The sequence below is a fragment of the Hippoglossus hippoglossus genome, chromosome 19 (assembly GCF_009819705.1).
Source record: "Hippoglossus hippoglossus isolate fHipHip1 chromosome 19, fHipHip1.pri, whole genome shotgun sequence".
Taxonomy (NCBI): domain Eukaryota; kingdom Metazoa; phylum Chordata; class Actinopteri; order Pleuronectiformes; family Pleuronectidae; genus Hippoglossus; species Hippoglossus hippoglossus.
In genome coordinates, this window is record NC_047169.1 from 4,384,193 (window position 1) to 4,456,281 (window position 72,089).

The 72,089-nt window shown below is 45.0% G+C and overlaps 1 protein-coding gene across 1 annotated transcript; it reads left to right on the forward strand.

Annotated features, from left to right (window-relative positions):
• Positions 1-4,944: 4,944 nt before the first annotated feature.
• On the forward strand, positions 4,945-33,235 carry si:ch211-216b21.2 (heparan sulfate glucosamine 3-O-sulfotransferase 3A1). Its single transcript, XM_034570941.1, has 2 exons — positions 4,945-5,771; positions 32,450-33,235. Exons 1-2 carry the CDS (start codon positions 5,188-5,190, stop codon positions 33,069-33,071), a joined length of 1,206 nt encoding a protein of 401 aa, XP_034426832.1. The 5' UTR covers positions 4,945-5,187; the 3' UTR covers positions 33,072-33,235.
• Positions 33,236-72,089: the final 38,854 nt, after the last annotated feature.

Here is a 72,089-nt window from a genome sequence, read left to right on the forward strand (position 1 = left end):
CAATTGCTCTCCTGTTTGCGATAGAACACAGAAAGCCATATGTGCCATTAACCTGGTGCCCACAGCAGCTTGTGTAGGAGCCTGATTAACTGGCCTGCAGTGATGGATGCACAGACGCACACGGCTCCTTCCTCCCCTTCGCTCCTCCTGCTGCCTGGATCCTGATCAGCGGCATCCTGCTGCCTCTCGCAGGAAGGAATGTGACACAAGCTGTAACACACCACACACAGGCCACAGTGTAAGTGGCATCACACAGACTGTAAATACATGTTCTTTAATCCTCACTGAATTTATACGCCTCCTTGAATCATCCATGAATTCACTCCTGTCCGTTTGCTGATGGGTTTGTTTGTGAACAGGATTCCGCAAAAACTGCTGGACAGATCTCCGTGGGACTTGGAGGAAGGATGTGTTGTGGGTCAGGAAAGAAGCCCATTAAATGTTGGTGTGGATCCTGATCAGGGGTCGGATCCAGCAACTGTTCTATCTCTTTCTATAACCAATGCGAGATCGGGTGGTTTTCTTTGACATTTTCACTGATTTGCCAGGAAATTAATTCATGAATCTTGATTTAAAAAAATCAGGCTTGTAGATTCTCCATTGGGACTGAAAATCGGTGCAGCTAGATTGATTTATTTTATTTTGAAGCATCACCAGGGGAATCAGATTACATCTTTTATTAGGAAAAATGATTAAAGGTGTAAAATAATAAGTAATGTGCTAATTAAAACACACTTAATTGCAACTGAATCCCATTAGAAATGTTAGAAAGCCTCCATCATGTCTCACCCCCCCCCCCCCCCCCCAGTAAACAATGGAGATAAAGCGTTATCGGAGCGTAACTCCTTGTGTGCTTTTGCTCAAATTGGTTTGTGTGTGGACATTTTGGGACTATTTGGAGAAACGGCCCCACTTCAGATGAGCATTAATCTGATTAAGAGCAGGATTTATTTGTGTTTCCGTGCTCAATAGAAACGCTTCCTGTTCAGCGCGCCGCCTGCCAATGAGGCTGAAGAGCCACGGCCTCGATGAATGGCCAACAGCTGTGTATATACAGCGAAGACATTTCCTCTCGCCGTGACAAAAAAACGCACCCTGTTTCGGTAAATACCGAGTCACAGCTCACACAGCGTATACTTATGTACAAGTACAGTGAATATACAGTAGGTTTGAAGAATCTGGGTGGTAGGTATTGTTCTCTGTATTCTTACTTTCTTAATTTAGCTTTTAAGTGGGCAGAACCACCTGAGATCCACTCAAGAGGAGATGGTTGTAGGAGACAAACGACTGGAGCCAGAGAGATCGGGCTTGTGTGGAAATTTGTGATGCGGAAGATAGTTCGAGGAGGGAACATGTCATAAAGTATTCTTTCTTTTTTTACAAGCTTCATCTGTTTCTAACCATGTTGTTGCCCCATGGAGCCTTGTGGGTTTTTCTTAACATTTCAATATTGTGTGCCGTAAAAACCAGGCGAGTTGTCCAAAGGTGAGGATGAATATTGTCCCAAGAAAAAAAAAAAGAAAAAAGGTAGGATTTTATCGCCACAGAATTCAGGTCGAGAAACGTAAAGCCATAATATTGGCAGTAAAGATGTCTCCTCCAAACTGACAGCTCCCAAACCTCAGTTCATAAACCTGTCTAGAGATTATGTGCATGGCTGAGACGCGCAGTCTAAATACTTGGCCAGCAGCTCAGCAGTGGAAACAGTTTGTGCACGACTCTATTCACACCGTTGATGGTGCATCGGAGAGAGCTCAATGCACCGGTCTACGTAGGGTCCATACGTTTCTATGAGGGGCAACAACCAGACTCAGCTAATTCTGCTGCTCCTTATTTGGCTGCGTCCTGGCACACGCTCGCTTTCCCATGGCATGCCCCTGAGAATTTATTCAATATGCAAAGTGAATGCAACATTGTGTTCAAACAATAATAAACGGTTTGTGTTCGCGCTCCCTTTAAACTTAAAACCCCAACCCCGCATCCAAGATTCCAAAACGGCTGCGTCAGTGTAACCATAGCGCTGCAATTTGGATAAATAGTGAAGATGAAAGCCGAATTACGTTTTTACATGCCTTGGAGACTGCTTGCACATTTTTCTAAAAGCACCGATGTCTGGGTGTGTAATTACACACTAAATGCTGTTTTTTCTTTTTTTAAGGAAGTATGTGTCGCTGCACAAACATTACAACCCGAGCGAAAATGGGCACATTGCACAAAGGCACGCCCCAGATTTAGAGTCCCTGCACAGACGCCACAGAGCACAACAGTGCTATTAAACTAATCAATGGTCTTTATCAGCAGTTCCTGACTTTTTTTGGGCTGACAGTTTGAGTACGTTCCTCTGAAAATGAAGCCGTGTCTGACCCTTTCCACCAGCCCCATATAAATGTGATATATCTATGACGTGTGGGCAGTTGAGCCAAAGTGATTTGTCTTTCTCCCGTTGTTTCGATTAAAATAAATTTGCGAGGCATTAAAGAGCACAGTCAGAAGTGGAGAGTAACTTAATACATTTACTTTAGTTTAGTTTTGACAGACTTGTATTTCACTAAATCGTTTTAGTTTTGTGCTATTTATACACGTCTGAGGTGAATATATTCACTGATCATTGGGGTGGCTCAGAGGGTAGAGCGGGCCGTCCACTAACTAACTGCTTATACATTAATGATAATAATAATTGTATATAACTTTATATATAACTATAATACATGTAATAACAGTATAACTCACATAAGGGCATTTTCTACATTATTCTCATACTTCTAGCAGGACTGAGAATACATTGCAGTATTGTCAGTTTTACTTCGGGTAATGGATCTGAGTACTTCCACCACGACTGCGTACATGTTAATGCATCAAATAATTAATTATATATATACACAGAGAGAGAGACATCTATAACACTTGAAATGTGGCCCGTCCGCATGATGACAACTTTCATTATTTTCAGTCACGCATGAGACTTTGAATCTAGAGCGTTTTTTACATTGTGATATTAATAGTTTTACTACAATAAATATTCGGAGTGCTTCTGCCACCTCTCTGTAAAAACATCCTAAAAAATGTCACAAACAAATAAAGCCTGGAGGAGAAAGTATTTTGCATTATCTCATGATAATCACATCTGACCCCTCAGATTTCTCTTGTGACCTTTTCTTAGGGGCTTCAGACCAACAGGTTAGGAACCGTTACTTTGCCCCTTTCATAGTCGTGTTAATATATAATTTTCAGCATTTCAGTTTGTCATGAAAAAGAGCGAGACTGTGACTTTTTTTTCTTTTTAAAGCATCGCTATGTAGCAGTATCTGAGCTGGAGTGTGAAGCCATCCGACCTTTGTGGGGGAATCGGTGGGTGTCATCGCGGTTGTTTGAGGGGGTTGAGCATCCCTCCAGTGTCAGGGGGACAGAGAAAAGACACGGGGAGCGATGTGTTAAATGCAGGACACCCCCTTCCCTCCCTCGTATTGTTTCGACAACATGGGGGACATCTGGCAGCGGCAATACAACCCAGTGTTGAGGTCTCCATCCTCTTTCTAAAGCAGTGAGCTGTGCAGCATTGAAGCACTGTCGGCATATTCTCATGCTAATACCCACAAGGCAGCAGCAGATGTGAAACATTTGGTTCTGTTCTTGTTCACTTGTAAAGAAATAATGTGGCCCGTTATCTTTCTGTCGCTCTTTTTTTTGTTGTTGTTGTTCTTCTTCGTGTCATAAAGATGAGTTCATGGCGGAGGCCATCGTCCTTGGTGGCCCGGCTTAAAGCCGCTCGCTTGTGGATTCTCTCGGCGGCAGAAAAATGGTCTCACTCATGTTTTAAAGATCTGATGAATAATTCGTCGAAACATGCAGCTACAGTGGAAAGTTGTGGGGACGGTGCGCGGAAAACAAACATCTCTAAAATTACCCCTGTGAGCACAACAGCAGCTTCTACATGCTGGTCTGCACAGTTTGTGTGTGCTTGATTTTTCGAGTGTTACACTTTTATGCCCTGTTGTGTGTCTTATTGTGAATGTCAGCTGTTTAGCATTGCTTATAATTAAAATGTGCATTCCTATGCTCAGGTAATGGTCGAGAAAGAGATGTAAATTATGTCTTGTGCCAGTTTCTACTTTATCTAAGTGTATTTGTTAATGCTTATAATGAATAGGTCCATTCCTATGCACATGGAAATAAGATGCAAGTGATGTCAAATAAAATAAATGTATTAAAATGTGAGTATTCAACTGTTTTTTGTTTGCACCTTTGCAAATGCGTCTGAGCTCTTTTCGCAGTATTTAACTGTCACTTTATTTTGTGCATGTTCATCCCCGCAAATTTGTCTGAGATGCTGTGTGAGCATCACTTTTTTTAATGTGAAAGTTTTTGTGTTAGTTAGTGTTAATTAAAGTGTATTTGTTAGTGCTTATAATAAATGTGTCTATTCCTGGGCACAGGAAAAAGACACTTCATTGAAATAGATGTATTAAAATGTGAATACTTGATTGTTTTTTTGCAAGTTTGTGTTTCTTCCTGCATGATTTAATCACAACTTCATTTTGTGCATAATCACTCCAACACATTTGGCTGAGTATCATTGGCTCCTGTGTGCCTTGTATACTTTTATGTGCTGTGATGTGTGTTATTGTGAATTAAAGTGTTTTTGTTCGATCTTGTGTGTTTCTGTTTATTTCTGTGCACCGGCTAAAAGAGATGTCGATGAAATGTGGCGATTTTTGCAAGTCTGCACATTTCCGCCTCAGTCGTATTTCATTGTGTATTATTTAATCACAACTTTATTTATTGCACGAAGATTCACTCTTAATTTGGCTGGGGATGCTCCGTGTGACCCCGCCTACCTGGATCACCATTGGCTCCCGGGTTCCTCTCTCCTCATCCCATTGGCCGGGGACGTGTCCGTCCAGCATCCTGACATGTGAGACAAGTTTACAACTGTGCACACGTGCAGCTCGTGCATCAGGGTGACGGTGGTGTGATCAGGGAGGAAGAAGAGGAGAGGTGTTCACCGAGTCCACACAAGCACCTGTGCGCTTTTATTCTGAAAGTCTGCCCCCCTCACCTGTGCGCAGCAGGTACCACAGAGCTTCACTTTTATTCTGGAGCCTGTGGAGACGGACGTGTGTTCCATCCCCCGCACAGCCGTGGATCGAGTCTCCCTCCTCGGTGTCTTCATGGAGAGGAGGCTGAGCAATGCGCGCCCAGCATGGCTGTGGCTCCAGCAGCGACCACCCAGGGACCGGTATGGCTTTTAGCCGCATCCGTAAACTGGACGCCCCGTCCCGCGGCATCTTCCGGAGAGCGGCGGTCATGCTCGGCTCCCTCCTCGCCTCCCTCTTCCTCCTGCACTGCCTCACCGACCGCTGCTGCACCATCACCCCCGCGTCCGCCTCCGCCTCACCGGGCCAAGCCTCCTCCTCCTCCGGGCGGCTCTTCGAGGACCTGAGGTCGCTGAGGACCAAGCGGCTGGTGTACGAGTGGACCCCCGGGTCCGCGCGCTCCTCGCCGGTGCTCGCGGACCCGCTGGCCGGGGAGTCGCTCCTCCTGCCGCCCCCGGATCTAGTCGCCTCCAGGAAAGTGTCGCCGAGGTTCGCAGGTAAACTCAGTCCGCTCGGGGAGGGGAGCAAGAAGCTGCCGCAGGCTCTCATCATCGGGGTGAAGAAGGGAGGCACCCGGGCTCTGCTGGAGTTTCTCCGGGTTCATCCGGACATCAGGGCCGTGGGAGCGGAGCCGCACTTCTTCGACCGCAACTACGAGAACGGGCTGGAGTGGTACAGGTGAGGAAACACGTGGAAACACGTGAAAACACGTGAAAACACGTGAAAACACGTGAAAACACATGAAAACACATGAAACTGAGTTTAAACAACACACAGTATTTACATGAACTTAAATTCACATGTTCAAACTGAGGCTGTGCACAGAATTAATTATATCTATTTTATAATCTTGCTCATGATGATAAATTATGTTTTTCCAAATTTCCACAACCACATCACTGATAAAGATTCGTCTACATAACCCAGAAATCTGTATTTAACGTCTCACTCGCTGCTGGTCTGATGATTTATTAAGTTACGTTCCCTGTGCTTTCTTTAGATGATATCAGGCTGCTGGGTTTTCTGCACATTTTAGGCTTGACTGCCTCTAAGTTGTTTTCTGAAAAAGAGGAACAGCCTGAGTCATCTGAGGAATAAAATATAAAGCAGAGTATTTGAATAATTTCCATGAATTGTAATTTTGAAGAATTAATGCTTCATTAGTTAATCTGCTTGGGAAACTTCCTAAAACTTTTAGTTTCTGTTCTGTTTTTTTTTTCTAAATGTAACTTTATTTCCTGTCTTGCACTTTGTCTGTTCCTCACTAAACATACATTTCACTTACTTCATAACTTTAGTATTAGAAGATCTGAATGAAATTTGCTGTTAATAATTAATAATTAGTTTACTAACAGATATTTTAACACATTTTTCCTTTACATTAAATCATAATTATTATAATTAACTAATTTAAACAGTAAAACTGACTTTTTTCTTTTCTGACATGTCAAACTTTCAAAGTGTCAAAGTTTAGATTTGTGCACTATTTAGAAAGTACAAAACAATAAATAAGCACAAGTTGAAAGAGGAATAATAATTACACCAGAATAGATTTACAACAAAGTGTATGATATAAAAAGAGTGAATTGTGCAAAGTTCATCAAAACTTTTTATTGATTCAAAAAGTGTGTTTTTTTAATAAATTTTTTTCACAGCCCTAAATATTCAAAAGAGTCGGGATTTGTTTTCACATGTTTCTCGACAGAAGAGAAACTTTGGTCCTCGTGGAGGAGTGTGCTCAGTTCTTCCCCCCCCCCCCCCCCTCGTCCAAGTTGAATTTGTGATTGATTTCATGTGTCACCGTGTGTGTGTGTGTGTGTGAGTGTGTGTTCACATTTCCACAGGCCGGTGGGGACTAAGCTCCCCGTCTCCGTGGCTTCTCTGTCTAATGGGGCATCGCCGACATCGCAGCTCTGTTATTAAGAAGGATTAGAGCCATAATGAAAGGTTACCTGAGTGTCTCAGGAGGTGTAATTCACCTTCTGATTGAGTTAACACTGCACACAGCACCCACTAAAAGCCCACGGACAAAACTTTTACTCTCACTCACCGACAACTCCCCCCGGGGGCAGCCTCGGCTAACTCACCCCCTCTCCCCCCCCCCCACAAAAACCACTCTGGCTCTCTCCCATCTCCCACTCACACACCTCCCTCTTTGTGCCTCTCTGAGAGTGAACACTCTCTTTTCGCCATCACTCTTTCACACCCCTCTGTTTACCTATTCATCCATTGTGGGGGGTTTATATCCATGAGGGTCCCATCTATCCCGAGGAGTTGCCAAGATTCCCTGGAATTTGGACCGTGCCTCCGAGGACGGGCCTCAGTGCCGCTTTCGCCCATAACGCTGTCCATTTAAAACAGAGGGCGCTTTGAATTGCGAAGAGGAATAAATAAGTGTTAAAACCGGCGCGGCTTCCTCTGCAGGAGTCCATCTTGTCAGCTGTCCTCCACGAGGTCTCTGAGTCTTCCCGTTCGTAGCCTGTGTGTGTTTTTCGTGGAGAAGCTGTTGATTGAGTCGCATTCATGTGAAGTTGTTGGCTTGGAGTGTAGACGTTCGTCAAAACCAGGAGGTCGTTCTGATTGCACCGCAGAGAACCGGACGGGCTCTTCGTCAAACTCGTCACAATCTCGGTGTGTTTCGGGGCCGCAGCTACAGCCGTGACAGCTTCGAGGCTGCGAGGACGTGTGAAACTCGTCTGACGCTCGACAGTTTAAAAGTCCTGCAGCCATGTTTAATTCTCCTTCAAACTAAAATGAAATATAAAGAACAACCTGTTGGTGTTTGGGCAAAACAAGGATTTCTGTGTCTAATCACTGTGTCCAATTCCCCTGAATTATGCCGTTCCCTTCATTAGCAACAGTGAATACTTAAAACGGGGAAGCTTCCGTCTCGGGAGACTCTTTGTTTATTGTCGAGGGCTGATATGTGTCCTCAGCATGAATCACTCGACTCCGTCCCGATGGGAATGTGTGGAACATACTTTTAACACCTCTAAGCTCCTAATGTGACGTGGCAACATCTACGACTCGTCTTTTTCCAGCTTTCCCAGGAATTATACTTGTCTGGCTTGCTATGGGAATTTTCCATCAAGTCAGTTGCACACCCGAAGCTGTGATGAAGAAAGAAATCTGTAATTTGTAGAGACGTGGCTGTCAGAGCAAGAAACACTCTGAAGGTTTTAAATGTTTCACTTCACTTGTAATTTGCCAAAAACTCTGAAAAGTTGTGCTAAATTATATTTTCACCATCTGCATTTATTTACTTATAAGTGAGACCTTTATTTATTTAATGTTAGTAAATCTGCTCATGTGAAATGTAATCAGTTCTGCTGAATGCCAAAGAGGTTATGTTTTCACCCCTGTCCCATTGTTGGTTGTTTCTTTGTTTGCTTGTGAGCAAGATTATGCAAAATCCACATGACAGATTTTCACGAAACTTGGTGGAAGGATGTGGTGGGGGTCAGGGAAGAAGCCATTCAATTTTGGTGTGGATCTGGATCAGGGGTCGAGCTCAGGAATTTTTTTACCTTCTTCAACATTGCGAGACAGGAAGTTTTTGAATTAACAGATTTATTGAATTTATAGACTTATCTAGGAGACTGATTTTTAGAGTCTAAGTGTGTTTGTGCTCTACTGAGTGACATTCTAGATTAAATATTTAATATATTGTCCCTATTCCAGAAGTCCCAGTTGTGTGCTCTTGGTAAAATCCGGCCTTTTGTCGAACGCGCCCGGGCCGGCTCGCTCAGTTCAGCCAGTGTTCCGTTTCACTACACATTTCTCAGTGGTGTATCCGTACAACCACACACAACCTGTCGGGCTTTTGTAGAGGAAATGGACACTCGGAGTGAACAAGGAGGTCAAGCACAAACAGTGTAAACCGAAGGGGAGGTCCAGGCCGTGGAGTAGTCGCGATTATGTTTAAGGTCTACTTGGGTTACTGAACGCCCAGTTTTTACTTGTCTAGACCCGGCCACCGCAGTCCCTGTTTGATGTCTGCAGACCGGTTGGATCAGGCTTCACCAGATAGATCCCTTAATGGGTTAATTACCCTTCAAAAAACACGTGTGACCCATTAAAGACGAGGACAAGGTGGCTCCAACTCCGCCACACGTATATTTATCTAGATACAAACCAACATTCACACACACACCTCTCGACTCAGACTGGCTGAAAACAGACATGAACTTTGCCAGGAAATAAACAGGAGTGTGTAGCTTATGTATCAGCAAAACCTTTGTAAAGTTGACCAGAGTTGTTGTTTCCCTCGTCTGGTTCTTCTCTAAAGTTTCCTTCATGTGTTCACTATTTGAAACCATGAGAAGCCCAAATGAAAAGATCATGCCCGGCTAGAAAAACTGAAAAGTCACGTTGAATTAGGGGTTTCCCTGTTCATAAAACTGGCCTCGTTTGAAAGGATGTTCTGTAATGGTAATAAAACAAAAAGGGTCTTAATCATACAGTCAAAGCAGTGGTCCAGTGTGTAGCCGGGTGTGTATTTGTGTGGACTGGGAGGCACGGCAGCTTCAGATGAGGATGTACACGGAAGAAATAAAAGACTTTAGGCCAGTTTGTCCAAATACAAATCGAGGCAAAATTGCAAATGTAAGGATTCATATTTATTTATTCATTAGTGATTCGAATTTTCCTTTATTGGACAACATATTTGTCAAGTGCTGTTGAATGCGTAAAGAAATGAGGCCGGTGTCCAAGTTTTTTTCGTAAATGTTGGCTTGGCTTCACAGTGGGTGTCAGTTAATTGGGTGGCAGAGTTTAAACTGTGGCCTTGTTCGCTGCTGCCTGACGCTCTTACTTGCCGTTTTGAGCCTGTTGACGTTCGGGGGAACCAGTGGAAAGCATGACACAACTGTAAATGGGAGAGGCTCGATGTTAACGGTCAAAAAAAAATTTTACTGACGACTTCTTCAGCTGGTGGACTTACAGGATAATAAAGTTGTTGTATAGCAGTCACTTTATAACGGCGGGTCCTATAAATGTCTAAACCAAGAATCGTACGACATACGACACACGTTCTAAAGTCTGTGCACACTTTTATTGTGTATCTGCACCAGGTGGTCATAACAAAACCACACACACCCGCTGAAACACGAGGCCAAATTTAACTGTGTGTGTGTGTGTGCACTATAATTCCATATTTATGTCAGCACACAAACTGCAAGCACCTCCTGTGTGCTTTCGCCCCCCCCCCCCCCCCCCCCCCCCCCGTTGGCCTTGGTTGTAATCTGGCCAAGAAAACAGGAATGACATGTTCCTCACAGTGTCAAATAGAGCAAGTGAGTTCAAAATAGTTTTAGTCTTCACCCCTCGCCCCACTCTATACCCCAACTCTAACATATCTCTCTCACCTATCTGGATTTATGTAACCGTATTAGCCAGAATCACAAGAAACATCCTGGAATGTATTTTTCTGGTGTTATTTATCTGTGAGTGCAAACCCTTAAAAGCTGTATCTCCACGGCCTCTTTAGAGAGACTTTGAAAGGAGATATTTGTTTTAGAGTTTCTCCACCGCACAGTCGAGATTTTAAAAACAGATTTAACTCATTTCCCCTGATTCACCCCCGTTTGATTTATCCTGTTTTTGCCTCTACGTTGGAAAATACCAGGCTGTAATGGAATATACTTAAAGATCCCTCAAAAATGGTTTGGGATGGTAATTGTTTTTAATTTAATTCAACATGTTTCAGCATGAAACAGGATGTTGGAATTAGACTTACTTTGGAAGGGAGATTTTTTTTTTTAATGTTGGGACATTAAATCCGGCAGGTCTACCTTCAAGTTTAAAATATAGTCCTTTTCATAATAAACCAGTTTGGTCTTGTCAGCCCCAAACTCTCTGTACTTAGAAAACTTAATACAAATTTTTTTTTAAGTGATAATGAGAGGAACACAACTACATGTGCTAACACAGGGGCAGGTCTGTGGATGGCAGGTGGAGCAGGGAGGACTGGCGGAGGTGGAGGGGTCACGGTGTGGGTTGCAGAGGGCGCGCACACAGCGGACGTAACGTGATCACCAGAGACCTCCTGAACATTAGCTCCGAGCTTGCCTTTGGATTGTGAAAGTGATTATCGTAGGGTATAATTGTAAAACCGGGAAGGCCACCCCTTGCTGAAGGCATGCAACCCGCTAACGACTGCAGTCCCCCCCCCCCCCACACTCTCCTCGCCAACTCCTTGACCTCCGCCACCCTTTCCGACATCTTTGCGTGCCCTTAGCAGCTGACCCTAGGAGGCCCCATGCAGGGGGAGGTAGATAGAAGCAAGGGAACTATCCACAGTAGTGCCTGTCAGCAGCTGCCCTCTGGCATCCAGGGAATCTGCCCCCCTGATGGTTGGGTGAGGACAGGCAGCAGGTGCAGGGTGCTCCGCGGACACCACCTGGATCTCCACCAGATGCTAACACCTGATGAGTTCACCTGACGCACCTAAAATAAGAGCTGTTTGTTGTCGTCCCGCAGCCCGGCAAGTCATAAGGGAGCACGGGGGTTGCTGCGGTGCAAATATTTCAGGTGTCAAGGATCAGGAACTCCAGGGGCTTTGATGAGCACGTGAAGAAATGGAGTGTGATTGATCGCGGTCAGCAGGGTCGTGTGGAGGCCTGCCACAGAACGTGCCACCCTCAGAGTTCACAATGCCAACAGATGGTACTGTAACATTAAGATCAGGTTACAGTGTTTCTAGGTTTCGGTTGTTTATTCACTTTTGGGTTTCTGTGTACACTCGTCAGAAACCTGTTTGACCCCTTAGCAGCTGTCGGTCCTTTTATGAGGTATTAGCCCCAACATTATGAAGCGTTTATTCTGGGATTCATATTTCAAATGGAGCACGGGAGGTCACTTTTTATTGTCCTTTGGCTATATGGAAATACGTTGCTCTGGAAAGCTGAAATACACAGTAATCATTTCAGTCGTATCGTATCGTATTTGATCAACTGTGACGTTAACGTTTCTGAAGCTGAGATTTTTGACCTTTTTCCAGACATTGAGTTTCACGTCCGCAGCTCAGTTTTCTGCTTTCGGGCGGGATACCTGAAGAGCTTTACTAGTTTAGCGGTTTTCAAGCAATGCCCATGAACCTCAGTGATTTATTTCCCTGAACTTCATGGAAACCTGCCAGGTAATATTTTCTAATATCACAGCAGTTGTGCCCCCAGGCACTTTACAAGCAGTACGACTGAAATGGAGAAAAAGGAAGAATCATGTTAGCAATTTTCTTCCTGTTCTAGATTTCTGTTCCTCTGTGTTTCATTCTTTTCTTCTTGGCAGCCCAAGGTTGATGGAAGTTAAGTGTTATCCTTCTACAAACAAAGAGAGACTGTAACCCTATCATTTGGCCTCGGAGAGTCAAGGGGCTTCATACCAAACTGCTTCAGCTCCCTTCGTAGCAGCGAACTAAACAAACCGCAAAAAACAACCGCCAGAATTCATGCATATCGAGACTTTCAGAGGATTTGCCAGAGCGCTTTAGGATTTCAGAATTATGCAGCCAAACCCATGTTATTTGGGCACAGAAGGGCTTGGTAAATGATGCATGGATGGAGCATATACGTGTTACAGCCCTCAGTGGTGCGGATTGGCAGGGCAAACCAACGCCTCAGCGTGATGGATCTCTCTTTCCCATCTTACAGGCAACAGCTTTATCACAGGACAGGGAGCCCTCCGTATTTTCCACCAGAGAGAGAAAGACAGAGACAGACCCAGAGTGAGGGAGAAGCAGAGCTGTGGAAAGCCTGGGAACCAATAAAAAGAAGGAAGCCCTCTCCTCTTGGGTCCTCCATTTTCCGTTCCAACTGTAGTGTTTTCTTTACCACATTTTTTTTTTCTCTGGCACACATCTCATTCCTATATTTCAAGTCCCCCCGTAAAATTAAAAAACATTCAAGTGTTTACTACTCAAGGAAGCTCGTCTTTCCAGCCCTTGACTTCCATTCACTTAGCAGGGAAGTCTTTTACCCCTTTCAAGGGTCTTTTTAAGGTTTACTGACCAAACATGGAATTGTTTTCCTTTAATGCTTGTGTGCTCAAAGGCACGGGCTGCGACACACTTGCCATGTGTGCTATCTGCAGCTGCCTGTGTGGCGATAGGATGGCACCAGGCATCCTGTTTCTGTTGCTCCAGTAGGGCAGGGCCAGTGCCAGTCGCTTTGGCAGAGTCCAACCCTGCAGACATGGACAGAGGCTATGCCAGACAGCACCTCGGGCACAACCTCTATGTGACTGCCCAACCTCTGTCTCCATGCAAAACACGGAATTATACCGTAGCCAAGACTGAGACGTTTGTGTGTGTTTCTGAGTGTGTGTGGCTCTATCGAAAATTAGGCATTGGCATTGTTCTGGCACGGCCGACAAAGAGGCCAACACATTATTTCCTCAGATGTTATTTTTCAAGCTTTCAGCACCGCCGCTCTGATGTATTCTGTATATTCCTGCTAGATGGGGAAACAAAGAGTCGCGTGGTGGCGATGACTGAAATAAAACATGCTGCAGATTAGGGTTTGGCAGCGCCGCACGCCACGACCAGAAATCCTGCAAAATTTTTGAAACAGCTAATAACGGTGGTGAGTGGAGAGAGAATGACAGAGTGGCATTTAATCTGCCTTGAGAGATGTTTCATTCAAACACAAGTGCTGCGGATCCTCGGCATGTGCCGTTTTTCGAACAAAAAGCTACCTGGTTCCTCAAGTTGAAATCCAGCTGTTCAAACAAACGCTTTACACAAAAGTCTATTGTGTTGCGAATGAAGCAAGGTTGCGTGGCACAAAAGAGACGTTCACGGCGTCATACCGCCTGTTTTCTCTTTACACAGCATCGATTAAAACGCATTAGAGATATTCTTTGAACTCACTCAGAGCAGTTTCTCTCTTTCATCGAGTCAAACCAGAGTCATTACAACCCCAGCTGCTCTATTTTTAATTTCCACCACCATTTTATGAAAAGACGGTGTACAGCTTTTTTCTAACTACCCCCCCCCCCCCCCCCCCCCCCCAAATGTCAGGCTGCTTGATTAAGGAGAGGAATGTGTTAGAAAATGAGTTTGCCAACCCCAGACCCGTTTATTGATAGATGGAGTGCAACAGCACAGTCTGCGTCTTTCTACATAAAGATGGAGGAGGGTGATAAAGGGTGTGTGTGGCGCAGAGGCCGTGATTGATATGCCCACAGAGGAGTGCAGGGAAGCCACCCAGTAATTCAATTAATCTTAACCTGGACACCAGTAATTGCTACTGTAACTAGCTCTGACTGTACATTAGACAGGAGGGAAATTGCTGTCAAAGGAACGTGTCTGGCTAATAGAAGCAGGAAGCCACATCCTCGGCGCTCTGGAGTTGCACAAAGGGGCTTCTCCTTCTTTACTATTATCCTTTCTCCCAGAGATGAGTATTTGCATGTTAATGAGAGGAGCAGGGGGGGGGGGGGCAGTTGTTAGGGAGAAGTACGAGAGAAGTTGGAGATGAACTCTGCCAGAAAAACTGTGGGGCGAAAACAATTCACTGTCTTCTCAGCAGCAACGTTCAAACAAATAGTTCTGCATTCAACATGAATACAGACCAAATCTAGTAGTCTTACATTTGTTGAAATATTTTCTTTCTTGCTAGTGCTTAAAGATGCATGAAGCTTCTCCACTTCCTCCCAACTATCCCGAATTAGAAATGTCTCTAAAAATCAAAACTCAACCTTATCATGAGGACTGGAAATAGATATTAAAGCTTCTCTGCCTCTGTCTAAACTTAACAACATCTGCCAAGAAACATCTAAATCTAAAGAATAAATTTAAAATTTGCCGTTTTAGGGGCTTCAGTAATTGACTATTTCTTCTTTTGTACAGATTAAAAAAAACGACATGGTTGTCAGAATTCGTTACCCATGGACAGAGCCAGGTGTTCCCCGTCTTTATGCTAATCTAAGCTAACCTGCCGCTAGCTGTAACCACATATTTAACAGAGACATGAGAGTGGTATTGATCTTCTCATTGAACCCCTGGAAAGACAGTTTTGGCACATTTTGTAATCGTAAACTTCCTGAATGGAAATTGAAATGCAGTCATGTCCCTGAAAGCTTGAAACACAGGTGTATTCTTTATCGGGTTCAATGATCCGACCGGGTTCTTTGTTTTTCTGCTCTTTCGTGTCGAGCTCATGTTGAACTCCGTAACAAAAAGCTGATGTATTGTCAGAAATCCTTTGAACACACCCTGGGGATATTGATCCTATTGTTTCCCGCAGGAGCAAGGCGGCGGTTTGAAGGTGTTGACCTGTAGAGAAAGAAAGACATGACTTCTTTATGAGCTGATTTTATGCATTCTCTGGAAATTGGACACCTCGAGAACAGCGCATAAATCAAGTTTACAGTAAAAAAAATCTATTCTCCTTGTTTCTTTTTCATCAAACTCTGTCTTATCCGCCCTCTGACAAGTATTAGTTCCCGTGCGTTCGAGCTCCCGATCCACTGCCAAACATTTGTAAAAACCTGACCCAGTTATATCAATACCTTATGTTTCATTTCTGCATTATTTCAGTGCGTTGTATTTATGCAGCTGGCTTGTTCTGGGTCAGCCTCGGTCAGTTTGCAGGGTGTAGGGTGCATCAACACTGTGGAGCCGGCGGGACTTGACGTGAGCCCAAGTCATTTTAAGCGTTAAACATGTGGTGGGGCTGCGGCTCATTATATCATTATGTTGTCAGGGCGATTGTTAATTCTGACATCTTTGATTCGCGCAGTCACATCCTCCTCTGCGGTCACATCGGGAGGAGGAGGAGGAGGAGGAGGAGGAGGAGGAGGACGAAGCCGGTTATTACGAGCCAATCACCAGCGTGGACAGATGTACGAGATAGGAGCTTGAGAGTCTTCGCTGTCGAGGCGCTTGTGTGTGTGCAGCTTCCTCCGCCACCTCCTCGGACACGCCCCCACATCAATTATTAATCCAGCCAATTAGCAGGGCTGCATTATTCACCAGGAAGCTGTGATCACATCCATTAACAGCGCCGCCTCGCCTCACTGTGGTGCTTCCCATGCGGCCCTCCCACAGTCCCCCTCACCCGGTGGACGTATTTGACCACCGAATTCTGTTTCCAGCATATTCATTCATTCCACCATCACCACTGTGCAGGCTCTGGCTCCAAATTATGTCAAAATCGCCAGAAGGCAGAAACTTGTATACGGAATATTTTTGACTTTGTTTTTGTACAACAGGAGGAAGTGGAGATGCTTTTTTCCATTTTCACACACAGTCGATGACGTGCACCACCACAGCACCTGTTCCTATGTGAAATGTAAACATTAAAGACAGCAGGAGCCTCGAAGACAAAGACAAATTTCTATTTCCCTAAATAGGTTTTCATTATTTATTGGTTTAAACTAAATTAATAGAACTTTCATCCATCTTCGTCTGAGCTTACGTGATTAGCACTGTAGCCTGTCGCTGTTTACAAACGAGAACATTGTTATTGTTCCATCTTTAGCTCTGAGGAAGAAGAGGAAGTCATATTTTTTCTCCGGCCTCCTGCTGTTTCCCACAGCTCCTCCAGTAGAGCTGGGATTGCTTGTCACTGGGATTCATGGACCCACAAATCGCTGAAAAGAATCACTTCCTGTTTTTCCTGTGTTTACCGGACTCACAGGCCGGTAAACGCATTCGATAAAAAGTGATTTATTCTCATTTGCTTATCTGCTTAATTGATGTCCCCCAGGTCCCCCCCGACAGCCATGATTTCATTACACAAACAATTTAGAGAAGTTTGATTAACACAAATGAGAGTGCAGGGCCCCCACTGGTTCACATGTTGCTCCTACACGTTGACTCCGGCTCCACCCTTGTTCCACAGCCATTAATAAGCACTCGATAGACAGTAGCAAGAAAAAAAATAATTATTACTCAGTTAATCACAATGATTAATTTTGCTTTGATTAGAAAAAACTTCGCTGTGATTCAACATGCGTTTCCCACCTTGCTGAGCTCTCGTCCACTGGGATGAGCACATATGATGCTGATTCAACATCCTCACCCTCAACTTGATTCTCATTGCGGCCGTGGAGATGCAGTCGTATTGATTTTGTAGTTTCGGATTCACAACGAGCAGTTGATTCATGGCCCTTCTGAGACAACTGCGTGTAATTAGGCTCATATCGTCGAGGGTTCACGCCACCATCACCTCGGCTGTAGTGGTCCTCGTTGATGGTTCTGTGCTTTGTTCCTCCCACCAAATGTGGTGTGAGCGCTAATGGAGGGGCTTAAACACACATGCACGTGCACTGGAGAGCACACATGCATGCACACGCAAGTCACACACACACACACACACACACACACACACTCTCGCACAGACTCTGTGGCTGTCGCGGGCAGGTCTGTTTCTGACATACCATTTATTACATCATGTTATTTTCCACTCAGCCCAGCAGCAGCAGCAGCAGCAGCAGCAGCAGCAGCAGCAGCAGCAGCAGCAGCACCAGTGAATATTCCCTTTCACCGCCCGGCTTCTGCTCTTATGTTTCATTTCTCTTTCTCGTTTCCAACTGGCTTTTAAAACAGGGGTCGGTCCTGGCAAAGCGTAAATCCAGCACGAGGGATTTCCCCCCCCCCCATCACCCACAAAGCTTTCTACTCCTGGCAATCGAGTGCCAGGGAGCGTTTCTAGCTCTATTTCTCTCTGATGAACTCTTGGATGCACATGACAACAGGATTGCACTTTAGAGGAGTGTGTTTGAACAAATAGGTGAATGTACGAACACGCACTCGCAGACACGTTCAAGGACACGTACCGTCACAACCATAGTGTGTTTGCACTCACACATATCACAGAGTTTTGCAGCAGGTGATTCTCCGGTCAGGCACGATCACAACAACACGGAAATCTGTTCAATGATATATTATGATATATATATTTGTTTACAGCACATCGACGTCTCACATGCAGCTCCTCCAGATAGTTTCAGGAGTTTACCCGGAGTTCAGTGCCAGTGTCTGAGAGCAGCTACACAAATATAGATGCTGCAGCGGTTGTTTGCAACACTTTCACTTTTGCATCACCCCCATTTATTCTGTGGGGTTGCTATTGCATTACAGCCCCATAATGTAAATGCAAATGTGATTGAAAGTGGTTCATAATAGCCTCCATTTGACTGTCATGAATATGAATGGAATTAATATGCATTTCGTTTTGCTTTGCTTCTCTTCTCCGTCACTGTGTGTTCTCTTGAAGGATCGTGCACACCCGGCCCCTCCTCGCCATTGTCTTTGCACTCTATTTATTTGTTTTCTAATTGTGATTTGGATGGACCACATTTATTCACGCCACGGCCTCCCTCTGCATGTGCGGCACATCCGTCATTCAAGCCTGGCAGAGTTTGACTCAATAACAGCGCAAATATCCAGCCATTATCTCTCTGTGGAGTACTCCCTCAATGTTAATGTGTTTTTAGGACGATTAAATCAGTGTGAAATATTGAAAAAGAACCCCCTGATTGATAACACGTGTCCCCTCCCCCTTGAACACCTCATTTGCCAGATCCACGGCGGAGTAGCTGGGGACCCTGGGTACATGAATCCACCGGCTCACGTGAGATTGGGTTACAGCGCCGGCTCGGTAATCAGACAGGCCTCTGTGAGGCTTAGAACATTCGTTATTGGAACGATACGGGAAGAGAGCTACGTAGGCCTCGCCGCTGTAATGGCGTAGATAAATACACCGCAGACCTGCTCGCAGAGGAATGAAGTGCAACATCCCTCAAGGAGATAACTGTTAATCTATAGCCGTTCAAGTGTAAGAGCCTTTTTTTTTAGTCAGTCTTCTGGCTCAGCTCCAAGGCTTAACCATACGAGCACTGGAGGTAAAGTATTAAAATGAAGCACATACGTTCTGCAGAAGAACCCGATCATCTGGATCCCATGGCAGCAGGCTTAGAACTGTTACTGTGCATTACGGCGCCGCTCCCTTTTGCTCTGTCACTCACGATTAGCACTGAGCGATACGCTTGAAGTCCCAGTCATGGTCTTAGTAAGGATATTTTTCATGTGAATACGAGTACAACGTTCCCAGTACGATTGTGGTTGGGAACGAAAACATGGTGATAAAGTTGTTTTCCCAGAAACAGGTAATTAATTGATGACTCACATAATTATTTCAACCAAAGAATACAGAACTTCCTTGTTACAGCATCTTAGTTTTAAGGGTTTAAAATAAATGGACTAAGTACAAACCCCTTTGAACCAGGCACCTTGTGCAACGACCTTTTTTCTTCCGTGATACGAGTAAAAGTAGATTTAGACATATCTTCAATGCACTTTGGCCGTTTGCTTAGATTGTGATGAATCCATTGTACAAATTTGGGAGCAGAAGACGAAAGTGAAATAACAGATTTCTTGGATATGGCATGCAAACCAAATCTGATCGGATTTTGAAATCACTTGCGTTCCCAGTTTTGTGTCATTCTTCTTTTTTTTCTCACTGTCCAGTTCCAGCAGAACGTCCTTTTTAACAGGGAGAAACCGTCACTCCACCATGTGCATGGTCCTAATCCCAACAAGGGGGTTTTGCCCTGTAATTATTTTACATTTCTAAAACCATCCATCTTAGCTCACAGAGAGCTGACAGACTCAAACATTAGCACGTTGTCAGCAGCTCGTCAGTTCTCCATCGCGCTTCATATTATCTTGCACCCTCGGTCGGGCTTCCCGGATGGAGTTACCTCTCTACGGTCTCTGGAGGAAGAGGTGGTGTTTTCCTGTTGTGTGACCAGTTTAGCTCAACTGCGATGGGGCCTCCTGGTTTCTCACTGGGGGTCTGTTGAATTCTGGGTCACAGCCCAGCCCCGGGCGATGGCTGGCCCCACATGAGTTTCTTTTATGTCGTTTTAGCCTCTCTGACATTCCACAGTGGGTAATTTTTTACTTTTCCTTCAGCTACGACCTGTTCTTCATCTGGCCTCACCTCACTGGCACTGCTTACCGTCACCACGAGCTTGTGCAACCGGTGCTGATAGCGCTGCGACCTCACACACCTCGACATCACCTGTTCGTTATGCATGGCCCTGCTGCCTCAACAGAAATGAGCTGCACGAACTTCCATTTTCCCTGGGCTATTTATTTAATGGATAATGCAAGGGACGCAAAATGGAAATCATGCATTCGACCATGTCTTTAACCCCAGCTCCTCCCTGGCTGCCTTCCCGAACTGCATACATTCTCATCTCCGGCGAGCATAAATCATTTCGGTAACTTGTTATTACCAAACTCATTATTTATTCTCCAGGAGGTTTAAGGTGAAGCAAAGAGAAATCCCTATCAAATATTTAAAGCTCCTAGATGTGAGTAAGCGAACATTATCTTCATCGGCCTCCCTCTGTTCCTCCGAGCAGCTACGATCTAGGAAATAAAAAGCCGGAGAGATTGTGCCGAGCCCGTTTGTAATGAGTTTATGTCAAAAGAAGCGATAAGAGGGAGCATTCATACATGCTAATCTCTGCCTCTTCTGCGGTGGCGGGACGGTGCAGAGGGTGCGAGCTCAGCGGTGCTCTCTCGCTGTGGCTTGGCACTGAGACGGGGGGGGCGACGTGACGGTGCCAGGCGCTTTGTATTCCGAGCTTGGGTTGTAGAAGGATGCAAGGAGGGAAGCAGGAGGAGGGAGAAAATGAAATGGCGTGAGGAGGAGACAGTGAGGGAAGAGAGCTCGGAGACAGTGTAATCACTTCTGCACTCTCCCCGATACTGCTGTCTGCCTGATGCTTGACTCTTATCCCATTGCATTCTCCGCGCTGCCCTCTCCCAGTGTCTAACAATGTCTTTTCTTCACTCTCTCTCTCTCTCTCTCTCTCTCTCTCTCGGCTCAAACAGAAACTGGAGCCTGCAGGTTTCACGTGCGTTGCATATGTGCAGCGCCGTTTTTTGCTATCTTGTTAACTTTTCGTTAAGCTAGGTAAGCTTAGACTCTTGACTCCGCGTGCACCTAAAACTGTTTAAAGTTAACTGTCAAATATTTGGCTTTCATTGCGTTACAGCTATCGGGTTTCGTGTGGAAATTATGTGTTACCGACTCCTGCCCTCTGCCGCCTGCAGGTCCCGAGACAGAGTGAAAAAACTGAAATGCAATTCGGCACGATGGCAGTTTAAACCGACACCAGCGGGCTCGCTGCTGGGAGGCGGTCCACGGCGCCTGGGAGTGAAATAGAAAAGATGGTCTGAGTTCACAGCGAGACGATCTGCCAGCCCCCGTCTCCTCCAGCTCAGTTGGCTAAGATACTACCTGACTAATTTTGGCTTCTCTGTATGCACAGAACAATGACTCCTTTTCAGAAGTCGTTCTATTTTAGAAAATCCCAGGCGGTTTACAGTCAGAGCTCTCAGAAGTACGCCAACAAGACTCAGACTCGGGCTTTCAACCTGTCAAATTCTTATTTTAATTGTGTGTGTGTGTGTGTGTGTGTGTGTGTGTGTGTGTGTGTGTGTGTGTGTGTGGTACAGTGTGATTTGGAAAGCAGCTGTATTATTATTAGTGCATTGATATGCTCACCTGTCTTGTGGCTATGAGATAGAAATACAGTGGGAGATTAAAGCAGACGTTCTGAATGAGATTCTGGTTTTGAGGACACACATGACACCGTCGCTACGAGCTTTTCATCTTGTGTAAATGTGCATCTGTGTGGTTAAAGTGACGTGACAAACATATTCTGATTTATGGTGTAGTAACAATGACACACACACACACACACACACACACACACACAAACTGCTCTGAGCCTTTCTTTTCTCAATTTCTTGATAAATCCCTAAATATCTTTTTTCAGATTTTTACAGATTGACCTCTGTAAAGCTAGAAATATTCCCTCTTTTTCTCTTCATGAAAATCAACAATAAGCTGATCATATTAACACATATTGTGTGTTCTCTATTAAAATCTATTAAAATACACATTTAGTGACATGTTACTCCATTAAAATGAATGCAGGGAATGTAGTTTATCCTTAATGTGCAGTCCGATCCGAACCTACCAGAGAGAACTAGCTGAGTCCGATCCGAACCCGACTCGAACCCCCATGTTTTCCATGATGTGCAGTGTAAGAAATCAAAGAGATCCCAGCCAACATGACCGACCTCAACCTGAATCCCAACTCCACCGAGCAGCTCCCTCTACCACCTCAGGCTTTTTAACTTTGCAGAACTTTTTACATTTACAAGAAAACTGAAACATCATACATCTCCTTTAAGATGTTCATCCTCTAGGAACCAGTCACAGATGGGTCAGGGATCCCTGACAGCACTTTTTGGTTTTAAAATGGGATTTGAATATTCAATATTGGCAGCTTCGTCTTTTACTGTAAATGCTGCACAACAATGAAACCTTCTTAAACCCTCCTCCCTGTATCGTAACCATGACACTACGTCACTGGTCTTTTACAGGAGCTCCCCACTGGATGTTAATCAACTGTTCTGGTGAAACACAAACCAAAGCGAGTCCGACTTACAGTGTAATGAAAAACAGATGCGAGTGAAAGCAGCTCCGGGTTAAAGAGGAGCTGTGCAGTGCATCGTTGTTCCCTCGGTCTCGGGGTGTTTACAGCAGGTTAATGGAGGAATGCTTGATAAGGATAAACGCCACATTGGTAATGAGAATGAAATCGCTTTTAAGTGAACGTAGTAACAGATTCACACGTTGCTGCATTATTAATGCGCTAGATGCACTTTTAGCTGCGGCCGTATTTTGAAGAAATCACCCAACGGTTTCAGCACATTCCCAAGATTCAGACAATCAGATGTTCTCGAGCTCGTCAGCGTTTCTTCGCACTGATCATGATAATGAAACTATTGTCCAGGATTAAACCAGCTTGTGTTTAAATGTGTTTAAATCATTAAAAACCTGCAGCACCTTCTCTCCCACAAATCTTTAATGGAAAAAGAGACACTGCAGTTGAGCACCAGGTGAAAAACACTGAACATCTGCTGAGTTTTAACCCCGATAAAAAAGAGTCAGTGTCAAATGGTTGAAGTGTTTGTTGGTGAAATCAATAACGTTGCACTGAAGAGGAGGATTTTTTTTTCATGCACGCTTGTCTACAAAGAAAGAAGAGGGGGCTGGGGAAGGGGGGGGATTGTTGTTGGAGGTTTTTTTTTTTCGCCAGCCCATCATTTTACAGCCGTGCTCGCAGAATGATCTGAAACCGGGCTTACGTTATCAGACTTCAGCCTTTTAGCCACATTCTTGAATCACGAGCTAAAGCTTTCATGTCTTTTTTTTCCTTTCTCAACGAGGCCAGTAGCAGCAGCAGCAGCAACATCAGCAGCAGCAGTAGCGGCGGCGGCGGCGGCGGCAGTGGCACACACACTCGGGACGCGTGCCAGCAGAAATGAGGCTCGTAGCGGATATCTTTTTAGTGACAGTCTGTGCGGCGTATTCAGCGGACTGAAATGTTTATATTGAATGTTTCAGCAGCTTGAAAATCACCATGGTAATGGTCCCAAAGACAAAAGCCCTAGCCTTTTGTCATGGGTAATTATTGCAGAGCGGTCCCCTCAAAGCCTTCCATTTGGCTCTGAACAATTTCACATTTAATTTTGCTCTCATGCATTTGACACAGGGCTTTTTTCTTTTTTTTTCTTAATTTTTTGTATTCAAATCAGCCTTGAATGTAGAATTTAAATACCCATTGAAATAGTTTCCGTTTGAGGCGAGTGGTCCTCTGTGATTTTGTTCCCGTCCCCCGCCTCAGATTATTCCAGTAGCAGAAACTATGGGATGGAGAGGGGCTATAGAGGGACCACTTGAAATTCCCCGATGGAGCCACCTTCACTGTAGAGCCGAACATTCAAGAGACACAATACCTTTTAAAAATGAGCTTCCGGTATTAAGCCCGAGTTTAGGTGTCTTATCTCCCCCGAGCTGATGAGACCTTTAAAGACTGACTTGGCAGAAAGAAAAATAGCAGTGAGCCGCTGCCAAAGCTGATCCCCGCTGAAGAGTCGTCTCCACATGCGCCGTCTCACACGCCGTGTAACTCCGAGCAAGTGGGTCAGGGAAATATGAAAAAGTAATGTGAGCTCCGTGTCTGAGAATCTGCGGCTAGAGGAGACACGTACACCCCATGTGATGACATTAGATACAATACAGAGCCGGTCTTTGGGTTATATTTAGTGGTTTAGCTCTGACTTTATAGTCATTTGTTTCAAAGGGACATAAATCACTAATATCAAAATAATATAGCTCCTCTGGCCGCTTTCAGACTCTCCAGGCTTTTACTTGGTTTACGCTGAGGCCACACGTCACTGCACTTGCACCTTTGCACCTGGAGATCCAAGGAGTACAGGTACGGATTCGAAATCAAGCGTAGAAAAGCACCAGGGGAGCCGTATGTTCATAATTCACCCGAATCAGTGCATCGCTAACAATGTCTCAGATGTTTGAGTCTTGAACTGAGCAGCGCTGAGAGAAAATAAACAGCTCCAGGCTACAGGAGAAGAAAATAACAAATATGGAATCAGTGAATATCTACAATATTTGAGCAATAGGGGAATTGGTTGAAATTATTATTGCATCAAGTAGCCTACATAGCAGCAGCAGTTTCACTATTACCCAACACTGGCTTTGTTTTCTGTAGCTCGATGGTGGTTTGACTCCAGTGCTTTGTTCCAGGCTCAAATGTGCTGCCATGAAATAAAGCACAGAGAGAACAGTTGGTCGTGGTCTCCAGAGGATGAAGCCCTTTGGTGGCTCTGTGACTTTTACCTCCTTCACCATCATGAAGTTGTCGACATCATCACTGCATTGAAGATACTGATACAATTCCTAAAATAACAAACCCCTGTGAATACAAATATAATTAAGGCCCTGATAATTTACAGTTTAAACAAAAACTTCATTATTAATAACTATAAATAAAAAGAAAACACAGATACGACATAATGCCTCATCATAATAACACACTAATATGACTAATTTGTTAAGGACAAACTATATAAAGACATGATTTAAAACGCCCAAAGGGTTTTTCTGTATTGTTTAATCTGCAAACCTAGAGTCAGATACAGATACTACACTGGGACAAAATTATAAACGAGGTTATAAATGGGATATTTCTGTCTGAGTCTGTTTCTTTTCTCATTTCTATTTTTGCTCCCTGCTCCTCATCCCTCCTGACCCGTTGTCACCCCCCCCCCTCTTCACCTCTACCCCTCTCCTCGCTGCTGATACGCTGCCTGAGCGTAGACGGGAGCTAACCCTGCTCCTCTGCCTCTTAAAAAGCTTCCAATGGCTTCAACGTGCATCCTGCTTCCTTTTTTTACTACCCTCAGTCACTCTTCCTCCTCTGTTCGAGGGGGTGAATTATTCACAAGCAAGTTGCCATAAAGATAAAGCGTATTTCTCCCTCCCCTTATGCAATCAACCGGGGACACTCGGCGCAGAGGAAGAGAAAAAAAAATAAGGATTCTGTTAAAAACACTTCTGATAAATTTATAAGAACATCCTGCAAAGCTAACTCTATAAATGTTTTACCGAATCGCATATAGGAAAGAAGAAAAAAAAAATACGAGCGGTTCAGCGGTGTCCAGCAGGGAGATTTATTTACACGAGATTTTATGTAAAAGATGTTTTCACCGCAGTGTATGATACAATATTATTCTTGTACTCCATTTATAATGAAGTTCAACCAGTAACAAATCACAAAGGTCTGATTATTTTTCTCTGTCCAGACATTATTTATGAGGTCGCTAATATTTGAGTGCATATAAAAAACAGAAATGTTGCGAGTGTAGCCAGACGTTCGACTCAGATAAATTCTAATGGCAACAAGCCAGCGCTGTTTTTTTTGTTTTTTTTAGTCTGAGGCTGCGAGTGTGTGTTTGAGATGTTGTTACCAGCCGCTTATCTTAAGACAACTGAAAATAGACAACACAACTTTGTGAGGGTTTGTACATTTACCACATTGACTGTTTCCAGTCTGCTGTCGTGTTATTGATTCGTTCTCCTGTATTGTTGTTCCTCTCCGTCTCGGGCCTGCAAGGGAGGACAGGAGGCTTCACCCTCCTCTTCTCCATCCCTGGGAAGTTTTTAACAAAGTTGTTTTTATTAATGACGCCAACGTTTAACTTTTAAACCATTATCCTCCATCTTCAATCTTAATTTGCAGCTCTCCTCCCTCACAAAACCTCCACAGGACTCGTCCACATCCTGAATGTGAAACATGTGTCATCGTCAATCTCACAATTACTTTTCCGTTTAAGTAAAAACACAAGACGCTTTTTTCTAAAACGTTTTTCATCCACGGTGACATTGTTATCTTGTTTGTCCCCAGTGTCATGCAGGGTTTCCTTCTTACTCTTTATCACCAGCTTGTCATTTCCCTGAGGAAAACAGTGGACCCTGTCCTCCCATGTCGTTTTCCAAGAATAGACGCCTCTTATCTAGTAATTGTATGTCTCTCAAAATTGCTTCCTACCCCCTACAGTTCCCATGTACCGCTCCAATTTCACTCTGTGTTTCCAGGAGCCCACCCTGGACTCTTTCTTCTTAACTCAAAGAACAAATTTCCTTTTTGATTCACGAATAAGATAATTCGGTTCTGTATTCTTAACCAAGCATGACTCCCATTTTTTATTTCTAGCTAATTCCCTCATATTCTTCAAACCCGAATGATTTTGGTTCGAGTAAATCAACGGGAAACAAAAACAGGGGCCAAGGTTGTATGAAAACCATGTGAGAAACCCACTGTGTTTTTTTTAGCAATTACGACTGGTTAGAAAATAAGATGCTTTTAAGTTAAAAAGTGTCCACTGAAGCAATTAGCCGCACATGAACCGAGTTGTGCAAAATGTCAGAACCGAGTCACAATCGATCAGTGTGACGAGAAACAATTTCAATAAAAAGGCAGAATTCAGTTTGAGGTTTTTCAAGGGAAGCAGCGAGCACGCAAACTTTAATCAGAATCCAATGCAACAACAATTTTAGTGACTCACACAGACATTTTTTCATAGCTGAAAAAATGGGAAAAAAATTTATGGGAAAAAATATCACGGCATATTTGAAAATCTGAAAAAAATAAGCGTCTTTGAAGGGTTGAAATCGAATAAAAGAAGTTTTTTGGCGTGATTGGAACCGAGTTTTGAAGCCTTGCCTATACTTACAGGAAAGAAAAAGAAAGAAAGAACATTATTGTGATAGTAAAGCACAGAAACAGGAAATGCGCATTTGTATTTACATTTTTCTTTTAAATTATTGGTATTGGCATCTGTCCCCAAAGATCCAGTTTGGCTCGAGGTGTCATACAACTGTGTTTCAGTTAGGTGAGCTGGTTCCAGTCTATTGACCCACTCTGGCTCACTGGTATCGGCCCACTTGATTTGATTTGATGATCCAACGACAGAAAACACAAAATATTCCATCTTGTTTTAGGAAGCTGTGTGATTTAGACAACTGTAATCCTGTGTAGCCGTGCTGGAGGAGCAGTTAGCCGTGCAGGAGGATTTAAAGCTGTACGGTTCAGGTGTGCAGGCAAAGGTGACAGGAGGCTTATAAATCCTGTGGAGGGAGAGGAGGGTCAGGTGGACTGATCCTGGAGGACTGAGACTGTCAGGGTCATAAAATGGACGATTATCCTGATCTGGCCTGTCCGCTGCTGGGAAGCTCACATCTGTAATCCTGGAATTATAAATAGTTGGACCTCTCGCCATCCAACCAGCACATTGCTCCACTCTCTGCCCTAAACATGTGATTGTTCCTAAGGGAGGTGAATTAGAGTTTATGGCAAACATGTCATTTTGTCATTCATTAGTGTTTCTGTGGGGAGTCATGTGCTGCCAGCGATTACGGCCCACAGGGCAGGTGAAGAGCTGCGCTGTTGCAGTAAAGCTCCGAGTTCAGAGGAATGGGCTCGCCCCTCGCCGCACAGCAGCCACTGCTCTAAATCACCCCCCCCCCCCAAACACTCCTCCTCCTCCTCCTCCTGTCTCTGTGACCTCCGCTAGCAGCCACTGACCTGGAAAATATCCGGTAAGTCCGAGCCCTCGCTGGCCCTTCGCTTCGCCTGAAAACAGCAGAAATATTGAGCCAATTACAAGATTATTATCTGGTGGCCGGGGCGAGGGAACAATGTGGGTGTGTATTTATGCCGGCCAGGCCTCCCCTGCTGGAGGAGGAAGAATTAATCAAAGCCTTCGCGGGGGGGGGGGGGGGGGGGTGTGGACAGAACTCATGCCCACTTGCCTCTACGTCTTTACAACTCCCGTCAATCGACAGACGTTGGCCCGGATCCAGGGCGACTCCTGAAAGGTCCGGGAGAGACTCGAGGAAACGGGCCCCTGTTTTCGGAACTGATCGCTTGTTAGCTCCCTGCTCCTCCCTAATTCACATGTCATGCTGTCAGCCTGTGTGTGCACCCGATTCACAGTAAATAAGACCTTATGGCGCGTTCATACTTTTATATAACAGGCAGACATGAGTCACAGCCGGTATATGAGGGCAGAGCAGAGTTGGTTTGCGAGTAAAAATCCGTTCCGCGGGGGGAAACGAAAGCAGCCGTGCATCAGGCCCTTTTTATTCCGACGTGGTTACTTTATAGACGAGTCTACAAAGGAGGCATTGAGTGATGTACTGCACTTCACTGTGTACATTGGAGTTGGCTTTTTTTTTATTAGGGAATAGAGCTGCCTGAACAAGTCCTGGCAGCTCCTTCCCAGCTAGTTAGTTCCATATGAGCGGAATGACGTACAATTACAGCATGTGTTATGTTTTGTCATGTACACAAGCTGTTTGTGATGTTCTTAGTCATCCTGAATGTATTTATTTTATTGTGTGTGTGTGTGTGTGTTTCTGTCCAGTGCCTAAATGCATTCCAGAGCAGGGGATTTGATTTAAAGGTCAGGCCGGGGTTCATGTGCGATGTTTCTTATTTGGTTGATGGGCCTGTGTCTTGTTTCGTGAGTGGATCCCGCTGCCTGCGTTTCATGCATGACTGCGCTCGGGGAGTCGTATTTTAGCAGCGTGATGAAGACATCAAAGCGGAATCTGGAACCGCAGTAAATCCCAAAGCACTTGGACGGTTTGTCATCTGTTACATCACCTACCCTGCCAATAAAGTTTCATTAGAAAGCAGCCGTATGCTTTTGCTGCAGAATGGAAAGAAATACCTTAGTGTAGTTCACTTACTTTGAAACCAAGCGGCTCTGGTTCCCAACTGAAACTCAAGAGCTGAGAACTTGTGTTCTTCACTCGTATAACATGTGTGTGCATTAGTCACTTATATGTGACTCAAGGAAAATGAATCAGTGCTGAGACTGCAACTAACATTTATGGTGACTCATTAATTTATTATTTTTTGATTAATCATTTAGTCCACAAAAGTTTCAAATAACTTTCCAAGAGGGTGACATGTTCAAAAGTCTGGTCCAGTCAAAAACCACCAGGGAACTTTAAATTAAAATTTTCTCACAAATCTTTGACATTCTGTATATGATGCAGTGCTTTTACACATTTAAGGCAATGATTGAAGACAATAGATTCGAAAATTAATTAATTAAAAATGTGGGTGCAGAGTTGTCGTGAAACCATTCTACCAATAACTATAACATTTACATCAACCTGAATATGTGAGTGCTTCACAACGACGACTCCCAAACATGCCTGTCCTCGTGTTGCACACCGTATGACACACGCTGACCCTGAAACCCGCCGCCATCCCGACCCCGCCGAGTGCCCTCGCCCCGCCACGCCACCGCTGTGAGTGCATCGACCGCAGAACAAGCTCCACACACGCCATCAAATATGGATGCTTCCTTTTGCTACGGGCTCATTTCTTTTTCATAACACAATAATGTTCTCCTTTGCATCGTAAAGTTGTTGTACTTGCAGAGGCCGTTTCAGACGTCTGGTGGTTCCCAAATCAGCACGTTGCCACTCTATACGCAGGAAGCCGTACAGGAAGACTACCTGCATGCCCGCGTCAGAGATCCCCGTTTATCAATAATTAGTCTCCACGTTCTATTATTGACTGAGCCTCGTGGCTATTGTCTTCCCAGATGACATTGGGTTTGTTTTGAAGCACCATTACACAGTACAGCTCCACCCTGGACTCTTGGGGCGATGAGGCTGATGTGGTGTTGTCCATAGCTGTTGGAAAGGTCACAGAAACAGAGAGGACTTTAGTGGGGGAGGGCGGGCAACGTCGAGACATCGGTGGACTCGTGTTGCTGCTCTTGCTCTTATCGACCACTTCCTGCATGTCCCCCCCCCCCCCCCCCCCCAGCCCTGTCATCTGTTCCTCACAGAGAAAATCCACTCAGGCTTCTCAACCACATAAACTGGATGTGTTTTGACACTGGCCCGGAGGTATTGACTTACGGCTTTTAGATCCGTTTCACCTCATTGTGCTGAGCTCAACCGGAAGCTGTTTCAAATCCGGCTACACACACTCACTTTGTGCTGTCGCCTCAGTGGACTCTGTATAATATTTTTGGGAATAATCACTAAATAGTTCCATATCTGTCCTGGAACTGGTGTCGTCCAATTGTTTTGTAAATCAACGTGAATCCAGTCTTTGTAAAAAACTAAAACGTAACATTCTGGAGGGAAAGACACTGCCCTCGCATGAGTGATGACTCGTTTGTATTGGGAGAAAAGGAGGAAAGAAGTGTGAAGTGGTTAAAGAGCCACAAAATCCACAGAAAGACGAGGTCAGGCGGTTTGATGGGTCAAGAAAATATTGGACTTTGGCACAAGAGATGATTGTTGGATGTTGTTTTCTACGAACCTTCACCCTAGACCCAAGTAATGTCTGTGCCTAAACCTTACCCAACCTTAATCATAGCCGTGTTGGATCAGAGAATACTTGAATTTGTCCAAAAGGTTGTTTATCTGATGTATGAATGTTGGAAAGAAAATTCCAAATGATGTATTTTGCTGTTTGGTTGTTTAGGATCATGCCGGGAGAAACCAGTCATCACAATGATCACGACAGCTGATGTCTTTTCCAACATGCACTCTGTTTGTAAAGCTTGGCCTCAGCCAGCATCCTGGTGCCCTCTGTCTCATTCCGTTCTGTGTATGTTAAACGGAGCATGATTGTTTACCAGCCCTTTTTTTGCAAGGGCAGAAAAAAACCCGACGCCCCCTCACATCAGAGGAAGACGCTCGCTGCTGGGGCAGAAGCTGCGGTTTGATTGTGTTCGCGGGCGCTTGACACCGAACAACACAAACAGCAGATTGAAGTCTTGAGCAGCCTCCAGTCCCTGTCAGAAAATTCCAGACGACCTCCCGCCTTCAGGGTCTCGGTAGTTCTGTCACGGGCGGCGAAAACTGCCCTGGGAGCAGCCCGGGCCACTTTGTCAGCGCCAGTACTCGATTTAAACAGCACCAGCCAGGCAGATGAATAATTGACGCCTGCATTCTGTACTTTGGTGAATTTTAAAGCTGTATTCTGTAGAGGCTCTAAATGGCACGGGGAGGGCGCGTTAAACATTCATGAGCTGCTTTTACCCGCTTTGCTTAGATTCACTGTCCTGAAGAAGGGTGGACGGAGGGGAAGTGGAGACGGAGGAGTGGAGGGGCGGCACGGACCAATGGATCCGCTTGTTTCCCATCTCTTTTGTGAGTTCACGACGAAGAAGGACCCGGTCAGAGAAGAGGCTAAATAAAAATCCACCCTCAAATGTTGTGACCTCAGGGTTCAACACTAATATTTAATTTCATGAGGTGGACGAATTAGGATTTATTGATTATCAATGATTATAACACCTAGAAACAGAGAAACACAATTATAAACCACAACTACTGGAAAGCTGCAGCATCGAAGTAGCTTCTTGATGTTTGTTGAAATACGTGAAAGACAGGAAGGTGATCAATTATGCTGAGAGGGCCTTTTGGCTCAAGTATCAATATTTCATAGCCGGCACTACCATAGCATGGGTATAGAGATTGATATTCTTCCTGCTGCGCCATACGAGTATGAAGAATACCTCCTTTCAAATACACCCAGGGGAGTCCCGTGCTTGATTTCATAAACCCTCCGGCTACATTAAGGATGACTTGAGGCAGCATCTGCATACTATCACCGCAAGAATGTCTTTATATCGAGGCGCGAGCACGAGCCTGGTGCTGCGCCAAAGCTGCAAATCAACATTTGGTCACACCTGATAGAGATCAAATAAATAAACTGCTGCGAACGCGCTGTTAGCAGTGTTATTTTGGGTTGATTGGATTCAGAGTATTTGATGACTTAGCCCGAGTTCATCCAGTTGTAATGTTTATTGTAGTAACGGGTTGTACAAGTGTGTCAGTGGCTCGGTGCGCTTCAGTCAAGAGGTTCAGTTCCCAAAAAAATGTCTCACTTCCCTTTTTCCTTCTTTGTTGTTTCTTCAGGGAGCTGATGCCCAAGACCCTGGAGGGCCAGATCACCATGGAGAAAACCCCCAGCTACTTTGTGACCAGAGAGGTCCCCGCCCGGATCTCCGCCATGTCCCGGGACACCAAGCTGATCGTGGTGGTGAGGGACCCCGTCACCAGGGCGATCTCCGACTACACACAGACACTGTCCAAGAAGCCCGACATTCCCTCCTTCGAGAGCCTCACCTTCAAAAACAGGACTACGGGGCTCATCGACACCTCGTGGAGCGCCATCCAGATCGGCATCTACGCCAAGCACCTGGACAACTGGCTGCAGTACTTCCCCATGGGCCAGATCCTGTTCGTGAGCGGCGAGCGGCTGATCAGCGACCCGGCCGGAGAGCTGGGCCGCGTGCAGGACTTCCTGGGGCTCAAGCGCATCATCACGGACAAACACTTTTACTTCAACCAGACCAAGGGTTTCCCGTGCCTCAAGAAGGCCGAGGGCAGCAGCAAGCCCCACTGCCTGGGGAAAACCAAAGGGAGGACCCACCCGAACATTGACCCCGAGGTGGTGCAGAGGCTCCGGGACTTCTACCGGCCCTTCAACATGAAGTTCTACCAGATGACGGGACGTTTCTTTGGCTGGGAAGACTGAACGGGACACTGAGGACTGTCTGAAAATACCACGATGGACGAGCGAGGGCCACTTTCAGAGGGAAAAACTTTTGGGAACAAATTCGTGACATTTCAAGAAATAGCACTAATACTTTTTCAAAAAGTTATAATTTTAGTTTAAGTACATTTTGTAAATATCGGGAAAATTCAGTTGTGCAGTCAAAACACCAAAATACAAGCAAAGCTAAACCTTGGAGATTTAATCTGATGTAACCGATCAAATTCTAATATTTGGTTATATTCTCAAAAATAAATGTATAAATTTAGTCTCAAAATATTTTCTCATAGATTTATATTTAATTTAATACTCATTGTAACATTGAGGCTTTATTTTTGTGCATTTATTCTTTAATTTTGTATTATTATTTAAAAACAAATATATATATATATATATATGATTCATATAATAAAATCATAATCATATATTGAAATTATTTATTCCTACAAATTATGAATGTAGTAATTGTAAAAGAAAACAAGATCTTATATAACAGCCAATGGAAATTATAGGCCTTTTTTTTTCCAGAAATATTCTAATTTGTTTTTCTCATAACACCATTATTTTTGTAATATTATAAACTTTTCTCAAACTTTCTGACTTTGCTCTGTGGACTTTCAGAGACGTTTCGACTTGGTTGTCAAAATGTTTCCTCCCCCGACAGTGTCCTCGTCCCTCTGTCGCAGGAAGTCGGCCTCGCCACTAACCCTAAGCAATATGTGGCTGCTACAGGAGGGAGGAAGGGCCCATCTCTCCTCAGTGGCGGCCCTGATATGCAATCTTTCACCGTTTCATTTTTCATCATCAGCGCTGCCTCTAATCCACAATCATGGAGATGTTTTCATCCAAGGAAAAAAGACGATTGAGTTGTTGAGGGGTTTTCGTCATGTCTCCCTGCACTATCTGAAGAAACGCTTCTTCCTTTTACTTTTTATTTTTGAACTCCGAAGTCCTCGTCTGCGAGAGAGAACTATGATATGCAGTGCTTCTGTAAGAAGATGTGTTCAGGGGCTTTTGATAAAAGCTCTTACTGAGTGATTTAATGCCATATTTTAAACATACATAGCTGCTTTCAAAATTTTTCTAGCAAAAAGAATATAAAGAAAAGATAAAAATATATGTATTTTTGAAATGTATTTATTCAAGAGGAACACACGCAGTATGTTTGTATTTTGAATAACTCCTCAGTGATTATTTGCTCTTGTGTTATTACGCTCCCCATGCCTTTAGAGTATTGTTTGTTTTATACTGAAACGCTAAAAACGTGTGTTAATTTCAGGTCATCCGTTCTAACATGTATCTGCTGCACAGTGCATAGACACGTGTGGTCTGAACCTCCAGCGTCAGAGCTGTGACCGTGTTATTTCAAGGGTTGTTTCCCCACCTTCACTTAATGAAGTTAAAGGCAAAGATAGCACTCGCGATTATTCAAGCACCGGCGACTGCGGTGGAGGTAGGAGACCTCCGCTTCGCCTTCCCAGACCGCGACTCGAGTTTCCTCAACATGCCTCCTTGTGAATTGAATACACTTGATGTCACTGGCCTTCCTTGCCTCGAGGCAGTGTGTGTGTGTGAGTACGTGTGTGTGTGTGTGTGTGTGTGAGCGAATGTGTGGAAGTCTTCTCAAACCCAGGGGCGCTTGAGAACAATGGCTGAGTTGTGTTCCTAATTTCTCTCTACTTGTATTGTGAGCCACTTTCTGAAAGCAGATGTTCTTCAAAAGGCACAAAATCAACAGTGTGTTTTTTGGGGGGGTGAGCATCGGAAAACAACCTAATATACATTTTGTCTTTTGGGGGATTATATTACCAATCTAACTGTGCTGTTCTGACTGTTGTTTACTCCGAGTTGTAGGGATTTTTAAGGCACTCATTGAATAAAAGATGTTATATGTAAACGTTTTAATTATAAACTGTCTTTCTGTCGTGTTTTTTCCCGCCTCTAAAAATGTATGCATGAGTGCAACAGGAGAGCGAAGCCACAACGCTGAGGAGAGAACATCAAAGTCATTGCAGTGCTGATCACGCATCTGATAAGCTCGGCTTCCTGCAGAATCATAAAAGCGCCTCGTTGCTCCTTCCCTGTCTTTACACCTTCACTTATTGTCCCTGCTGATCTCCAGCCAGCCTCCGGGGCAGGTGATCAAAAGAGGCATTGAGAATTTTAACAGACACTTGGAATCTGAAAGCCTCATTCAGGATGTCCGGACAGCTCCTGTACTTGGGGACAATGTCAAGGAGGTTGGAGAAGAACTAGAACTGGTTATTCTGGCTTCAAAACCTCAGGCCCTGCTCATATTTGTAATTGAACGATGCAAAGCTAATTTTGAGATGTTCTTGAAAGACAGACACTGTTATTGAATCAGACTTCACGTCTTAATGACCTGTTCATGGCCGAAATGTAAGACTTATGCTCACACTATGGCCTTGACGTGGGTGTTTAGCACAGAACTCCCGGAAAGTGGAAAATCCGACAAGTGTTTTGTTACCCAACAATACCCATGAACATGGTCTACGAAGGCCAAAGCAAAATGAGGGTTAGGGTCGTGCAATTCTTTAAAAAGAATGAAAGTCAGATTTATTTTCTTTTTCGCATTTATTTTAAGGACGTAGGACAGGATAGTAAAATCATCTTAAGCTGACGAAAAGTTCTGAGAAGAAATCGCTCCAAACATCAGATCAGTGATCATCTGGGCTTGATCAGGAACTTTGATCACCTCAAACTGAAAGTCAAATGAAATCTAGTCGGTTTAATGCCAATAATACACTAACTTCCTGAGTATCAGTCAAAAAGCCTCTAAAGGAATGACGTTGGTGTAAGTGCTGATATATATATTGATCTTGTAAATCACCAGGCCTGTGAATTTATTTTCCTAATTAATGCAACTAGTAATCATACTTTTATAAATGTTGTTATTCATTATTCACTCATGATGGTGGTTTAAAACAAAAAAGAAAGCATAAAACCTCAAACATTAATATAATAGTTAACATGTGGTATATAAATCACAGCTTGTTCCTGATGACTTTGTAAAGTGTAACTTTTCGTGAAGATTCATCTGCACCTCTTCTCATCTCATTTCTCCCGCTCCTTCCCCCGCACCTGTATGTTTCTCTTTGCTGGAGGAATCCCTCGGCCTCCTCCTCCTGCGGTCGGGCCGACTGACTTGAGAAATTGCCCCGACAGCCACTTAGCAGATGAATCACGACGAGAGGAGGAAACCCGTCGAAAGTCCACAAATTCTCCGAGCTTATTCGTGCTAGCCCTCGGCACGTTGAAATGATGTGACGTTAACAACCTTTCGCGGAGGCTGAGGTCCATTTGTTGACTTGTTCAATTTGCTTGTTATTCCTTGCTGAGGGTGGGAGGGGCGGCGGCGGGGGGGGCTCCTCACCACTGGTTACTCACAGTAATAAACAGAGACAGTTTTCATCCTCCCACTGGATTCTCTGAAGGGCAGCTAACTATGAAAAGGGGAAAATGCATCTGCTGTGGGACAGCGCACAGACCGCCACTGTCAGGGAGCATTGGGCTCAGGGTCGGTGGCACGGACCTGGGGAAAACTTCCAGTCTATCGATTTGAAAAACAGCTCACAGCATGTGGTAGGTTGTTTCTTTTGAGGGCGGGGCCGAGCCGCTGCAGACAGACAGACAGACAGGCCTTTCTGGTCGCCTTGGAAATCTCTTTGATGTGCTTATTTCCTTTCTTCTTAAATTCTTCTACTCATTCCATCAATGTGGCATCACTCAGCCTCACACACACACACAGAGAGAGAGAGACGCTGGAGCACCTGTGGTAAGCCACATGAACACAATTAGCTGGCTTGCACCCGCCTTAACACTAACTAAGCTACCACAACCTGCACTCATCCACACCCCCCCCCCCCATCTCCAGACACGCAACTCTCAGCCTGTTTTTTTGCACACGTGGACGTTACAGAGGGGCAGCGAAAGATGGGTGGGCTGCACGATAACCGCCAGCGCTTTAGAAAAACACAGTTCTGAGGGTGTGTGTGTGTGTGTGTGTGTGTGTGTGTGTGTGTGTGTGTGTGTGCATGCACGTCTGCTTGCATGTGAGGTGCCACGGGCTTCATGAAGGCCATGTAAAGTGATGAAGTAAAGGGATCAGGGAGATCGCTTTGAAGAGGAAGGCGGCAGCGAGAGCAGAATCGTTTGCACATCTCTTCTTGAAGTGCACGCCATCACACACACTTGCATAGTATCTGTCATTTAATGTAAGTACACACACACACACACACACACACAGACACACGTGCTGACCTGCTGGTTTCCAACACACAAACACAGCCGCCACCCACTCCCGCCCTGCGGAGGGACACGGAGGAGATCAGACCTCTGTTTTCTCTGGATCCCAGAAGAGAAGCCCTTAATCCCCGGCCTAGTCTGGGCAAATATCACCGGCAGGCACACTCCACACACAACCTTAATCAAAACAGCCAGGAGGGTGACTGAGTCGCACTTTCAATTTCAACTTTGCTTCATCTATCGTGTTCTCGTGTATCTCAGCGAGAGATCTTCAAACTTCAAAGCAGCATTTCAAGTCTTATCTGGTGCTCTACGGCCAGATGGACCCGAGATACCTGTGTTTTATACTCCTGGCTCCAGGCAGCAAAACATATATACATCGAACACACACAGCAGCACGCATCAACACATTCATTCTTTCATTACACTGATTCAAATGAGGAATGAAAGCCTTTATTATTCTCTGCAGAGGATTCATGTCCTGGGAGTTTTCTCTTTTTAAACCACACAGCAGATTCTTTTCTCATTGTGACAGAGCGGAGAGAGCAGAGGACCCTGTGGCCTGCAGAATGCATGAAGAAAGAAATGTTCTGCTGGGATGCGGCAATTGTTGGTTTTAAGTTTAAAAGAAGTTCCCAGGAAAATGACCAATTGTTTCGTTCGTGATGAAAAGACGTTTCACCATAGGATTGCATGCCGGGAATAAAAAAACGACGGACATGCTCTTTGAACTGTCGCTTCTGTGCCCGGCGCTCAGCAGACAACACACAAAATTAGCAATTAAGATCGTCTGGGAGCCGGACTCTTTCCAGACATGTGTGTTTTGACTTTCGGAGTTTTCACGCATCTATCCCCTAAAAAAGAGTGAGTTCTTCAAAAGAGCTGCTGCTTCTCAAAGGGGCGATAATTGATCCTGACACATGATGAAAGATGTGTTCATGTTAAGCTCAAATTTTCCTTCCCCTGGATGAAAAGCAGGGTGACAGAAATCTAAACAAGACGGCCAAGAGTCTGAAACCCGTCCTGGAGGGAGGAGACGTTTGTCCCGTGAGTGGAAGTCTCTGGAAGCTCTGCCACTCAGCGCTGGAACCTTTTAGTCACAAAAATCCCTGAGTGCATCTGCGCGGATCAGGTTTTCAGAGGCTTTGGAGAATTGTGTAAATGTGCACGTAAACACAACGGACATTATTCTGGTTATGTGAAACCATGTCGGTGAAGATTATTTCTAAATGAATTAAGATAGTATGGCATTTGAAAAAAAGAAATAACCAGATTAGGAATTCAGTCGACTCACGGACAAAAGCAAAGTATTTTTGCAGTTATAGCTTCTCAGATTTTGGAAACTATAAATTTGTAAGAGTTCAATGGCTCCGTCTAAATATGAAAAATCCACCTGCCAACATGTCTGAAACACAATAATTGTATATTTTACTTCTTAGCGCTCATACAAAGACTTGGACTAGAGCATTGATACCACTCTCATGCAGTGTATGAAGCCAGCGCCTGGAGGTGATTAACTTGTCTTCCCGTGAAGGCTGCATTAAGTTAGGAGGAAACACTCTGACTGTCTAAAACCGGAGAAAAGGCCACTGACCAGCAGCTCGTGTCAGTTTAATCACACATAATCTGCTGTTTGTAAAGAAATGGTGACAGGACAGAACTCCCCCATGGAAACCACAAACTGTCATCTTCACTGCAATTTGTGGTTTTAGGGAGAAGGAGCACGTAATGTTGCATTTGCCAAAATGTCTATTCACTTAATATTTTCCTCTTTTGCGCTGTGGTAGATTGTGATTTTTCACTTTTTTTAATGTGTTGTTACGCACCGTGAAATGGCAGCAGATGAGTGGGACGGGACAAACTGCTCTGTTTATTGTTTCCACTTAAGTAAAGGAGGAGTTCAGGAAGAGACAGCGAGCGGCAGAGTTGGATTAAAAAGCTGCGTCTCAATTCAACGTCTCATCCTCCAACGGCTGCTTAGACCGCGTCGGCCCAAAACGTGTTTTGCCTCACTTTTTACCTCATTACTTGAAAAACAGTTTGTCACTAAAGCGCAATGAATCATGGGATATTTCGGGGCTGGGGAAGGATCCAACCTGTGGAGCCTCCGTTGCTCTGGGGTGGAAGGACACGTTTGTCGGAGCCTTCGAATTGGGACAGTCTAGTCGGTCGCTACAAATCTTCCGAAGGATGCGGCCCCCGAACTGAGTTCACAGCTAAAGAGCAGTATTTGTTTTGGAGGGAAATTAGCCTGCGTGGCCTGAAACAAATAGCTGTAAATAAATCATTACACACTTATTCCCATTCACTGCACAGTCTCTGTTTGCCTTATGAATGATTGAGGAGTCGCCCCTGTTTACCTCCTCCTCATTACAGACATCGGCCCATCGCACTCAGAGGTCCTCGACACACATTGTGCTGAAAAACTCACAAACTTCCTCAAAACAATGCTGCAGACGCAAAGACGCACAAAACAAAAACTACCCCAGTATAACATATCCAAGCAGGACCACGTGTCAGCTCACATTCAGGCCGTGCGATGTAAAGTTTCTTCTGGTGTTATTCGCACAGAAACAACACTGAATTCCAAACGCACAACGCACACACCGGAGCACAAGGGGCTGGTTAATAATTGACGCCGTCGGAGTGCCACGGCGCTGAGTGAGTGAAGGGACAGCATGCAAACACCACAGAAGAAAAGTCAAGGCTCGGCCGAGTAATTATTTATCACCCAAGGCTAAAGCCGTGGAGGCAGAGTGTGACTGGAGAGAGCCAACGTGATGAACTGGCCTGGAGGAGCTGAGCACACTGAGGTGTTGCAGACCAATTCAATATTTCATCTCACACTGTGTATCTTGGTGGAGCAGGTCATGGAACACTTGGGATTGATGGAGAGATAGAGGGGAAATCTGAGCTGTGGGTCCCGGCTGCAGCGACGCAGGCGAGTCCGTCCCTTTGGTCCAATGAATTAGATTTAGCCCGTCGCTTTTCAACCTGTTTTGGGAGTGTTGGAGAGGTTGTTCATACCGAGGAGCCTATGACATATAACACTGTGTGTGTTTATCCAGCGTCACTCCCCATTCTGTCACTCCACCCGGCTTCAGGGGGGTTTCTCCTCGGCTTTGTTTTGCTGTTTAGTTGAGCTTTGTCTTGCTCTGACAAATGAGAGTAGCACAGGGGTCATTGTGTGAAGTATGTGTGAGCTCGGGCCGCTGCAAACAGTGGCCCTCGCGCTCATAAATACGACAGCTATGGCAGTTTGTTGCTCTTTACCAGAGGAGTGTGTTGCCGTAGAGGCTCGGGTATAATCAGGTGATGGATTTGTTTCTGGGGATGCAAAGTAATCACCGAGGTTGCAGAAGCAGAATCGGCCTCAGGCGTCAGGGAACCAAGCGCCTGCTCAGGGCCCCCGTGGCCCCAGAGCGCTTGATTTGTCACATTTTACGTCAATTGTAATCATACAAAAATGCAACATTATGTTAACAACACTACTGGTTTAATCAAGTCCAGCTGCCTCATGCAACACAGCGGAAAGTAATGTAGATCATAATGGGTGTTAGATTTACAATAGGTGTAGAAATGATCAGGCCCTGGTAATAGTCAGTAGCATTGGTGGCGCCAGGTTGGTAGAGTCCCCCCCCCCCAGGTACGGGCTGGCCCTGGTGTGAAGGATCACATGTGCCGTCGAGTATTTCTCCACACACACTGATTGTTGTGAGGTATGTTCGAGTGTGATGTATCGCTGCACATAACATCGCCTGCCCTTTAAAAAACAGCCATAAACCATCGTGGACGTCTCCTGACTCGCTGCTCTTTTTCTCAGCATGAATTCAGGTCACGCTGGTGTTTGGTATTTATTTAACAAGGAAAAACCTCAATGGGATTAAAAACGGCCATTTTTTAAAGCATGTCCCAGCCAAGACACAAAAATACAGCCTATAGTATTTTAACAACAAATTTGACTGGTGTCTCAGTTTCCTTCAACAAAGTTGGGCCCAGTTACTGATATTAGTTTAACCAATTTCCTCCATTTTATGCTACAACCAACTGTATTTGCTGTATTATGAGATTCGAGAAGGTAAATATCAGACAACTCTAGTTATTGTCAGAGGCCTTTCGTAGGTTCAGAGGTACGCAGGAGCCCCAGTGAGGGAGTCGTGTCCTGTTGTCGCTCCTTCAAAATTGTCAGGCAGCTTGTGACAAAGTGTGACCTCCTGGTGAAACCCACCACTGGCAGGTGAGAAGAGGCAGCTGGCAGGAACGCGTAGTCGCCCCAGGGCAACAGTAGAGTGAACTGGGAGAAGGACTGCACTGAGAACAGCATTAAAGAAGGTTAAACCACCTTAAAGATAGAACCCTACATTGGGACTGCATTGAGTTTCCACAACTAGTTATGTTCCTTGAAACAGAGCAATGCGTGCATGCCTGTAGTCAACAATAGGAGCAAAAAGGATATCATTGGCATTTGCATCTGTATCCATTTGTATGCTGCATAGTTTATGTGTGTGTCAGGTAAGTGATCCAGGTTGATGGCAGCGGAGGGGCTCAGGTGTCCAGTTGCAGGCAGCAGCTGGTGAGCGGAGCCGGGCCGAGGTCAGCCACGGGGACCCTGCCCCCTCGTCGCCTCCTCCCGGGCTCCGCTACACGCTCGCCCTGTCATGGTCACCCGATCTCAGCTACGCATGCATGGGAACAGCAGCGGCTCTGCACGCACGACAATGGAGCTCTTTTTAATTATCGGGGGGGACGGTGTTCTCGCTCAAGTGATGACGGCTAAAATGTATTCGGCCCCCGGTCATGAGACGAGCAGTTCAGGCATTCAGGCGTGTGGCCGCGGTGATAATTGATCACATTGTAGAGGCGTGTATGCAGCACAGAGGCCATGTAGGTGAGCAGTGTTACTGTTCGCCCACGTTACCGCACTGCCACAGACAGCAGAGGTAGAATAACAACAGACAAAGTGCATCATCTGACCTGAGCACAGACATGGGAAATATTATCTTATATTGATCTTCTCTGTATTTGTAAAACAGTTAATTAAAGAGACGTATTCTCCTTCCTCACGACTCTTTCATGAAGCATTTAGTTTCTGCTGTTTTAGACTTTCCTGCCCTTTATCAGTTCAAACGTCGGTTGGAAATGGCCGGCGACAGGTCAATGGTGCAAATCCATGCAAATAATCTGGGAGGCTTAACTTCAGTATTCTTTTACTGGGATTTATGTATTCAGTTTGTTCCATCTTCTGACTTCTTTAACCTTATATTACAAATTAGCAGCGTGCACGACAGAACGCTGCATCCGTCAGAGCCGTTAAGTGCTGTCGTACAGAACAACATTCAGGGACATGTTTTACTCGCTAATAACGAGAAACAGGGTTAATTTGTTTGGCCTCATTTCCTCCGCTAACAAGATAACAACAGAAAGACGGCACGACAAAAAGGCGCATGAAAGAATTCAGACACCACTCGGATGGACGTTCTCGTTGCTGCTGGATCCTCCACCCACACAATCAGGATTTGGTCCGTCCAAGAGCGAGAGGTTCAGGAGGAGACTGTGTGGGGACAAATTAAACAGGCTTTATGCTCTGGATCTTAAAGCATGGCTTCTTCAGCTCACCACGGAAATTGAGTTTGTGACCGAAAAAATGCACTTTCCTCTTAACCCCCTGACCGGCCGTCACAGACACAAACTTTCTCTTTGAAGGCTAAACGGGCAGAAACGAGGGAGGATTGGCTGTTCTGGGGAGTTATGGAAGCTCTGATCCTATTACCCGCCTCCCTCCCTATACCCCACTCCTGAAAAATGTGTCTGCAGGGCCCAGGAGCTTTTAACCTTTCGCTGCTCCGCGCTTTGATTCACGGGGGCGGCGGGGCTCTTGTGTGAGTGTTTGCCCTTTTTTTTCCCGTCAATATACTGCACTGGCCACTGGAAAATGGGGAGCCTGTGCTTCTTGGCCGGGAGGTAAGTCTGACGCTGTCGCCCTGCAAGTGGAGGAATTCCCTTTGTCCAGAGGAGAAGGAAGGAGACATGAATCAGGGAGTCCCTTTTTACAGCGAGTAGATTGAAAAGCAAAGCCTGCGGAGTTAGAGCTGCAGAGTTAAAGCCACTGTGTGTCAACAGCAGAGACGGGCAGAGGATGTTTGCGTTAAGTCGCACTGAGGTTCGGAGAAGAAGCGCTCAACCAGACAAAGACGTCAGGAAGCTCTTCCCAAATGAATTCATGGCTGCTGCACCTGCACAACATGTTTTATAATGACAGGGGGCCGATGGGAGGGTTGAGAAATTACACAGGCAAATATTCATGAACCTGTAAGTAAACGTCTGGCTGCGGTTCCGCGACAGAAAACAGACAGAAAACGGTCTCGGCGCAGACGTCGCACTGGGATTCTGTAATGTCTCGTACAATTATGAGACAAAGAGACACTCAAGTGTACACGCAGACAAACTCGCAAACATGTTTATTTGATAAGATTTCACTACGGTTCATTTCACTCGGCGCTTGCGAGAGTAGAAGCGTGTTTCCAAACAAAGATGTCTCCCACAGAAACGGGACGGGGCCATATGAAATGATTATTATTTTATCGAGCATGTAAACAACAACGCTTTTTGAATAAACACTCCAAATGAGGGAAAGATGGATAGAACGTTAAACAGTGTGTAGATGTTTTTAATTCAGGGAATGAATAAGTAATGTACAGTGATGTTCTTTTTTAGCATCACTGATTAAGTTTAAACTTATACACGGATTTCCACAAAACTTGGAGAAAGGATGCGATACGGGTCAAGGAAGAAGCTTTTAAATTGTGGTGTGATATCTGGTGCAGCTTGATTGAATTTAAGGATTCTACTGGGCCCTGGATTCTGCTCCACCGAAAGCCATTCTGGTTCAAATGTGTGATACCTGCAAGCTGCTTAACTTCAGATTATACTTCTGCACAATTTAAGAAGTGGAATATGCTGCACCTGTGATGCTTTAACTGTAACAAAGTTAGTTCCACAACACAAATTCCAACACGAGACATGAAATTTGAAAGTGCTGACAGAAGAGAGGCGCGTCGCTTTGTTGTCACACACAAAAATAGAGAGGAGCTTTCGAGTCGAGCCAGTATTTCATAACAATCACACATAGGTCGACGCCTGTGATATCTACTTGTGTGGCGGCTCACAACTCGCCGTGCACCGCGGCTAACGTGTCGGCTCAAATACCACAGGGAAGCTCCGAAAACAGGCATTAAAGTGGCCTAAATCCCCCGAGTAGCTGTGTGCTTAGCGTGGTCTCTGAAAGGTATCCAAGCATTTATGTGAAACCTAAGCACTTCTTGATCAAAGGCTTTCAGAGGACTGCAAGGTGAACGAGGAGCCTTGTAGAATTCTCACTTGATTAGTTTTTTTTCTCCAGTGAGCGTGCGTGCATGTGTGTGTGTGTTTTCGTGTGTGTGTGTGTGTTTAGTGTCTCCGAAGACAGGAGTCTTTCACCAGGGAGAGCGGATTAACACATCAAATCCAGCCCTTCAATCAATAGGGAGGTAATGGAGCGGTAGAAAAACGCTGCACACTTGCAGCCCACACGGGATAATGAAACACGTTCTCTGCTGCACAGGCAAATTCACACTCTGTGTTACAAACGCACAAAAAGACACAAGTTAGGACTGACTGATAACAAACGGGACAAGATCATGAGGACAATGCTAAGCGTATGCCAACCCATTTTTTAGAAATATATTTAATATTTTTGGGGGATTTTTACCTCGAACAAGTAGGTTATGTTATCATTTGCATTTGTTTGTGTGTCTTTTATTCAACAGCATTACACAAAATACTACTAGACGGATTATCACGAAGTGGTGGAAGGATGCAGTGTGGGTCAGTGAAGAACACGTCAAATTTTGATACAGATCTGAAGAGATTCAGGAATTTATTTAACTTTCTTTAACATCTTGAGATAAGGTGCTTTTGGACGTTTTCACCAATTTCTAAAGGAATAATTAATGAATCTTGATCAGGCATAAAAAATCAGGCATATTTAAAGAACTGATTTTAGAAATATAAGCCAAAAGCTGTTCTATAGAAAATGAGTCGCCCCCGTTTATCCTGAGCGGAGAGCTGAGGCCTGAGCCCCCGACAGAAGCTGCCACACGTTGGGTTGGTGTTTGCACAAACTTGACCCCCGACCTCCTCCTGCAGGCTCACGACCCCTCTCACTGACCCATCAACAAACTAATTTGTCAACAGTGACCTTTCCAGGTCTGGACAAGTGGCTACACACGTCTTTCTGCAGACAGCTCTCTCCTCACAATCAATAGCAGAACTTTGTAAATACTTTAACAAGAAAAAAAAAAGAGCAGAGCCCTCCGTGCCGACCCATAAATATTAATGCATGCTGCTGCCTCTGTTTTATGCATGTTTGGTCCCAAAAGTTAATGTGGTGTTTAACAGCTTGTGCTAAACTCAGCACTTTAGCAGGCTGTCATATCGGCTGTGCGTCTCCGCTACAGCCGGAGTCATATCATTTTCATAAAGTGGATAATGAGGACGATGCGTACTGGTGAACAGTTTGTGTGTGTGTGTGTAGGGATTTTCATACATTAGGTTCAAAGTATAGTGGTGGGTCATATTTTACACCAGTTTCCATATGTGACACGGATAGTTTAAATCTGACTCCCAGCCCCGATCGCATGTGTGATCCCTCGTCACAGACTGCATGTGTCTCTACGAACTGTGACCATATCAGCCGAGCCTGTTTCAGTTTAATAATTCTACAGGCCTGGTGAGGTAGCACTTTATTTTACACCCCCCACCAATTTAGCAATTTAAAAGTAAAACAAGCTGCTGGGTGGGTACCCTTACTTTGAAATAGTTTTGAAAGAGCTTTTCCAAAAATAATGCAGCGATCTGAAAAGAAAGGAATGAGGAGAGGAAAGCAAATCCATGATTGGCACGTGCAGTTAATGACTGATTATGGATCCTGTAGCGTGGCCAAAACCCCTTCGACGAGTCGCAGCGTGAGACCAGCGGTGGAAACAGCTGGCTCCGCAGTTTTTCCGTATTAGCAACATCCTCTTTACGAATCTGTGTCATGCTTGAAAGCAAGAAAAAAGAAGTCTAAGAAGTTCTGTTAAGGTAGCGCGAGGGAGCCATTGATCATTTAATGTTCCTTCTCTTCACCCCCCCTCGTCATCATCTCCCTTTCCGTGCTTTTTTCTCTTTCCAATTTCCCTCGCTCTCCCTCTGTCGGCCTCCCTACTGCCAGTAGAGACACAAATCACACCAATTAATCTTGCTCCTCTCACTTCTCTCACAAAGAGCAGTAGCCGGTAACAGGTTGAACATGGTGAACACAGGATCTGCAGGAAAAACCAGGATGAAGGTCATTCATGGTCACCTGAGGAAATTATGCTTAAATCCAGTGACTGTCACACGCTGACTCCTCACTCGTTTGCTCGTGGTCAAGCTGAACGTGGTTTCACAAAGTGTAGAGACGGTGTGGCTCTTATCAAAAGCAGAATACCTACACGAACGTGTGCACACGCATACACACATCTGCATTTAACTTTCTCCGTTCGTGCGCGGCGCCCGGTGCCTCCTTGGCATTCGCCTCTGCTTCCCACAGCAGATGGAGAGCGCCTGCATTAACGCTGATGGCACTGCGACTCTCTGAGGCCTCGTTCCTCTCATTCTCTCTTTTCAAGCACTACGAACAAAAGCAGCATTTCAAATTTGTCAGCGCTGCGGAGGGGACTGTGTGAAAATGTGATAAGACAAAACAACTGCACTCAGCACCAGGGCACAAAGGAGATTGTGGAAGGTGGAGAGACGGACCTCTCCGGGCTCGACTCCTGACAGATCGTGTTTTATGAGCTGTTTCAGGAACTAAATTGCATAGAAACTGTAAAATGTGATTAATTAACTTTAATTAAACACTTTCTTGAACAAATCTTGACAAATAAAAGCACGGGGTGTAGCAGAGTCTTAAACTGATCATATTAGGATGATTTACAAGTTCATAATTGTATTGGAACCAGGTTCAAGGTGACTATAAAAATTTAAAAAACAACACTCTTTTAAACTCAGCCCTAAATTTAAATATATTCGGACTGTAAAATCTTTAATTTACACATTAGTAGAACAGATTCAGTTGTGATGAACTAATATTGATATTGGATTATCAATTAGAGAAAATCCATTATTGTCATGGACCATTATGATTCATGGTGACACACACATTTTCTATTTTGACGCACGGTTCTTTAAAGTCTTGTTTTTACATTAAATACAGAAAGAAATCAATTAAAATTTCAAGCATTTATAATTTCAGCATTTCAGATTTCACATTGTCACTATCTCAAGCTGAGGACTTGCAGGGCGTCACCCACTGACCAGAGAACAGCTCCACTGCTCGACTGGACATATGGCTGCAGAGGTCAAGGGAAGGCATGAGAACATTAAGAGGCATTAAAAAGGTGCAGCTCTGACTGTGTCACTGGATGGAGGAGAGTGGGAGCAGGCTGAGAGGCAGGGCTCTGGCACCGGCACACAATCCATTTGTTCATGGCACAGGCGTTAATGGTTGAGCAGCTCGGAGCCAGAACACATAAGGGAGCGCTTTAATCAAAACTTGCATGCATTACCTCCGCAGATCTAGGCAAACATTTGCAGAGGGTGGGCAGGAGGTGAGCGTAAGCCAGTTGGGTCCCTGAAGCTCGGGGATGATGGGGGGGTGGGGTGACTCTAAAAACAACTCGGGTCCCTGTGTTTGGACCACATGTTGGGGGAAATGAGGAGCGTGTGCAGTATCAGGATGGTGGCAGGCGATGGAGGCTCGTACACGGAGGTAGGATTAGGGTCTGTCAATAGACCACAGTGTGGCTGATCCTGTCAGAGCTGTGCCGGGGGTTAAAGACCAGGAAATCAGTCTCGCTGCACACTCACACACGGACACACACACACGGACACACACACACACACCAAGTCATTGCTGTGTGGGTGCGGGCTCTTGCAGACCTTCCTCTGGTGGCTTGATGAGGTGTCTTAGCTGATTAATGCCACACACAGAACTTTGGAGGTCATTTCCAGGACTTTAATTAGGCCAGGCACTAACTAAATCACACTTGCACAATTGAGTTCTCAGTTGAGTATCTTCAATTAGGCTCAGCTGAAGGCCGGGAAACCTGATTACTGTGTTTACTCGAGGAGTAGTCCCAAATTTAAAGGTCAAGGGGGGGATAATGGAGTATCGGTTACCTACTGTAGATAAAAGGGGAGTCGGGACAAAATGAAAAGTTATGCACTGCTCTCTGATAGTTGTGAGGAGGGCAGAGGTTGTTTCGGAGACTCATGCGAAGGCCAGACACACCCAAATCCGATTAACAAGCCGAATTATCTGACCAACTGCCTGGAGAGACTGATCCCATTACAACAATGACCCCTTCCTGCCTAAAACCTACAGGAACCGGCTTTTTTTTATGGCCTCCAATTAATTGACCATCAAATCTGCCCACCAGCACATCTGTGACAAGTTATCTTATTTGCCGATTGAGAGCTCTTCCTGTTTGCAGAGCTTTGTTCAAACAAACCGGGTTTTGTGTCTCATTACATGACAGAGCAGAGGTGAGGGCTCCGTCGCGCCTGAAGCAAGTGGAAGCAGCTCATAAAGCAAATGACGTGTAGGAGTTCTTGGGAATGTCGATATCCCAAAGTATCTGTTTAAACGTGCAAAGTAAAAGTTAATCAATTGCTCAACAATGGATTCAATGTCGTGAGGTTGCTTATTTAAACGCAGAGATGATTATTAACAATTCCACGAGGAGCTGTTTAGCCTCTTCCAGCTGCCTGTTTTCTTTTTAAAGCCCACAACTTCTGCTTCAGTGTTTCCAGCGGGAGGCTGTTCTCAGAAACAAACACTGCGCTTGTGAACACAGTGCAGCATTTAGCAGCTAATGGGCCAATCATTTCCCACAGGAGGTGGTGGAGACCAAACCGTAGCTCAAAGGAAAGGGACTAGTGGGCTTAGGATTGATCAGGTGTGAAACAGGACAGCATGGTCTTCTCCCAGAGTCCAAACATCTCAGTCAGCAAGTCATAACGTTTGAGAAGGAATTTAAATTCTTTGAATGGCAGGAAATCGTATAAGTAGCTTATAAGGAGGGGTAAAGATGTCAAACACTGACTGTAACCCACCTGCCCGCTTCCGTCCTGCTCATGCTCCATACCACAGTTACAACAATCTTCTTTTTGTCTGCGTTTGACCTCCTGAGCTCCTGGATCACTTATAGCAGGAGTTTCCCAGACAGGTGTATTTTGAGATCATTTGGAAAAGGAGTAACGTGCCTGTATGCAAAACACCCCCCCCCCCCCCCCCCCCCCCGACATCACAAGTTCTGCAGCGAGTCAAAGTCACTTTCGATCAATCACAACACATCGCGTTGGAAAGCCTGATCTGCAATTTCACTTTGCCTTTTAAAGATCTATTGTATATGAGGACAAAGAGTGGAGGAGAGGTGTGGCTGTGAGTGACAGTTAATGGAATTGTGGAAAGAGTGAAAAGAGAAAAATATCAACCGGTTACTGCGCATCATCTCCCTGCTGACTGCCGCTGTGGACAGGCTGCGTTAGTCAGCACGGCGAGGAGCAGACTGATGAATGAAAGCTGCCGCCAAGCAACACATTGGATTAAACCATGCGGGTGATGAATTTGGCCAAAGCACTCACGGTGCCTACCTCTCTCTCTCCCTTTCTGTCTCTGTTTCCATCCCACGCCCACACACAAGAGTTCATCAAGTCCCATCAAAGCCTTGTGCGGTCAGAGGGAACATGTTTTCTTTCCTGCTTTCACCATTTCATGAACGACCGCAACGTATTTCCCATGTCTAATCTCTCCCTCTGTCTCTCCTCCCTGCCTCCTTCTTTCCTGTTTCCCTCCGTCAAGCTACCCTCCTCTTGTCACTGATGGCATAACGCTCCAAGTATCTGGCTAATGTTTTAAATGTGCAGTTAAATACCCAAAGTCTGGTTATAGCCGCCGCTCTCCGGGATAAGACATCCATTATTTACATGGAGAAGAGGTTTGGGAGGAGCCCGTGAGAAGCGAGGGGAGCAGCAGACAACAACAACATTAGTCTGATCACAGAGGGATATTCCATCTTGTTTCATAATGTGCCATCACGGGATGTTTTAATGCAACTCGGAGGAAAAAATGCATTTGGGATTGTTTGTGTGTTGCAGGGAGGCGAGTGGGCCGTGATGGATAAAAAGGGGGAAAGGAAATAAACAGTGCAGACCTTCAAAGAACTTCTACACTTCAACATTCAACAGATTCTATGAAGGAATAGAGCAGCTCCGCTCTGCAGAGGTTTCCTGCTCGATGACGGACGGGTTCGGGTTTTTATGCCTCATATGTAAATAATCAAACTTTGACTGGGCCTCAGTCCTTTTGCAACAAGACACACTTATGTTACAGTTCCATCGCAGGTTGGAGGTCAAAATATACAGAAGTATCACAACTGAGATCGGACACGCAACCATTTCTTCTTCAATTCCTAGATTTTTTTATAGAAATTGAAAAGATGTAAAACATTGCAGCAATGTATCAGAAGTGTCTCTCTTCGGGATACTAAGGACGCCGAGCCTAAGACTGTGGATAAGACATATTAAAACTGGGAAATGGGAACAAATTAAAGCAACATTATGCAACTTTATCTGAAAATAGCAGCTTCTTAGCTCGATACGAAAGAATTCGTCATAAAAAAACAGCGTTTATCTCCGACACACTTTGTTAAAGCCAGGGATCATGGGTAATATCCACTGTTTCAATTCAGTGGGTGGGACGAAGCAGTCAGAGCTCCACTTAACACATTCATAGACTTTGTTTCTTTCTCTACATGAAAACCAATTTACACAATTTTCTCTTTACACAAACTGCTGTGATGACAGAGCATTTGAGTGGGAGACAACAAGGTCGTGACAAAGAAAACCGAGAGTCCTGTAAAGTTTTGCCTCCATTTTTCTGCTCCTCACCGTTGAAGGTTAACCGCCACGTGCGTTTCCTGCACTTGTTCTCCAGCCGTTCTCCTGGAATTCCGATAGAAGTCATCACTTTTTTTTTTTTCCCCGGTGTTCAGTATCCTGTGTTTGGACGCTGCGAGGGGAGGGGGCCCGCTGAGATCTCTCTCACCAACAGATGGGAACTTGAGGGTCCATTAGGCCGAGTAGCACGCTTCAGCAGGTTCAGTCAAGAATGCGGCAGAATGTATTGATTCTACCGTGAAAAGAAAATTACAACCCAGACATCTAGTTTACAATTCTTTGGAAAAGTCATCTCATTTATGGGATGGCGCTCGGCCAAGGGACTTTTTTCTCACTTGCAGATATGTGTGGCTCGAGAGTGGAAAGATGATGAATGTGTTGCACATTCTCCACCTGCACTTCCACTAAGAAGAAACCGTTCTGTCTCGTATTAAATGTCCATCCATTAAAACACTAACAGTTACAGTAAATCCTTTGTGCTGTTGAATATCCAGCTTGATCCTCGCACCCTGTCGAGGGCCACAGCAGGTGTGAATCAACCTCATGCCCCGACTCTCCCACTTCTGCTGGCTGTGAGCCGGTAATCGGAGGTAATGGGGCATAAACTGAGAGTCTGTCTGGTAGGTAGAAGAAGCAAGGTGGGGAAGTAGGGGGGGGGGGGGGGGGGGGGGGGGGGGGGGGGGCTACTGCTGACTGCTGCAATCACAACCCAATGCAGCTTGTAAGGGATTCAGCCTGCTTGCACTCTAGACTGTATATAAAGGTGACATGTCTCCACTTCCTCCCGTTGTACAAACATGGATCTGGGATGTTGTAGCTTCACTTTTGTACAACTGGCGAAAGAAAAGTCACGTCACTGATCTTTATGTGTAGTCCACAACTTTAACAGTGACCGTTATTGACGAGGGAAATGCTGCTACTCTTTCAAGAAGACTTCATCATTATCATCAGGGCAACAGATGAACTTATGAAGAACGCACTTATTGTGGTTGCGTATCTATAAAACTAAATAATTGATCTGCAGAGACCCCAAATCTCTTTTTAGTTCTTAAGGTTTTATCAATACAAACTGCATTGACTTGACAAGTTGAACTCAGGAATCCAAACTTTACAAAGCTGGTGGAAACAGCGCTCTCAGTTTGCAGTTCAGGACTCAGGGTTGATTTACCTGTTGTGAACGTTTATGGCTGAATGTAGACTTTAAACGGAGGGAGGTGACTGTAGTGCACGAGAACACAGGTACAGACACGAATGCCAATTAAAAGGCAAAATGAAATTATATGCACTGCAGTTTGTGGGTGACTGACCTGATTAAACCCCTTGTTGATCCTGTTTATCTTCAACACAAAAGATAAAAGTTACTTGTGTCCTTCAACACATGTCATGCTCGGACGTCGGCGTCATGAGGAACCACATCCAGCCGATCTGTTAGAAATAAAATGACACAAAATAAAAATCATACCAACATTCTCTGGACTTTCTTTTTCCCCTCCTCGTTCGTTCTGGTGAAAACAAACATGTTGTTTGTCCAAAACAGGATATAGTGTTTTGTCAGACGTGCTCTCACAGTTTGGGTATGTTAGTGCCCTGAAGGGGGATAACAAAAAAATCTCATAGAAAAACTAAAAAACCATAGTGGGACGTGTTAGAGAGAGAGAGAGAGAGGACGGGCTGGGAAGCAATCTGAGCGAGGACAGCAGCTTGTGTGAGAATCCTATCTGCTGCTGGAACTCCTGCATGAGCTGCTGCTGCGAGAGAGATAATAGTTCTGTCCCTCCTCCAGGCTCCCTGTCTGCTTCTGGTAAAGCAGACTGGCCCATTTATGGGACACGAGGAAAGGTGGGGGGAGGTGGTGGTGGTGGGTTGGATGAAAAGATTGGAGATGGGGTGGGTGGGTGGTTAGGTGGGTGGGGGGTGCTAAGATTCTGGCCTCAGGCATCGAGCAATGTCATACTGCCATGATTCATGTGCTGGCAGTCGCGAGGCAGTATTTCATCCCTTGTTTTGTGGTGGTGGGAGTCAAAGTGGTGGTTGTATCAACCTGTGTGTGTGTGTGTGTGTGTGTGTGTGTGTGTGTGTGTGTGTGTGTGTGTGTGTGTGTGTGTGTGTGTGTGTGTGTGGCTCATTTGCATGCATGTAGTTGCCAGCTCAGCGGTGTAGGTTACTACAGGGTGTAGACATTACAAAGCAACATGTCTGTCTCACCTCTCGGCCCGTCGGTCCCACGTCCCTGTGGTTGAGGAGGAATACGGCGAAAGGGAGAATGTGATTTACTGTGATTCAGTGTGGGAATCGCACAACGAGCCGACTCGCTGGACGAGCGCTGGGATAATTAGGCAGACGGTAATAAACAGAAATTTTGTGGGCGACAGTGCCAAGGGAGTTGATTCAGAGTTAATCACATTAAAATAGAAAATGTTGTGAGAGTCTTTATGGACTTTGTAGACTTTGTCGACTGGTGCGTCCCCGTGCATTTTCTCTACACTGCAATTTAATAGCATACAATCAATTTGTCGTTAAAGAGACTCAGAAAAACAATTATTACTTCTGTGTGGCGACTTATCCGAGTTTCCCAAAGGCAATAAATTTCTGTCATGTTCTGACGCAAGTCCGTACTGGGTGTGTGTAGCGCTGCAGAGTGGCCAGCGTACAGCATACCTGCGGTGTGTCGTCTCGCTGAAAAGTACTGGGTGGTGCGGATTCTCCAAAACAGCGAGGTTGGAGCGGGCCGGAGTCCAAAAAGCTGAGGCTGAAGCTCTCGCTCTGGCACCGCGCTCTGGATTTTCTAGTACAGCATGTGGAAGTGCTTTTGGCTTGGAGGAGCTGTAACAGTGAAAGAGAAAAAGAAGAGAGGGGAAAGAGAAATGAAACAAACAGCGGTAAAGAAAGCAGCCTCTGCACAGGGATGGAGGAGCCGGGACAAAGCACATTACTCTTCATTTTTGTCACATCCAACTGGCCAGCGACCACACGGCCGGAAAAACAACAAGCCGCAGGATTATGATGAATGCAGTCAAAAGGGGGGAAAGCGTCTGCTAACTCGTAACAAGCTGCATTCATACAATCTGTGAATTTGGTCTCATTCGACGGGGCAGAACATCTCATATTAGATTAAATTACCACTGTTGCCAAATTGATCAAATTTCCTCTGAGATTACTCGCATTGCTCTTATAATTTTCTCTCCTCTGGTGAGAGGTATCACGTCATACTTGATTTTCACGCTTTTATAAAATACATTCAATAAGCCCTGGTTTAAAAAAGATGCTGACCTCTCGAGCAGCTACTTCTCCCCGGCTTGACCTCTTCCCTGCCAACACACCCGGGACTATGACAGGCCTGAGGGTTATCATCAAGTCCATCCGCCAGTGTCAAAGCTAATATCAGTGTCTCAAGGGTGTGCAGATAACCATCACTTCCCTCGCTCTGAACCCTCCGGTGTGTCCCCCGAGTGGAGGCTCAGCTGTCGCCCAAAGCCTGTTTTTACTTCACTCCTTTGCTGTTGTCACAACATTTTCATTACATTGCAGCCTGAGCCCTTAATAACCCCCTTCTAAGACTAAACATGGGGTCAAACAGGGTGTTACGTGGACAAGAAAGAAGGAGAGGCGACAGGGGACCTCGATCACAGTCGCCCTCTTTGCGCCTCAACGCCTCTAATGAAATTAGCTCCGTACCAAATCCTTCTAAGGTGCAGAGAAAATATAGTATTTCTGATTAGGTATATTTGAATTTCATAATTGGACTTTATTTTGCAAAAGAAAGCTCCCTCCCCGTTTTACGTCAATAATAAACATCTTCTCTCATAAGAGCTGTTCAGGAAAGCTGTTTGACTTCACAGCGCAGTAAAACAATGGATAAAACCAGCACTAAAGAGAGTAAAAGCCCAAATCTGACTCTGGAGACTCTCCAGGTACCACTTTACTGCTAACTGCTGCTGGACCTGAGGAGAGACTCCCTCCAGAATAAAAGCACAAACATACTGTCCTCGCAATTCAGTCGGAGAAAAGGCCCAAAAACTTGTAACCTCAAAACTTACCACCAAGATGGTGGCGCTGGGACTGAGCCCGTCCATGTGTCAGTGGATCCACAACTTCCTGACAGGCAGACCACAAGCAGTACGGGTGGGCAAACATCTCATACTCCGTCTCATCCCCCCTCACCCTCGACACTGGAGCCCCACAGGGTTGTGTCCTGAGCCCCCTGCTGTTCTAGATATTACAGGCACGTCCAGCATTAAGCAGATAACCCAGCTAACCTGACTGAACCAGACCAGCACATAAATATCATTTCAAAAGTTTTGTCCTTACCCGACCCAAATCTATGGGACCCCGGCAGGTTCGGTGTTGGTAACCACACTCTCATCTAAATCAACATCAAAATTCAATGGGTTCAGCCTTGGCCCATGTCCTATCCTTCTAGGTTTTGTGCAAATCAAGTTAGTAGTTTTGGGGTAAACCGGCAGAGCAACAGACCAAACCGGCAAAGAGACAGGGGTGAAAACATAACCTCCTTGGCAGAGGTGGCAACGGCTAAAGAGGAAAACGCCAAGGCTTCAACTTTTATTAATTTCCAGTGATTATAGTGTTTATTAAACTAAACAGTTTGGTTGCCAGTCAGATTATAATAAACGAGAGGATCAGTGTGACTGGGACTTTTTCCCTGGATCATCCTTCCCACAGTCATCAGCTCAGTAATTATCAACATAAACTCGCGCTGCTCGCGTCGCTCCTGCTGTCCTGGTGTCTGAGGCGGGAAGACATTTGCTCGCTGCCGTCTCTAACTCGGTCTCCAGTAGAAACTCTTTATTTCTTGCGTCTGGTCTATATGGCTGCCGGTTGTGCTGCTGCCAGCTCTGTGGTGCTGAGCTCAGCGGAGAGATGAGCTACCTAAGCTCAGAGTTGGGTGTGATTTTTTTTTTTTTTTTCGTTACGTGTTTTCCTCGGTTTTCCGCTGAAGTCCAAAATGAAATGATTTATGGCTGTGAAGGCCCGGCGTCGGGCAGCCCGCAGCCTTCTGCGTCTGATTAACTTGTTTACGTAGACAGAAAACGGAAATGGGTGTAGGCAGATGGAGAGACACAGAGCTTGGACGCGCAAAAAGATGAACAGAATGCGTCTTTATTGGGGCTCATTCCAACCGTTGCTTCTCCCTTTGGATCATGTCATATGACACATTTTGGAGAGTGAAGCTGGAAAATCATTTCAGACAGTTTTTGTGTGTGTGTGTGTTCAACAAAGAGAGCATTTAGGATTTCAAAACTGTCTGTCGTGGGATTTCTGAAGCTGCAACGTGACTCCCATGACAAAATAAAGTTAAAAAATAAAGAGTAGAAGTCAAATAATGTTGCCGTCAAACCGTCAAACCCTAACGAGAGAATTCAGCTGTATTAACTCAGCAAAGGAGGTTATGTTTCCACCCCTGTATGTTTGTTTGTGAACAAGATAACACAACAATTACAGGACGGATTTCCACGACACTTGCTGGAAGGCTGCGATATAAGTCAGGGAAGAACCCATTCAATTTTGGTGTCCAGGGATTTCTTTTCACTTTCTTTAACATTGTGAGAAATATCTATAGCCCCACTAAACACCTGGCTTTTGTCTGGAAATGGATTCAATCACCAGTCACTCCCGGGTCAAAACTACTTGGCAGTTTGGCAGCAGTGATGGAAACGTGACACCAGGGTGAACCAGAAAGGCAAACTTCTCTACAAGCAATGGCAAAGGAGTGAATCGCCCAAAAAACCTGTGTATACCTGATCATTTTGACAAAAGAGGTTTAGGTGTGTGTGGAATTTGGTGCAGCTTGATGTGATGTCAGGGGACTGTTGGGCCCTGACAGAGATATACGCTCGACTGACGCCGTTCTAGTTTGTGAGGTGTTTGTGTGAGATCCTTCACCGAGGCTGAAGCCCTTCATTCTGAATATTGTCTTGTGGTTTGGGGGTTTGCAGATGAGACAAACCCGAAGCCTGCTTCACCAGCCACAAATTAGACTTGCCAATAAAAATAAAATAAATCCCGTCAGCGTGACACAGCTCTTCTTCACTTGTCTTCTCCAGGATTAACGGCCCCTGTGAGCAACTTAACATCATTTTCTTTTCACCATTTGCAAACCAAATTAAAAAAGGGACTTGCAGTAGACTGTGGCGGGCATTTCCCTCACAGGGACAGGCAACACCGTGGGGACTACTTGGTCTCCAATTTAAAGTAGACACTCAAGAAAGTATGCCTGTCCTTTCTATGACCAGATTCTTCAAAGTTATAGCACACAGTGGTGACATTAGCCCAGTCCTTTTCACAACTTCAAAACTACTTGCTATGATCTGTGTAAAGAGCTCTTCATGTCCAATGAGGAGATCCACTATTTCCTTTATTGCCCTCCAAATAGAACTGCTTGGATATTTATCGCAACGCCCTTCAGCATCTTCTAATGCAGATAAAAACTCTTCACCGGCATAAGGAAGATAAGAAATACCTCCGGGCACCTGCTCCCAGGAAAGAACCCCCCCCCCCCTGTGTGTAGGCTCCTGAATAGGCTTTGGTACCTGTTAACATCCCCTCTCCCGTCCTCACACAATTAGATCACCTTTCAGTAAAGTCCTCCTCGGCCTGCTGGCCAGGGCAGCAGATGTTACGTTGGCCCGTTCACGCAGACATGCTTGATCCAAGATGATTGGTCGTAATTATAGGCTGTAAGCTGATAGTGGGGGAATAGGCAGCCTATTGAGACGTCAGGCACTGTCACGGGTACAGCCCCCAGCAGCACGAGGGCAGCCGGGCTGAGGGCAGGTAGCTGGGACACCTGGGGAAGGGGACCGGGTTAAACAGTGAAAGGCTTGTAAGTGTGTTCGAGGGGTGTGTAGTGTGTGTGTGTGTGTGTCTGTTTGTGTGTGCTGGAGGGGGACAATGTTACAGCTGGTGTCTGCTGAGCTGGGCATTGGAAATGTTAAATTCCAACTCACACTGTCCGTGTGCGATGGAAAAGCACAGGCTGACGATTTACTTGCTCACGTATCGTCAAGCCACGAGCCGGCTGCTCAAACTGTGCGTTACCTGAGGTGGGCTGCAGCTTGACCAGTCTGACCATGGTTCTTTTGTCGACATAATAATAATAATGATAATAATAATAACAACTTTATTTATATAGCACTTTTCAAAAGAGTTACAAACAGCTTTACAATATACACATAATAAGCAAGTTAAGATCATAAAAAAAAAATCTAATAAAATGTTAGCCATGTGATAAAATTAAGTCTTAAGAAGAGATTTAAAAGAAACTACTGATGTTTCCTGCCCGAGTTGCAATGAGTTCCAGTCTTTATGCTGAGCTGAGCTAAGCTAAGTATCCTCTAGCCATTACTTCATCTTTAGCAGATATCAAATTCTCATGAACTCTAACTCTTAGTAAGAAAGCCGTGCAATTTCCAAAGTGTCAAACTTCTCCGCCGACTTCTTGTGTGATGATCTCCACGGTGAAGATTTTTACTTTACTCGAAGTTTCTTAAACCAGCTGGGCTTACGTCTGGTGTGTCCCCGCATGACCACAAGTGTAATTTATTTTAATGAGCTTTGATCCCAGCAGAAAGAGGGAAAAAAGTTTGAAACCTGCTGCTGCTGGGGGCCATCAACTATTTGTCATCATCTCACTGAATAAATCAGCAGCTTGTGTCTGAGTCTGAAGCTCGGGCCCCTTCAGACTCCGACAAAACAAATTCAGGCAAATGACTTCAGCAACTGTGTTGGCGTAGAGGATATCAAAAAAAGAAGAAGGGAGAAGCGAGGGAGAGCGAGAGAGCGATGTAGGAGAGAAGAGGAGAAAATCAGAGAGCTGTACGTTGGGAGGCACCTAATTGTCTACTGCAGCATGTAATGACAAGCTTACTTCACATCAATCTTTCATTATTAAGAGCTATTTCTGTCTTGATGCAGGACTCGGCAAACAGGTTCTCAGGACGGCGCTGAATTAGGAGGAGACACTGGTCTGTCTGCTGGATAAACAGGAACGAAAATAGGCAGGACGATAAAAAGAGGATGTATAGATGAGTAGAGCGAGGAATAGACGTCTGCACTTTAGATTGTTCCTTTAGCTGTTTTTATTCTACTTTTGATTCTATTCTTGTACATCTTTTCATATTTTTTATAGCCAAGGAGGTTGTGTTTTCACCCCTGTCCGTTTGTTTGTTTGTTTGTTTGTTTGTTTGATAGCAACATTATGCAAAAACAACATAACAGGTTTCGATGTAGCTTGGTGGAAGGATGTGGGGCGGATCAGGGAAGAGCCCATTAAATGTTGTTGCGGATACAGGATTTCTTTCTCCACCTTCTTAAACATCGTGATATCGGACATTTGGCGACATTTTCACAAATATCCCAGGGAATGATTCATGGATCTCGATTTAATTAATCAGGCCCGTTTAGGGGACCGATCTCTACGAGTGTGTGAAATTTGGTGCAACTTGATTGAACTCAAGGGAACTTTGAGGCCTTGGCAGAGATATTATATTTAGTTTGTTTGTTTGCAGTATTAATTTTGTCATGTTATGTCGGTGTGAATTTGGTGCAGATCCAAATAAAATCGGGATCTAGCGAATTGAAATGTGGTTTCATAAGGAGACTGTTGGGCCTCGGTGGAGGTACGTGCTCAGAGTGACCTTCTGATTTTAACTGTGCTTTAAATAAACTTGATTTGACTTCTATCTGGCAGTGGAAAATGAATATCTCTATGTGTTGGTGGGAAATTACACCATTTATTCATTCCATTGTAAAATTTAAATTATACCAATTTCAATTTGGACACTTAAAGAGTATTTCTGATCATCCACTAAAATATTTCAGTTTGATCAGATGCACGGATGCAGTAAAATAAAAGTCTCAGCTTTAGTGTTCACTGCATGAATAACTCCCTCTAACTGCTTTTATTGTGTAGATCACATCACCAAGTCAACTTCCAATGGATTTAAGCTTCTCTTTTAGCTTTGAGAACACTGCCCCCTATATTTGAAAACTATATAGGGCTCTGCTGGTACAGAACAAATATAACAGATGAGAGAAGAGAGGAGGAGGAGGAGAAGGAGGAGGAGGAGGAGGCTTAAGTGAAACTTTTAATTAAAACCCATTGCTTCATTTTGTATGTATTGCATATTGCAACCGGCCCATTCATCAGCTATTAGTGTGAATCGGTGAAACATTGAAATTGGCGTGAATTGGTTTGAGAGCGAGCGAGCGGGGCGCCGTGCCAAGGATGAGGAGGAGGAGAGAGGATCAAGGGTGGGTAAATACAGAGAGAGAGAGAAGGAGGGAGAGAGAGTGTGTGTGTGTGGGGGGGGGGGGGGGGGGGGGGGGGGGGGGGGGGGAGAGAGAGAGAGAGAGAGAGAGAGACGTCTGTGAGGATTTGACTCATCTCCATCCTCCTAATAACCCCACTGGATAAAATATGCTTTGATTGGAGATGATTACCTCTTTATCACTGTTCTCTATATTTATCCAGCCCCTTCCACACCCCCAACACTCTTCCTCTCTGTAGCTTGTAGCTCCTCTCTCTCTCTCTCTCTCTCTCTCTCTCTCTCTCTCTCTCTCTCTCTCTCTCTCTCTCTCTCTCTCTCCCTCACTCCATCATCCTCTCTCTGGAAAATAAGCCTCAGTCTCAGTGACGCTGTTCACTTCTCCAAAGTCCTGAAGAGATTAGCGCTTTGAACTCGTGTGGCTTCATTTCATCCTCAACACTTCCTTAACTTTTAAAAAGGTAAAGTATATCACAGTTTGCTTCAAAGAGCAGGAAACTTGTGTTTAAGCTGCCGAAGAAACAAATCTACAGCTTTCAGTGATTCATCCATCCGTCCAGTATCTATACCGCTCGTCCTCTAAGGCTCACAGGAAGTGCAGGAGCGAATCCCAGCTGACATCGGATGAGGGGCGGAGGTTCAGGTCACCGTTCCGTCACAGGGCAACGACCAAACAACCAGTCCCATTCACACAATACAGTCAATTTAGAGTCTCCAGTTAACCCAACGCCAATCTGCTCGTCTTTGGACTGTGGGAGGAAGCTGAACTGGGCTTTGAGCCTTTTGAGAAAACAGTGCTAATCTGCAGCGAATCATCATTTCAAAAATTACATTTCTAATAATGAAATCAAGCTGAACCACGAACAAAGGGATGCTCAGTGGTTGACTCTATTTATATGGACAGCGTTGCACGTTTTAATGTTGGTTGAATGGCTGGATGTATTTCTAAAAAACATCATAGGAAGAGGTATTAGATACAAGAATAAATATTAAAATAAAAAAGATTCGGAAAAGTATGTGTGCCATCATTTTCTTAATTGATATCATTGCGACACTGTTTGTAGAGATATTTATTATATATTTAATATAACAATTGACTCAGATTAAGCTTCCTCCGGGACTTGTTTCAGGATTTGGTTGTTCTGTATAACAGAAGCTATAGGTTGAGCTTTTCTCTCCTCCAGTCACTCACTGTCTAAATACCAACATCCACCTGTTTACCTGCCTTTGTCCAAAGCATACAAACCCTTGACTCCACAGAAAAGCCCATGTTGCTCTTGTTGCAGCTCACATCCCACCACTGCAGAGTGCGGTTGTGCAGCCTGATGGTGGCCTGAGATCTCCCCTGTATATGCAGATCCTCAGGCAGAGACTGTTTTCCCAGCTGTCTCCGGCATGCCAGGCGACGGAGGAGTGACGGATCCGTATCCCTGAGGATTAGCATGCAGGAGACATCCTGGTGTTGAGCAGGAGCAGGATTTAAAAGCACTTTGCTGATAATAACGCAACTCTGAAGTTGGAGAGGCGGAATCTCGAGACGCGTGAAGAAAAAGAAGAGGAGGAAAAATAAAACGTGCCCGGCTGGAGAAAAGAAAACACAACCTCATCCCTTCACTCTTTGAACTGGGAACCACCTGCTCGCTCTTAAAACAACTTGTCTGGTTTTTTATCATTTCGCAGCTCACCAGTAAAACATATGCTCGCAGGAGGACGTGTTTCATGTGTTTTCTCACAGGAAACTCCTGGATGTGTTTTTCGTGTGCTCATATTCCCCATGTTGAAGCTCCACATTAAAGTTTTGTTTATGTTATAACGTGGAATGTCCCATTTTACACACATGTGCATATATTTGACACTTGGTGAAGAATAATCCTGCAACAAAATCGTGAAAGTTTACATGAAGGTGATTTATCTGATCCCGTCTTTCTTCTTACCGTCAGGTGCACTATGCAAATTAGAGTGGAAATAAATTCTGAATTATTTTGAGATGAGGACAGAACTAAAAAAAGAACTGTCTGATAAAAGAATCCGGTCTTAAATATATGCAGACTGTTGTCACCCTACAGTATTATTAGCTTTATTCAAATTAAAGCTGCCAATATTTAACTTCAATGTTTATTTCCATTCCAGCCCCGTGTTCATCCGTCTATATTTTCAGAAATCTGTGTGTATGTGGAACGCATATCTCAAAAACTCTTCATCTGATTGTCGTCCCACTTGGCGTGAGTGTTGTTAAGGGACCAAGGAAATGCAGTTTCAAATTCGGTGCGATTTGGACTCGTGATACGTTCAATATTAATAAACTTTGGATAAATAGACGGCAGGTGAACAGCTCTTTGTGCAGCAGCGGTGGTGCAGCTTCAGGGTCCTGCAGACTGAGTCCTGCAGCAGGTCTTTATTTGCTACAGCTCATTCACTGCAGGTCTCTTTTACAGTTTCAGAAAGAAAACTACAACCAGCATCACCACAGGCCAAACAAACAGCTCATTCCAAAAAGGCCGGTTTATAACGGGCACTGCACCAGTTTAATTAAGTCAAAGAACTCTTTTCAGAACTTTGTCTTTATTTCTCACAGACTTTGAGCAACGCCGCTCAAAGTCTTACTTCCACAGCTCTGTTGTGGGTCGTCTAGACGTCTCCATCACGGCGGCTGTCAGTAAGAGATATGTTCATCCATTGCATTCATCTCAGCAGGCATCAAGAGCCCCCGACAGCCGCCTCCGTCACACCACAGGTGGAGGATACGCTGTGAAATGGCACCATTGTCATCCCTCCGCACCATCTGCCTCACTTTCTCCAGCTCCCCCCTTCCACTGCCACTTGTTGTCAGCGCAGAGCAGCAACAATGGGCTGTCACCTTGTAATGAACCCTGAGGGTGCGAGCCACTGATTTAAAGTCCCATTACTGTCACCATGCAGTGGGACTGTAGGAATGATGACTGAGGTGTACGCCGGGTTTGCCGGCTCCAGGCACAGATGGTGCTTTTTCACACAGTAAATGTTACTGGGTAAATTGTTGTGTGCCGAGGCTGCCGGACATTAAAGGTGAAAGTGTGCGATGCAACAGATTGAGTTTTTTTTTCTTTTTTTCTTTTCTCATTTGGCTCCTTCTGGTCAGTAAAACTTCTCCATGAATCTGTTCTGATGAGTTATTTCTCAAAAACAAAAAATGATGCTGCAATAACCCGCACCAGTGAAGTGGAAAATGACAACAGGCGTTAAATTAATACGATGCAGAATATCTGTTTAAAAAGTTGCAGGTAAGTTATCGACATGCACAAAAAAAAAAAACTTTTTGTGGGGCTGAAAAGAAAAAGAACACAACTTCTGTTGGGGGCGGATTGTGTTGACTGTTGCTGCCCAAGCTGCCCCGTGTCTCCGCTCTCTCCATGCGAGCTGTGTTTGAAAAGGCAGCGAGCAGCGTGAGGCCGGGAGCGACTGTGTCCGCTCGTGTCACATGGCTCTTTTCATCTCTCCATGCCGCCATTACGGCAGGTCAGGAGGTGAAGGGCGACACAGTGGCAAAGCATGCTGGGATACATGGACTGTGAGTCACTCTCCCGTTGGCGCTCGCAGCCCTCGAGGGCCCGACGGTACTTGTTGCTAGGGTTACGCTGGCAGCTGCCTCGGCACTGCGTGGTAACCGACCTATGGGGCATTAGTTCTGGTCAGACCCCTGTAGGATGTTGTTCAGCACCTGCATTTTAATTCTTCGTCTGTATTCAAATTGAGAAAACTATTGTTGCTTAAAAGTGTATGAAGAGCGTTTTAAAAGGAAAGAAGCTCAAGGTTTAAAATCCTTAAAGTCAAGATGCAGATGTTGAGTTTGTCACATCCCTCTCGAATTTGAATCACAATCCCGTGTCTCATTCCTGAACCCCACAGCTTTTCCAAGAATCTGTGAAATATTTTGTGGGAATAATGAGAAAAGGATTTGCATTTGAAACAAAGACGAGTCCCTGTCTAAAGAGATGTTTTTTTCCATAATGATTTGCTTTTAATACGATTATTTGTTTATCTTATTGTCAGGGTTGCCAGTTTTTTGTTTCCTTCACATTCCTTCACCGTTATTCTTTCTTGCCTTCGCTGGTAAATGAAACTTGTCTCCTGCTTATCAATCCTGCTAACCTGCCAACATTTCACCAATTACTCCAACAATGTCCCCTCCTTGTTCGCAGCCGTGTCTTAATCCTCCGCGGCCAGACACGGCAGTCCACGGCACAGTGCCGCTAAACCAGTCAGACACATCTCAGGCGCCTCGCCCTGCCAAAGAGAAATGCAGGTTCACATGGAATCGAATCAACTGGCAACTAAACAAGTTGTTTTTGACAAAAAAAATAAAGCGCACTCAAGATTTAAGCCAGAAGATCCCAGCAAATTATCAAGTTAAGGCTGCTCTTGGCCACTGGCTGGTGCCTAATGGAGACAAAGTGATAATCTCTGGACAGCAGTACATGCTGAGTTCACACAAGGAATGAGGTTATGAAAAAGAATGGTGCATCCTCTGCTACACTCGCCAGCTCATCAGGCATGCGGTCCCAGCTGGCGTGGAGGCAATATGAAACACATAAACCCTTCTGATATTAATGACTCTGTCGAGCTGAAAGCCTCTGATGCTATTCGCAGATAGGCGCTAAATGTCCCCGAGTACTGAGAACACAACATTATGTGCATCCATATAAATATCCCCCTCGTCTCTGCACAGGACTGGTCCGTCCTTGAGTTCCCATGAAAATAATAAGAGGTGGGCCTCCTGTAACTCAATACCCAGATATTGCCTGCAGTGGTGGCGCCGAGAGATGAAATGAAATCAGAACAAGGTGATGACAATGATGCCACTTGTGGTCGAGTTGGAGACTTAAGGATCCATTCCCCTCATATTTCAACCCCCCCTCCTCTCCTCCAATCTCTGCAGCCCCATTCAAGCCTCTGCTTGACATTATTATCATGCTGGTAATAATAGTAATCAAACCCCCAAGTGCTTAGACTAAGGCAAACATAATATTTATTTATTTATCAACAGATGTTGTAACTTGTAGGTGAAACGATTGGATTAAAATGAAATAAAATAGTGTTAAAAACTTACTCAGTGAACAGCTGACCTCCACATTTAAATGCACTAGATCCAGATTTGTATTTGAATCTGCACAAACTCATAAATATCATTCCCCTAAATTACAACGTGCTGCAGGAGTCATGTGACGAACCAATGTCCCGCCCAGTGGCCAGAGAACTGGGCGACACTCCCGCAAGTTACTGGTCAAACTTCTCCCAACGTGTAAATTGGTGACTTTAATAGACCCCAATCATATAGTCACACCTCTAACTGCTAATTTAGTGACTGTATCACCATTTATAATTCACGGTTTTATAGAAAACTGGGCCTAAATGAGCACCTTTAACACGTTTAACAGCCCAGGACCCAACTGCTCACAACAGTTATTGCGGCACGATTGTTTTTGTGGGTTTTGGAGTCTTTAATTAAAGTATTTAACCTGTAATTAACATATTGCTCTATTATGACTATGCTGAGAATAAGCGCTAAGTCACCAGTGAGGGAACCGTCAGTGCTAAAAGCTACTGGTGATTTAACAGACTCTGTTTATCCTGAGGATTCGTGGGTTTATGTTTCAAGGAAAGTCAGAATAAGCCCTCTTAGAAAACTAAAATTTAAGAGGCTATACAAGAGATTATACTGATGATGCTATTTACGTTTAATTGGCACCACAGACCTCTGGCCAAGAATCTAAAGTTCTGTGCAGACTCATATGGGGTTGATTTTGTATTCACCTTTTTTATTTGCTGCACTGCTGCTCCCAGAGGATGAGAAACCAAGGGAATTAAATGTTCCCGCAGGTTGCCAAGAGCACCAGAGCCATATGGAAAAGCCGCGGTGGAAGACAGAGGCTTAGACGTGCTCGGGCATCCCCAGCAGCCAGGCCCCCCTAATCAGTTCTTGAGACGGGCCAAGAGGCTGTCATCTCTTGGGGGTCCCAAACGTCCTTTAACGCCCAGATCTGTCACACACCTGCCACTGTCTTTTAAAGGGCCTGGGAGGCAGCTCGTACACTGGATCCGTGCCGATGAGACCAGTTATCAGCCCCTCCTGCAAGACTTCAATAACAACGCCAGTGTCGGGTTCCCCTTCAGCAGCAACACTACACATGGATGGGGGGCAATCAAAGGCCACTCCTCAACATTAGGGGAGACTGGCCCGGATTTAACCCTCGTCTGTCCTGCTCTCCTGAGCCTGAAACAGACTGGAGACTCGCAGCGAGCGAGTGTCCAATTTCTCTGCTGGTTTACCCTCTGAACTGTGCGGATGGATGGAGGGGCAGCTCAGCCTGTTTGTCCAGACCTCCAGGGACGAGTAGCACTGGAGCTCGATGGGCCCAAGAGATCCTTGATTTCATTACGTGCCTGTTAGAGGAGTCGGGGCTTTGTTGTCTCGCCGTCCCCGTAGTTTCCCGGGTTCCCCAGCGCCAACAGAAAAGCTACTGCACATCACATTATTACTTATTTCAGTCAGTGTGCTAATTAACTTGCAGAATGTTGAGCAGACTCTCAACAAAAAGATGTTTTAGAGAAACATATTTTAATACTTTATCTATTTCATCAGATTTGATTGAAAAAAACTAAGTTTTAAGGGATCAATGACCTTAAATATACATTTTGTGATGAATCCAGAGAGTGATTTGTTAATTTTAAACCAATTCTCTATCTGCACCCGAGCCTCTCTCACTTAAAAGATGGGGGGGGGGGGGGGGGGGGGGGGGGGGGGTGCCTGAGAAAATATGTAAAAATTGGCAGTTATGGTTTTTTGGGATCATTATTATTTCAAACTATTAAACTCTTGTCATTATCTGTTTTGTTAGTGATTCCTGAAAAGTGGCAAAGAGTGCCATGCAAATCTTTCAATTTGTACAATAGGGGAAAAAATCTAAAACGACTGAGGTTTGGTTTTTGCCCAGCAGTGAGGTCTGTGAATTATCACGGTGGGAAAAGGCTGGTTGGATTTTTTGCAAATGTAATAATTCACGACCATGAGAACCTCCAACTAAAGACCAAGCTTTTGTATCAGGGTGGTGGCACAAAACCCAGCGGTGGATATCTCTCAATCTGGCGAAATAAAACTCAATAGAGCTAAAGTGAAAATATATATATATATCTAATTTCCAATTTGGATAGTGCAGCCTATCGAATGACTGTATCGGCTCTGAGCTGGGCCGTGAAGATGTAGGTGTTCGGAGCACTTTGGCCATGTGCTCGTATGAGATCAGATTGGGGAGAACGTGAGGGAAATCAGTACCAGGCGGTGGTTGCCCAGAGTGCGGTGCCACGCTCGGTCGTCAGCACTCACCGCTGCCAACACAGCCTGTTGCTCACCAAGCACAACATTCCTCATTCGTCTTTGAGCCCGCTGCTCCACATTGTCAAGAGACATGTTAGCGTTACTTTCCCAATATCACTCACGTACCTGTTTTCTCAGCAAAATGGGAGATGAGAGACGGAATTAGCGTGAAATTATCCGGGGATGTTGTACTCGCTCCGAAATCTTCGGGGCTGACATTTAAAAGCCAGAGCCAACGTGAAATTACGGGTGACAGACAAAAAACAAAACGGTGAAACGTGGGCTGGTGGCTGTGTTTGAATTGGAGAGTTCTACCCTTCGTGAAAACCAAGACCTTTAAGCAACGCTGACGAATCCCACCTCTGGCCTGCCGCAGCTGGCAGAGCAATCCAGCCAGGCAATGAATAAAAGAGTAGGTGTTGAGCCCTAATATCCCACGTCTAGGACTAAGGGCCGCCAAGTCAAACAACAAAACTACACTCGGCATTAGCGTGGCTGTAATAGTCACTATTGAAAATGTCTAATGACGCCTCCGCTCCTGTGTTCTCACTTCAGCCCAAGGAGCTGCTCTGTCCACCTAATAAACAAATAGCCCCTGCCCTTTGGTCACATTATCAATCAGGACAAGCAGCTAATTGAAAAGAAATGGATGATCTCCTTGTGTTGTGTTCGATGACTTGTCTTCTCCACAATCTGAGAATTCATCTGTTCTCTCTCCGAGCCCCTAAATCCACTCGGCTCCATTGACCCGGGCCGGTCTGACTCAATTCACGTTATCCTGGGGTTTGTCTGGACTGAAAGCAATTACAAAAAAATATTTTCCTCATCATCTCATTTGGCAAAAGTTACCCAGCACACAGGGAAGGCGGAGGGTGTGAGCGTGGGTGTGTGTGCACAAGTGTGCGCTTTAATCCCAGCGCCATTACACCCTATGTAATTTGTTTCCATTTATATAGTGAAGGTAAAAGGAAAAACTTGTCATACTTTGGAAAATATGAAAAGACTCATGCATACGTGCGGCGCTGCAGTTCCCACAGCCGGCTGCTTCAAAGTGGGCTCCCACCCTCATATGGTAAGTGGACAGGAAGTGTGGGTATAATTCATAAGTCATTTACAGCTTGTCTCATAAGATCAGGATGACTCAGAATTTATGACGAGCCATTATTCTTATTAGGCTTGTAAATGAACGCATTAGCCAACGGCAGGCATTAAGTAAAATTCACTTTACCTAACAAGGGGTGGGACAGGGGTGAAAGAACAGTTCGATTCAATCACAGCTCTACAAGGTGATGGCAGGGTGCCCGAGTTCATAACTAGTATGAAATGTTCTAAATTGATAAGTGTGACTAATTGTATGAGCTCAAGGGAGGAAATGTGAGTTAAGAGGCAGAGCAGAGGGGGACATTTTAAATAAGGATACGCATCTCAGCGTTAAAATATAATGTTTGTGTTGGACAGTATGGGGACAGCTGATTGCGTGCGAGGGAGGACAAGAAGCAACTCATCACTGCGCATCAAATTAACCGCAAGCCTCCTCCACGCATGAGATAATGACGCAAGACAAAATAAAGTAAACAAACCAGAGGAGCTCCGATGCCCCGCTCCAGTGCCCCATGCGGATCCTGATTCTGCACGGCAGCTTTAGGAAATCCGGCTGTCCCGGGGTGTGTCAAATCCGACACGGAGGACCCCAGAGGGGTGAAGAGCACAGGCCCTCGGTTTCTTTGATTTTTGCTTTATATGACACGGTTCTCACATGACCAGATAGATTCTGCGGCCTCTGGCAGACAGCTGGGCCGAGCCCGGGCCGTATAGAGGAGAGAACAGGTGGGAGCAGGCCACCTCATTGGAAGAGGTCTGGAAACCAGTAACTGTCTGTGCGGTGTGCACAATTGAAAGTTTGAGAGGGGAAATCTCTGTGTTGGCAGCGCAGAGCAGAACTTGAGAGGCCGACGAGACGAGCGTTTGATTTATATTCCGGGTTTGGAGAGAATCTGTGTGAATGGAAACAACTTCAGACAATTCACACAAATCAATTTCTACTAGCCTGTGTGCAGACAGGACATGAAGCACTAACTCGAGAAGGTGGGTTGTGTCTGCATGTTTCCAAACTGCACAAATGGAGCTCAGGAACACAAATATCACTGGGGGGACATGACTGGGACAAACAGGACTGAACAGAACCAGTCCAAACTGAGACTGGGGGACACAATGACCCAGTACAGAGATGAAGGGATATTTGGGCCCAGGAAACCAGACAAAAACAGGAAGTAAAACAAGAAAAATATACACAAGGTATGAAACCTCAAAGTAAAACAGGAACTAACTCTTATCTAAGTCTAAAGAAACTCAAATATAAATCCAAACACAGTTTTAAAATGTCCACAAAGTCATTTCTAATTACAGAGCAAATCATAACAAGTTGGAACCAATTGCTTTGCAACCGAGTGGGAGTTTTCCAGATTTCTTCAACAGATGTGGTGGGTTTAAATGTCACGATGACTAACAGAACATATAATGAATAACAACATCCGGTTCGTAAATACGTGGAATTCCCTTTAAAAATAGCAGGAGCACTCGGGCCTGAGCCCTCGAGGTGAATGTTAACGACTGGATGTTACAGTCGAACAGAAGCAATTAATTAGGACGTTTTGTGTCATGCAGCTGTCTCACCTCCAGGCCATGGTGTTAAATGCATGATGACTGCAGCTATGAACTGCATCAGCCCCCCCTCATTGGATTTTTAAAATATGTATGTTTAGAAATATTCTTTACGTCCCAACACCGTGAGGAATATGGATTCCATCCCACCAAGGATCAAACAAACATCTGTCGTTGTTTCACTTCAATTTGCTGGTAGTTCTAAAAATCCAAAGGGCTTCAACTGGGAGGATGTAAATATTTTTGCTCAGGAAAACATAAAATATTTTCCCCACTGACGGTTTCTTGTGGTTTTGGTGGTTAGACATCGAGTCCATCATCCCCAGCAGGCACCGAGCCCGGATCTCTTCATTGATCCCACACAAAACAAATGGCAGATCTCCGACAGCGAGACACAATGCTTCATCCTGCCCATTCCATTAACCCCCTATCACAGAGCTCCCACACTGAAGATGGAATGCACCGACGTCCCACTGGTTAGATAGAACGGCAGGGAGAAGAGATGGAGGGAAGGGGGGGATGGAAAAAAAAAGATTAAGAGGTGTTCGGAGAGATTGATATATACGAGAAAGACAAGAGTAAAGAATGACACTGCTGTAAAGTTCAGTTAAAACTAAAGCTTGCACATCAGACCCCCCCCCCCCCCCCCCCCCCCCCCCCCCCCCCCCCCCCCCCCCCCCCCCCCCCCCCCCCCCCCCCCCCCCCCTTTGGAAACCAGTCTGTATGACCAGTTGTTCGTCAGGTGGTATCACATGATCACAGGAGAGGAACCGACCAAGGTGCTGATTAGGCTTCATCCTAGTTATTCTCCTTTTTACGGCTGTATGGGCAAAATAATACACGACATCTCTGATTGGGTCGGCGTGGCTCATCAGATAGAGCGGTCGGCTCCTCCTCCACTGTCCTCGTCTGTCCTTGAGCAAGACTCCAAACCCCAAACTGCTCCCGATGCTTCGCCAGCAGTGAGTGAATCAGATGCAACATTCACCCTCCAACTGTGTGTTAGAAAACACTCGCATTTGATGATTTACTCTCACAAATTGCAGAGATGCAAACAAAAGATTTCATTTTTCCAGCTCAAAATACTCAAAATTTCTCCAGATTCCAAAAGCTAAACCCCGTTGGATATAATCGTGACAGCTCAACGTAATCTAATAGTAAACCTTTGTACACTAGGCAATAAAAGGAAGCTGTGTTTGTCCACAGTGATCTGCGTGCACTTTGCTCTAAACAACGTCAACCACAGTCCTGAAAAACAGCTGCCATGGCCAAACTGAGGTTGTAATGGGCTTTAAATTGGGACGTGTGCTCCTGGCTTACTGGAAACTGGTAGCACCGGCAGCCACCGCACACGCCGGCAGGTTTTGGGGGGCGAAGTCAGTGGGTCTTCATTAAAGCCAAACCGCAGAGCGAGGA

Excerpts from the sequence above, each read along its gene's own strand:
- si:ch211-216b21.2 (XM_034570941.1), top strand. The coding sequence starts at position 5,188 with ATGCGCGCCCAGCATGGCTGTGGCTCCAGCAGCGACCACCCAGGGACC. Across the intron at positions 5,772-32,449 it reads AACGGGCTGGAGTGGTACAG|GGAGCTGATGCCCAAGACCC; the intron begins GTGAGGAAACAC and ends TTGTTTCTTCAG.